At 34.4% G+C, this 72,089-nt stretch overlaps 2 protein-coding genes and 1 long non-coding RNA gene across 3 annotated transcripts; 1 reads left to right on the top strand and 2 right to left on the bottom strand.

The window, feature by feature from the left end:
* Window positions 1-2,600: 2,600 nt before the first annotated feature.
* LOC101253541 (glyceraldehyde-3-phosphate dehydrogenase A, chloroplastic-like) lies at window positions 2,601-4,402 on the bottom strand. The gene is made up of 4 exons (XM_004231475.5): window positions 4,051-4,402; window positions 3,666-3,979; window positions 3,328-3,572; window positions 2,601-3,251 (listed from the first exon to the last, which is right to left on the bottom strand). The coding sequence occupies exons 1-4, from the start codon at window positions 4,216-4,218 to the stop codon at window positions 2,749-2,751; spliced, it is 1,230 nt and encodes a 409-aa protein (XP_004231523.2). The 5' UTR covers window positions 4,219-4,402; the 3' UTR covers window positions 2,601-2,748.
* Window positions 4,403-29,441: 25,039 nt separating this feature from the next.
* LOC109119513 (uncharacterized) lies at window positions 29,442-30,505 on the top strand. Its single transcript, XR_002026717.2, has 2 exons — window positions 29,442-29,595; window positions 30,285-30,505. It is a non-coding gene; the product is annotated as an uncharacterized lncRNA (long non-coding RNA).
* Window positions 30,506-33,391: 2,886 nt separating this feature from the next.
* LOC101253239 (myosin-1) lies at window positions 33,392-68,747 on the bottom strand. The gene is made up of 23 exons (XM_004231474.5): window positions 67,794-68,747; window positions 63,605-63,706; window positions 63,015-63,158; window positions 62,771-62,921; window positions 62,648-62,675; window positions 52,457-52,622; window positions 52,293-52,356; window positions 52,158-52,171; window positions 51,985-52,069; window positions 51,442-51,545; window positions 51,166-51,304; window positions 49,664-49,782; window positions 49,407-49,559; window positions 49,242-49,331; window positions 44,090-44,167; window positions 43,630-43,788; window positions 43,330-43,536; window positions 42,172-42,377; window positions 41,943-42,078; window positions 35,205-35,334; window positions 34,966-35,112; window positions 34,509-34,576; window positions 33,392-34,332 (listed from the first exon to the last, which is right to left on the bottom strand). The coding sequence occupies exons 1-23, from the start codon at window positions 68,115-68,117 to the stop codon at window positions 33,673-33,675; spliced, it is 3,474 nt and encodes a 1,157-aa protein (XP_004231522.2). The 5' UTR covers window positions 68,118-68,747; the 3' UTR covers window positions 33,392-33,672.
* Window positions 68,748-72,089: the final 3,342 nt, after the last annotated feature.

The raw sequence follows: 72,089 nt of genomic DNA, 5'->3' as shown, positions 1-72,089 counted from the left end.
CTAAGCTAAGCATGTTCAAGTTCATAAATTGATCCGCATGGACCCTTCACCATCAATTTCATAATCAGTTTACTTAAATAAAAGTAGATATTGACAATTCAACGTAAGAGAATCGCAATTCAACGATTAACAAGCCATGATCACAAAGCCCATGCAAGAACTAAATCGATTTAGGGAAGGAACATGAGTTCATCATGCTATTGGATTAAAACCACATTAAAAACAATACATTAAAATCAATTCATAATGATTTGCACATATAAAATATTTTTAGAAAGAACTCGTGTCTAGATTGAAGAAGAGGAAGTTTGATAGTAAAATCTCTTTTGAAACTTTGAGATTAACTCTCTAGATAGAAGGATAACTAGAGATGAAGGATCACCATACCTTTGTATATTTGAAAGCCTCTAAAACTTGGTTAAGAACCCGTGAGAATCCAATCTACAAGCTTTTCTTGAACTTCAACAACAATGGAGGTTTCTAGACATAATTGGTTTTGGAGGGAAGGTTCAATTTGAGTGAATGGGATTGGGAATGGGTTGTTCACGTGTTTGATCCCTTAAATACACCCAAAATAGGTAAGTTAATCAATTAGATTCAGGTTAGGACTTGGGGTGAATTTTACATTCACCCCTTAGTAAAATAGTGGGCAAGGCAGCAGTTGCAGGCCACCATCTACGAACCCAATCTACAGGGCGTTGGTCCATCGACGGGTCATTATGTGCCCTGCGTCGATTGGGTATGAGGCTGTCAAGTGTCCAATACTTCCCATTATAAGTGACCATCGAATCCTGTCCATCGATGGGGCGTCATTCAACCCACAGAGCGTGCATTGGTCTCGTCGATTGACTCTGCCAAAGCATTGTCTCGACAACTTTGGGTCCTTCTTGTGGAGAAGTCGTACCTGGACATTTACAACGTAAATACAAACCTTATAAAGTTGTAGACATACCAAATGAGTTTCACCCAAAACAAAATACACGTAACACGTCCAAAAAGGCTAGGCCCCATCAAGACACACTTGGATGTCTCAAGGGCTAACTTTCGAACGTCTTGGACGTTTGACCTCCAAACTTCATGAAACTCCATATACTACCTATAAAAAATTATTTTAACTCATTTTAAGACTTCATAATCTCATTTCATACAATTATAAGCACGTATAGACACATGAGGCACATAGGTGACAAGTCGTCGAACGTCTTGGTCGTCCCTTGACATTTGACTTCCAAATCACCCCAAACTTTACACATTGCCTCTAAACCATACTATAAGTCATTTTAGGACATTAGAAACTTAAGAATAACATGTTAGGCTCTAGACACCCTAAAAAGGGTATTACAAGTGTCTATGGACAAGGGGATTTCCCTACCCCTCTTTCTTAGTCCTAGACTTCTCACTTAGGCCTTGTTTAGTCTACTAAATATTCGAGGTGTTACACCTTTCAGGGGTTGGGAATCTTTTATTAGATACAAATTTAATGGTCCATAAAAAATAAGGTGGTCGAGCTTTATGTGAACTTGAATGTATTGGAGGATAATGTGGGTACATCTTCTATTAATGATTAGGAACTAGTCTTTGATTACGTCCGACTTGGTGAGATATTCCATATCCTACTACCGGAGATATGTTAATGGTGTGGAATTACTCAACCTAGAAAGGTTCTGAAAGAGGAACGCAATAATAACAAAAGAGTCATAGGAAAATAAAGGAAAAAGCAGACAAGTTCATGAAGGAAAAGGATTAGTTGTAAAGAAAAACAAATTTCTTTCCTTATAGAATTTGAAGAAGACAAATCAGAACTCTATAAAAGGATCAAGGGGAAAAAAGCCTCCATCTTTGAAATTCAAAAAGTTAGAGAGAGAGAGAGAGAGAGAGAGAGAGAGAGAGAGAGAGAGAGAGAGAGAGAGAGAGAGAGAGACTGACAGACAGACAGACAGACAGAGAGACGGAGAAAAAGTAATACCAGCAAAGGCCAGAGTCCAAGAAGATCGAAGAGAAGAAAGAAAGAAAGAAGTACTAGAGTTAGGATTTCTTTTGAATGGGTTAGAACAACACTTATTCATCTTCCATTAGTGTTGTTGAGAGAATTAAAATAGAGTTTTAAGAGAATTGTAACAAGAATAGGATTTGACATCTTGGGGGTAGAGTTAAGGGAGAGAACAAGAAGCGAGTTTGACTTCTTGTAGAGTAGAGTGTTTCGATAATAGTTAATCAAAGCGGTTAAAGTTTTAGAATTGGATTCATTAATTGACAAAATTGTAATCTTGGATTAATAGAAAACTTTAGTATGGTTTTCCCTTACTTGGGATAGGAAGGTTTCCACAATAAATTTGTGTTATCGTCTCAAAAGTAGTTACTTATTTCTGTGAAAAGTGCACAAACATGGTTCTTGCACATAGGCTAAGGTTTCTTCACTTGTACAAAAATATGACCTAGCTCTAGATGGTGTAGAATATCAAGTTGGTTATCAGGTTCGTCGGATAAATCCAAATTCAAAACGGTGTTCTTTAAATTCTGATGAAAAAAAAACAAAGTTAAGAAACTGAAAAGGATGCTCACTATTTAAGCTATGGATACTAAAGATGGATCACGAAACATTTGAAATGAATTGATGATATTATACAAATTAAGAATAGAAATCTGTCTGGGTTCTCGATGGTTACAATTTTCAGAAAGGGGAGCAATATAATCTACAGATAAGGCAAAAAAGTTAAGCTAATATTTAATTAATAGATAAGAGCTTTTTCATATCCATTGGTTGGCAACAATGTTAGCGAGATCAACGACCCTCTGTGAATAGCCCCATTCATTGTCATACCAAGCAATAACCTTAACCATGTCATCTCCCATGACCATGGTAATTGAAGCATCCACAGTTGATGAAACATCAGAGCACCTAAAGTCGACTGAAACAAGTGGCTCATCACAGACGGAGAGAATGCCAGCAAGCTCGTTGTCAGCTGACTCCCTGAATGCAGCATTCACTTCCTCTGCAAATGTCTTCTTTGATACTTGAACGACAAGGTCCACGACCGATACATTGGGAGTGGGGACACGCAGGGCAATGCCGTTGAGTTTACCCTTGAGGCTGGGAAGGACAAGAGCCACAGCTTTAGCTGCACCCGTTGAAGTTGGCACAATGTTGAGAGCTGCAGCTCTTGCACGTCTAAGGTCCCTGTGGCTTGCATCAAGCAGCCTTTGGTCACCAGTGTAGGAGTGTGTTGTTGTCATGGTCCCTTTGATTATGCCTATATATACAAACAACACTGATTAGTTTTCTGAATTGAAGATTTGCTCTCTCTCTCTCTATGTATAATATATTACCGAATTTTTGGTCAAGGACTTTGACAAAAGGAGCAAGACAGTTTGTGGTGCAAGAAGCATTGCTGATAATGGACTCATCAGGGCTGTAAAGGTCTGCATTGACACCAACGACATAGGTAGGAATATCACCCTTTCCGGGGGCAGTGATAAGGACTTTCTTAGCTCCAGCTTGGATATGCTTGCCAGCACCCTCTCGATCGACAAAAACTCCGGTACCTTCAATGACCAAGTCAACACCAAGATCCCTGGGGATCAAGATTATCATATAATAATGATGTTAGTGTTGAACATATATATATTATATGTATATATTGGTGAAGAAAATTAGGACTTATTACTTCCAGGGGAGATTGATGGGGTTACGATCGGAAACGACTTTGATGATCTTTCCATCAACAGAGATGCCATCAGTACCAACTGGCTTAACATCAGCATCGAAGATGCCGAGGGTAGAGTCATACTTGAGGAGGTGAGAGGCTTGCTTGACACCGCCAGAGTCATTGATGGCAATGACATCAAGTGGAGAGTCCTTTCTACCATGCCAACACCTCAAGAAATTCCTTCCAATTCTTCCAAATCCATTGATGGCTACCTTCAATTTTGCCTCCACTACTCTACTATTATTATTATTATTCTTTCCAGCTCCACTAATCTACGTACAGTGAAACATTAATTTTACGCTACAACGTGAATGAATGGAATCATAATTAAATTAAAACTTACAACAGAGGTTTGGTAAGCAACAAGAGATAGCAAGTCAACGTTAGTTTTCCATCCCACTCCGAATGGAACGGCAGATGAGGCTCGAAGGCCAGTGAACTCTGAGAATGATCCTTTATTCTTGCTGACGTGGACAGAAGAATTGGCTACTGATAGAGCAGCCGAAGCCATTGATTATTGTGTGTTTGTTTGTGTGTGTATTCACAACCCCCCTCTCACTCACTATATTTAGTGAAGATAGGATGAGATTATGAATCATACCTAGCCTCTCACTCATTCTATGGCTCTCCTTTAATTTCATAACTTATTATTTCCAACTCTACTTTTTACATCAATATAGTTAATCATGCTGAATAAGTATACTTTTTATACTTCCTACTTTTACTCAAACCTTGATATACTCTCAATGTTTTTTTAAAAAAAAATATTTGTGTCAACTTTATATACATATTGAAATGACCATTGCATTGCATTTACCTATTATAAAAAATACGCAATAATCTACCGCTATAATTAACCAATATTATTATTCTAGAGAGGTCAAATACTAATGAAAAAATCAACAAAATTTTGGAGAGAATCAAGTCATTTTATAAAGCCAAATGTTGGTTTTGTTGAAAATAAAATTGTTATTGTGAAATGTTATTATAACAAATGATTGTTATGGTGATATCCATTGTACTATAAATTCCCTTTGGTTCAAATTACATAACATTATGGGTGTTTTTGGTTTCTAACTTATTTTCTCATGTTTGGTTGGTGACTAAAAAATATTTTCAGGAAAATATGTTTTATTGGTTAGTGAATGAAATTTTTTTTTCAGAAAATATCTTTCATTTTATTGCTTGAGACTAAAAAAATACTCTTGAAAAATAATTTATGATCCAAAATTCAACCTCTATAATTGATCTAGGATACAACCTCGCCACTCAAACTAGGACAAGATTCCGATAACCATTCCAAAATCCGACCATGATATTTGAGGATTCACGTAAAACATGAAAGTTTTTCAAATTTAAAATATTTCACAAGAATAGTTTTGGTTTAAAAAAATTGAAGAGAATGGCCTGTGGGGGGGGGGGGGGGGGGGTTAAGAGTACAGTTTGGGGTAGGATGGCATAAAAATAATAAATAAAAATAAAACTTGAATTATTTTCTAAAATTATATATATATATATATATATATATATATATATATATATATATATATATAGAGAGAGAGAGAGAGAGAGAGAGAGAGAGAAATATAGAGATAGATAGATAGATAGATAGATCTCATGCGGGTAGTGAGGGAGGGGGTGGCCTTGTTTGGGGATGGTGGCGGGGGATTGGCGTAAAAAATATAATTTGAAATATTTTTCAAACACAATAGGGTTGGTAGGGGTCGGGTAAAGGTCAAAAAATTGAAAAAAAAATGTTGGGGGGGGGGGGGGGGGGGGGGGATGTATAAAAATATATTTAAATTAAAAATAAGAAAAAAATTATTAAAAAATGAATGGAGAGAGTCGGGTACAGAGTATGAGTAGGGGGGAGAAAAAGAATTATAGGATAACATAGAGTTTTAGAAATGTTTTCCTTAATATTGGAAAGGAAGTCATTTTCCTTAAAACTTGAGAAAAATGAGTTTGATTTGAAAAACATTTTAAGTCTACCAAATATGAAAAAATTGAAAACAAACATACACTATGTCCTTATTGGTTTGATTATAACATTCAAATTAAATTCTATTGAAAATTATTTAACTTTATGCATAATATTTTGATTTTAGTCAAGAGATTTTTATAATCACACAAATATTATGACAGTCTTAAAATAAAATGTCAAAAATTTATAATAGTACAAATATTATACTAATATTTTTAAGGCCGAGAATAATTGAAATAATGTAATTGTTCGGATAGTAATTATCAGCAAAGTAATTACATAATTTCATAATTACACTGATCTATTTGTTTGTCACAACATAGTTATAATGTAATCATAAAATGTACTATTTTGTTACTCGATTGCAATCACAATGTTATGTTAAGAATAAAAGTTAATAATCTAAAATTAAAAGATTATATTTGATAAATAAGAGGCTCCATAAATTATATTGAATTAAACATTTAAGATATATATAATCTTTTGAAAATATATTAATCAACAAACATATTTACTTAACAAATATTATTAAAAAATTGAGTTATGTTTTTCAAATTAGTATACATCAATTAAATACTAATAAAAACTTAAAGTACAATATGTCTACGAATATCATAAGATACATGTTTACAAAAAAAATTAATACTATAAATATAGTATCATAAATTATGAAAATATTTGTTTAAAAATAATTTATCAAGTCGAACTAAAAAATAAATAGCTTGCAATATGAAATATTAAATCAACACTATCAAAACAAATGAATTAGAAATATAACATAAGTTCTACGTTCGGAAAGAAAATTAATGTAATACTCTAATGTCAATTTTCAAGAATACATAAATATGATTTAGAATTAAAGAAAAACGTAAATCTATAGCTTATTTAACAGTGAATTTTTCTTCAATTTAAAAATTAGCATACTTACAAATTCATGATAATGAAAAGTAAACACATGATTAATAAATAAAATAGATTGTTAGAAAAACCACATAAAATTAAAAAGAAGAAAATGTTGAGAATAAGAAGGAAATAAAATATTAATAATATAAGACAAAAAGTATATGTCTAGAATAATAAAAACAATAAATTAAAATAATAAAATTAAAAATAAATTAATATCAAAAATAAAATAGAAATAAATGAAAAGTTAAAAATTAATCAGCATGTAATTTCTTAGACGGTGTAATTTCTTTCTACCAATTATACAAATTACATGTTGACCAAGTAATTACATGGTTAACAAAACATGTCAGACTGTAATTACACCCAGTTAAATTAAATCCAATTACTAGATTAACTTTTCAAACAAACCCTTAGTTAAACTACGTGACTAAATAAAACAAAACAAAAATCTATTTTGATTTGCTTCATCCTTATATTTAGTACTTCATTCATCTTAATCATTTTTAGTACACATATTAAAAAGACTATAAATAAATAAATGATTTGACTAATTCGTCGCTTAAACAACATCTTTAGGAAATTTCAACTCAAACCTTTGTTATAGTGTCAATGTTTTTCTTAAAAATACTCAAGGGTTATTATATATACATATGTAGATAATAAAAATTCGCATCGAGAAAACAATAATTAAGAACGGAAAATTATAGCAACAAGATTTTATTATTTTAAATGTGAGTGTTACAATCTCTATGATTCCTCTAAATTCACCTTTTCAACTATAAATTCAAGGGTTTTAAACTTTATTCTTGAATCTCTGATAAACTTGAACTTTATCTTGTTCTTGACTTTTATTCAAATTCAAGGGCTTCAAACTTGTTCTAGAATTTGATGGTCTTGATCTTGATCATTCTTGAACTCGAATGCTTGAATTTTTTAAACTTGTAGCTTTGTAGAGAATTAAATGACGTTTGTACCACGGATTTTCTCTAGATTCTTATTTATAATTTTCTGTTTTTTTCTGAGTTATGAGGACCTCTATTTATAGTTTTAGAATAGAGGAGTTACGATTGGAATAAGATTCCATTCGGCCAATCAAATTTAAGTGATATAACATATGAGCTTTAGGGAGCGGGTTTGTCATCTTTGACACATGTCATGATTCTATTGATTTCTTATTTGACTTGGCATGTCACATCATTTGCACATGGGACGCCAAAATGGCCTCTAGAATGAGATAAAATTGGGCTCACCTATCATAGCCCGAATTAAGTAATTTAGATTTTAATTAAGTCTATATTTTTTTGGACTTAAATATTTAACTCAAGTATATTAATCCATAATATTTATTTGGATTAATATATTTACGAATTTAATATAATTTGAATCATTTTTTTAATTTATATTTAATAAATTTTAAATGATTACAAATATCCCCTGCTTCAAGTCTTGTCGAACCGCATGATTGAAGACAAGGTTTGAAGTATTTGGTAAGTATATAACATGTTTATTTCTTTTTTAATATTAGTTTTTTTTATTGCAGCTCAAACTGCTGTTTTTTTTTCTTTTCACTTGATAAGTGAATAATAATTTTTTCTTTGGTTACAAGTAAATGTAATGACCATATGAACAAAATAAAATATTCCCTCTCCATTATAAAGAGTCAATTCTATAAATTATTACCTAAGTTAAAGAGAATTGTTTTGAAATATTATTTACGTTTCATTTAAAATTAAAATATTATTCAACTATCACTATTTTCCTCTAAATATACTTGAGACTTTAAAATCACCACTCTCTTCTAGTTGACAAGACATGTCATTAAAGTCTTTTTTTTAATAATAGACTAATTTAATTCATTGAACCTATTTAACTGAAATAATGATCACATTATTTTACTTTATTTTTAATATGTTAAGAATAAATTTTCATACTTCAAATCTTTCATCAAATTAAACTTTTTGTTTTTTTGTTATGAAGAATACATTTTTAAAATGTACTATAATTTTATTAATTTTGAATACTTATAAACACATACATTGAAAAAATATTTATATACAAATCACTCATTAACGTTAATTGACATCGATTAATCATAAGTTGTATAATAAATCAATAATATCAAAGGTCAATTAACTATTACAATAATATTAATTGTATATTTTGCATTTCATGCTTCCGATATTATTTTTTTGAAAAAAAGAAGAAGAAAGTGACTAATATTATATTTTTTATCCATTAGAAATACTAAATACCTCAAAAGCCTTCTTAAATTCTAGTTGATATGCCCTGTCATTAGATAATTATTTTTAAAAAATAATAGACCTATTTAATTCATCAAACTTATGTCTCTACAAAGTAAATATATAAATTACATGAGAATTTTTGAAGATTATAAGAAAAGTAATTTAAAAAGTCTAGTAACTTTATATATTGTCACCAAACAAAATTTTATGAAAAAATCTCTGTGTGCAATTATTACCTGATGATTTTAAAATTCCTAACTGAATTATTTGAAAAGTTTAAACATTTTTTTAATAAAAGTAATTAGATAAATTTGTAAGATTGACAAAAAAAATGATAAGAAAAAGAAATAACATTATGGGTGTGTTTGGTATGAATGAAAATGTTTTCATAGAAAATGTTTTTTGAGAAAACAAGTGGATTTCTAATGTATTTTCTACGTTGGGTTGGTGAGAAGAAAATATATTACAAATTGGCGAATAAGAAATATTTTAAAGAAAATATCTATCATTTTTGGCTTGAGACTAAGAAATACTATCGAAAAATAATTTATAATATGAGAATCAATCCCGATAATTATACAAGACCCCAAGAACAGTTAAAAATTTGGCCCTGCGATTTGACCTAGGACCTGACGTAGGAAAAAAATTTCAAAAACTATTTTTTAAAAGAAAAAAAATTATGGCCCTCGGGGGGGGGGGGGGGGGGTATTATAGGGGTGGAGTTGGCATAAATACATGAAATTTTTAAAATTTAAAATATTTCCCAAAATTAGTTTTTCGTTTTAAAAAAATTGACGGGAATGATCTGGGTAGGAGGTAGGAGTAAGGGTAGGGGTGGGGGTTGCATAAAAAATGAAATTCTTTTAAATTTGAAATATTTTTCACAAAGAATTTTCTTTTTTTAAAAAAAAAAAAAAGAAGAAGAAGTTTTGATGGGGTGGACTGGGTAGGGGCGGGGTTGGCATGGGGGTTAGGAGGTAGGGGCTAGGGGGTGGCGTCAATTTATTTTTTTTTAAATTGAAATATTTATTTAATAAAAATTGACGGGGGTGATGGGGAGGGGTGACCTTTCTAAAGGGGAGGGTGGTGGGGGATTGGCATAAAAAGCTTAGTTTGAATGGGTGGGGAGTAGGGCTGGGAGGGGGTTGGTTGAGGTAAAAAAAAATCTTAATATTTGAAATATTTTTCAAAATATTTTTTAATTTTTTTTGAGCGGGGGTGGTCGAAGGCATTAAAATATATTTGAAATTTACAAAAAAAAAATTAAAAAAAAATTGAATGGAGAGGGTCAGGTACGGTGTACGAATAGGGTAAGAAAAAATTAAAAGATAAAGTAGGTTTTTAGAAAATGTTTTTCTCAATTATGGAAGAGAAGTCATTTTCCTTAAATTTGAGGAAAATAGTTGAATTGGAAAACATGAATTTTTTAAAATCTGTAATATTTCCCAAAAAATTTGATGAAAAAGGCCTGGGTAGGGGGTAGTGGTAAAGGTGACATAAAAATGAAATTCTTTTAAATTTGAAATATTTTTCAAAAATAATTTTTTTTATCAAAACAAAATTTTAATTGGGGGCCTGGGTGGGGATGGCATGGGGCGGGGGGGGGGGGGGGGAGCTAGGGGGTTGGCATGGGGGATTAAGGGGTGGCGTAAGAAAATTGAAATATTTTCTTAAATTAATTTTTGAAAAAAAAAGAATATTTGACGTGGGTGGCAGGAGAGGGAGTGACCATGTTTGGGGTGGGATGGTGGCGACGGATTGGCGTATAAAACTAAAGTTAAAATATTTTTGAAAAATATTTGTTTTGTGCAGTTGGAGAGTAGGTTTGGTAGGGATTGGGTGAAGTAAAAAAATCTTAAAACTTGAAATATTTTCAAAAATAATTTTTAATTTTTTTAGGGGGGAGATTTGGTGGTAGAGATAAAATTATATTTGGAATTTTTTAAAAAGTTGAATGGAGAGAGTCAGGTATGTACTATGGCTAAGGTAAGAAAAAAATTAAAGATAAAGTAGAGTTTTGGAAAATGTTTTCCTCAATTTTTGAAGGGAGATCCTTTTCCTTCAATTTGAGGAAAATAAATTGATATGTTTTTCAAACATTTTAAGCCAATCAAACATGAAAATTTTTAAAAACATCTCCATACTAAAGACACCCTATGTCCTCATTAGTTTGTGTATAAAATTAAAATTAAATTTTATATTTGAAAATTATTTATCTTTATAGTTGATATTATAATTTTAGTGAAGAGATTTTTATATTCACACAAACATTATGACAATTTTAAAAATAAAATGTCAAAATGTTTATAATCGTACAAATATTATACTAATATTTTCAAGACCGAGAATAATAGAATGATGTAACTGCTCGGATTGTAATTATGATCAGCATAGTAAATACATAATTTGATAATTACACTGATCTATTTGTTTGTCACAATGTAGTTATATTGTAATTATAAATATACTATTTGGTTACACAATTACAATCACAATGTTATGTTAACTTTAAGAATAAAAGTTAATAATCTAACATTGAAAGATTATATTTGAAAAATAAGAGGCTTCATAAATTATATTGAATTAAACATTTAAGATATATATTATCTTTCAAAAATACATTGATTAATAAACATATGTTCTTCATTATTTTATAAGAAAAATTGATTTATGTTTTTCAAAATAGTGTATATTAATTAAATTACTAATAAAAATTAAAAGAATAAGATTTCTATGAACATCATTAGATATATGTTTACAATAAAATTAATTGTATAAATATAATGTCATAAATTATGAAAATAATTGTTAATTTTAAAGGTTACATAGTAAAAATATTAATTAATGCTTTCTTAATTTAGTAAGATGTACTATTTTTAGTAAGATCAACAACTAATACGGGTGGGAGGAATTAGAAAGTACTGTAACTTTGTTTACTTCTTTAATCACATAATATTCAAATTTAACTACTTGAATTGGTTCAAATTCAATATAATAATATTATATTATAAATATTACTTTAAGCTCCTGTATTTTTAAAATTTAATTAAACTTCAATGGTAAGTTTTGAGAACAATTCTATAAGGTTCATTGAATTTATAATTAATAATAATATTTAATTTAATAATATTCGCAAATTTCTGGGCAAGATTCCTCTAATGCTCCTAATTTTAATCGAGAGTTGGTGTCTAACCATAAGCCACAAGGAGAAGGTAATGGGTCTTTTATTGCTAGATTGTGCTAGCTGTGGAAGAAAGCAAGCGGGTGAATGTCTAGCGGGTTTCAATGATTGTTTTGGTTGTGGTATGATGGACCACAAGATAAGGCATTGTCCTTTAATTGTTAAGAATGAGGGAGATAGTCTTCGTAGGTGTCACATTCGTGGAGCACCCCCTAAACGTAACCATCGTCATCATCCTTTTTGAGGTCTAAGACTAGACTCTTAGCTTACATCATTAAATTCATCGGTCAAAAATGCAAAAAATTTAAAAACGTTTTATAACACATAATAGTTATATCGAGTATACATAGACCCTTCGTATAGAAAGATTACTTAGTCTTCTACTTTTATTGCACATAGATATATAAAATATTATAGTCTCAAATGAATGTCTCATCTCATAACCATCTAACAAAAGTATATCAAATTGGGCCTAGCCCATACATCAATGAAATAGAGTCACATATAGGCTTAACGATATTTCGTATCCAAATGAAAAGGAAAGAACATAAGAGTCTTAAAACTAGAACAACTCAAAATTTTGATAGTAGCATTGCCCTCAGAAAGTGAGGACCTATCCAACTTAAATGATTGAGAGTTCCAAGTCTTCTTCAAAGTCGTCTCGAAGCCCTTCAACGATCGGAACTTAAATGTTGGGGAAAAAGGAGAAAATGGGGTTAGTACACCACTTGTACTAAGTATGAGACCATATGCACGCATATTGTCAAATCATGCTAAAAAGGGGACATTTCATGAGAACATGCTATTTTACCTTTAGAAAGCCTTATGCACATTCAAGAAGATTATACCAATCAATAAGACATATTCATTAAGTCTAAATCATGTACACCACAAGACCAACAAAGCTAAGTCGAGTCAAGTCAACATGCATATCACATACTTGAACACATAGTCAAAGCAACCCTATCATCAAGTCATAATAACAAGCATGAATAAGAGCTGACTACAACATCACCAAAGCAAGAAATTACCCATGAACCCTCCCTCATTAAGTTAACAAGTACAATAACCAAGCAAAGACTCATAACCTTACTCAATCAAGTAAACTCAACGAGAAACATGATTAATTTCAAACTTCACATAACATATCATTTAAGAGTATATATCATCATACTTTAGACATAGATACCAAACACACAAGCATAAGTGAATGAAACATAATAAGACACCATCAATGTGCAAGATCATCATATACATATAATGTTCCATTATAAGCATATACATATGTAAGAGCAACCTTCTAAAGCTTCTTCCAAGGACAACTAGTGCAAGACATAGGTAGAGTCTCATACCCCTACCTAGGCTATGTCAAACCACTTAAGTCCCTTTAGTTGGTTTGTACTTCATTAATTCATTTTAGTTTAGGGAACACTTGCCTTAACAGATATAAACCACAAGATATAAGTGTGGAATCCGGTATTGTAAAGCCTTACACCGATGGAAGGTGGTCTACCGAACAAAGTAAAACCAAACGTAACAAGCTTTCTAGGTTGATCCACTAGCTAGTCTTTCTATAGGTACAACATTGTTCAAGAACTAAGAGATAGGTATGAACCCTCTACATGCCACTTGGAAATTGGAGCCTCATCTCATGGGAATCCATTGAGTGAGTATCCCTCATTGGGGAGTAAACACCTCATGTGGAACAATAGGGTGAATCTTCCTCTATGAAAAGTCAACACCTCTCATTGTCAAGTTCACCCGGTGCTAAGCTAAATCCCTTTTTGAAATGTCTTTATTATCTTTATTAATAATAATTTCTTAATGTAGGTCATAAGGTCTATCCCTTGTATAATCATAATCATCATAGATCAATAAGAATTGCATGAGCAAAGTCCTTTCATAACAATTCATACAATTGAGGTTAACACATTTACATATCGCTTCATAATAAGACACATTGGTAAATCATCACCATCCTTAAAAATTTACATATTAGAAAACACCTCACAAACCACAGTCAAGACATTTAAATTCAACATCATACCAACCCTATCGATCTTAATACAAGATATAGTTCAATACAATATCATCACTTAATCACGATTTACCACAATTGAAGTAAGAAATAGAGATTTCAAGACTTACCAAGTCTCCTTCATAATCCATCATGAAGGTCTTACCATAAACCCTTAACTCAACCCAAATAGGGTGTAACATTATCATAAAACAATAACTCATCATGATAACAAAATCAATTGAACCACTACATCACAATCCATCACTAGTTCATAGCTTAAGATAAGAAACTTAGATCAAAGTCATAATCTAGATCAATTACTCAAGAACTAGTATGATAGGAATATAATTCATCCTAATTTATTCATATTTAATACAATAACATCATATAGTACCAATTCAACCAATAACCAATTCAATTGATCCAACATTACACAATTCATATCAAGATCACAACCTAGGGTTAAGGAGAATAGGTTATCTTCTACAAACTAGACCAATACATCAAGATATAAAATAATTAAGTTAGAATACATGTTAATTTATTAATAATATACAAAATAAATCTTAAAAAAATCAATTCACAAGATCATTTTTGAGATTGGAAAAGACCCACATGAAAACTCAACTTTGAAATCAATTTGATGGAGCCCTTTGAGGAAAGAGGTCTCACAGGTGAAAGTAATCGCATACCTTATTGTTTTATGAATATTGATGGAGAAAACTTGGTGATTTAATCCCTAAAACCCACCTTGATATTTACTTCTATGGAGTTCTTCAACTTGAGAGAGAAAGAAGAGAGAAGGAAGAGATTTTAGGGTTTAGGAAATTATGAGAGCTTAGGTTAGTCTAATTAGCTTAGGTGATTTATATAGGTTGTTAATTAAATTAATTAGACCTCCCCAATCCCAAATCAATCTCCTAAATAACCAACTAATTAAATTAATTAAATCAAAATGTGTTGCAAAACATCGACCTCATAGATGGAACCCCAAGCCACGCCCCGTTTGTCAATTGATGGACCAACCATATTGTTGGTCCGTCGATAAGTTCAAAGACTATGCAAAAAAGGATCTTCTTGAATTTTTCTAAGTGTTCACTGATGGTTTCCATCGACGCCCCGTCGATTGACACACGCCTCATCGATTGCACTCGTCTGTGCATACTACCTTTTGGATGCTTCTTGCCAAAATGCAAGGGTCCTCCTCAAGGGCCCTTGGTTGATATTTGGGGATATGTGCCCGCTAGTTTAGACTATGAACTAACTCTAATGCGTGTTATACACCCTTCCACCAAAATTTTATCAATTTCCAACACCTAAAAACTAGTCAAATAGGAAGGCACGCTAGTACCTCATTTATCTAGTTTTTAGACGTTCTTGGATGTTTTGATTTCTAATCTTGATAAATAACTTATATTTATTAAAATATACATTAAAACAGTGTCCAAACCTTTGATACTTATGTTAGGCTCTAGAACACGTCTTAGAATTTTGAAGTGTTACAGTAGGTCTCAACCCTATCCTTCATTTGGTCCAAGTGGTTTGGGTACTAGTGCTCCTAAGAAAAATAGATTATATGCACTTCATAATTGCGGTGAACAAGAGGGTTCTCCCGATGTGGTTACCGGTATGTTGAAAGTCTTTCATATATATGTTTTACTTCATCCCGGTGCTATCTTGTCTTTTGTAACGTCATTTGTGACTATGAGGTTTGATGTGCTGACGATGTATTGTTAGATATTTTTTATATTTCTTCTCATGTGAGTGATTCTACGTTGAATGAGATGCTCTATAGAAGCATCTCGTGTCCTTATCTAATAGAGTTACTCGTGTAGATCCGGTACAGCTTGACATACTAGATTTTGATGTTATCCTTGGTATGGATTGACTGCATTGTTGTTATACTTTTATTGATTGTAGAACCAGTGTAGTTAGATTTTAGTTCCTTAATGATCCTATCCTAGAGTGGAAGGGTGGAATTCTATTCCTAAGAGTCAATTTAACTCTTGTCTTAAAGCTCGGAAGATAATTTCTAAAGGTTGTATGTACCATCTAGTTAGGTTGATGGAAATAGATTTCAGTGTCAACCAAATCGAAGGGGTGAGTTACCTTTCCAAGATAGGCCTTAGGTCAGGCTATCACCAATTGAGGGTGAAGTGTGATGATATCTCAAAAAGGGATTTTAGTACCCGGTATGATCAATATGAGTTTTTGATGATGTCGAGTGATTTGACTAATGCTCCGATGACATGTATGAATTTGATGAATAAAGTGCTTAGATAATACCTTGATATGTACACTTTTTATACTCTACCAAGGGTGGTGTTATGGTTCATAATATTTCAGAGTTGTCTTTTGTGGCTAATGTGAAAGCTAAGCAATGTATTAATCCGACCTTAGTAAAAATTGAAAGAAGTGGTACTTAGAAATTTTGTTGAGGCTTTCTCCCAAGGGGGAGATATTACATTTAGATATCTAGATCGTTTTCATGTGTTCCTAATGATGATTACTTGAGGGAATAGATCTTATAAGATTTCGGGAGATTTATCCTAAAGACATTAGTATTCCAACTAGGAAGTGTATAGAATTCAATATGGATTTCATAGTTGGTTTGCCTAGCACCATGAGACACTATGACTCGATTGAGTTTACTTGAAAATCTTACCCATGAAAGATGTGATGAGATTTCATAAGAAAGGAACACTTAGTCCCCGTTATCTAGGCCAATATCAGATTTTGAGACTGATAAGCTCAAATTACACTTCCCTAAAGAAGTATAAGCGATCGTATCAAGTAAAGAACCCAATTGTTAGGTTGGGGTTTATCCCACGAAGAAAATGGTTTAGACTTAACTTTAGTCTATGATTATGTCTATTTAGTCAAGTCCTTTCCGAACATAATTAATTAAGGGGGGGGGGGGGGTTTGTGAAACAAAATTGTTCAATTATTTCTAAGTAAAACAAGTTGCAAAACTAAAACTTTGGTGTTAATCAAGTGATGAGAAAAACTAGGGTGTAAGTGTTCCCCATAGGTTCATAACGCGGTAATCCTAGCTATAACAATTCTTTTCTAGAATCTTGCATGCAAAGTGGTAAGTTAGGTATCTCTAATTCCTTTGTCCGACTACTAGAGAATTTCACCCCGCACCTTGGTCCGGCGTGTGTCTAATTTACTAAACCTTACCTTTACCTCATATTAAGCATCATATTAAATGTATGGCTAAATTACTACTTTGCACCAACTGAAACTAGACTATTAGATAGTGTCCACTAAATCTAAAGTTGATAATTATTCTCCTATTAACTACCCCCTTGGTCCGGCAAGTAGAAATAGGACAAGTTCTAATGCGTGCACTCGTTAAAAAGACTTCTAAACAAAAGAATTATCAATACATGCAAGTATCTATCCTAGAATTGTTATTTAGATAGTTTTACCTTGTTAATCACCCATGGTTCTCACAACCCTAGTTGTGGTTTTAGTTACCCATGCCTAAGAATACACAATTTATGGTTGTTCAACAATAATTCATGTACTTACTTTGACAAGTCTGGAGAAAATCCAGAAATAACACTTGAAATAGCAAAATTCACTTGTAAATCAATTTCAGAAATTTGATATAATTGCCTAAGTTGCAAAGTCAAATGTCAAAAAGTTAAAGTATGAAAAATAATAAAAAGTCTAACCCCAAAACTGAGGTTTTTAACCTTATTTATAATAACAAAGCCCTAAATTTAAAGAAGTTCAAAATAAGAAAAGTCTCTCCAGAAACGCGTCTTCAATCGATGACTCTATTGTCGGTCCGTCGATGGAACGACGGACCGTCGACTTCCTCTATCGGTCCATACTTAGAATCTTCTTCAGCCTTCGTCCTTGCATCTTATCTGATCCAATTGAAGGACCAACATCACGGTCCGTCGATACACTTACAGTCCATCGATGCCTTCGTCGTTCCATACTTAGTTATTTCTTCAACACCGGGTACTGGGTCACCTCTTCTGCACAATCTGATGCATTTCTGTCTTGGACAACTTTCCTGCAAAACACAGATAAAAACACATTAAAATTACTATAAAAAGGATCTAGACACACACTAAACTTAAGGAAAAGCATTGAAAGTACCGTGAAACAACGGTAAATCAACACCCTCAACTTAAAATCGTTGTTTGTCCTCAAGCGACACACTATGACTCATCACAACACCTTTGTACAAAAGTATCCTCTTTTGAGCTTTCACAATCATACGTCTATCAATCCCGACTATTTTCATTGCTTTAATGCATGATTTCACTCTTAGGCTCACTACGCTCATTCATGTGGATATGACCATGACACAGACTCACCACGTCGACACCTCTACTCTTTTATCTCTCACAAAGTCACAAAATTTCCAATATTGCAACTAGTGTCCTCACTTCAAAAAGATATCCTCCTTTTTCGCTCAGTGATTTCAAATTTGGGTATAAGGATCATTAGTCAACACTCACGCTCAAAACAATTTTGCACCTAGTTGGTAGTTGTTGTCATAAGCTTGCCCTTATTTTTGCTGCTTAAGTTCACCATATTAGACTCTTAGGATCACGATAGGACTTTCTTGGCTTGTATCGTAGGCTCAGGGTCAGGTATGGTACATATGGATACATTTTAGTGACTTGTTGCCCTCCTTGACATTACGACTAAGCATTCTACCTCTTTCATTGTCTATTATGTCGTACTCTTCCTTTTCTTGTATTCTTTGCCTTGTTTTCTTCTTTCTTTATCCTTTTGTGCAAATGACTCTTCTTCAAGCACTTTTATTATTATTATTATTATTATTAGTTTTTTTTCCTGCAAATTGTTCACTTGATTTCTACTTTGATTGAGTCACTTCTCTTCTTCACTATTTCTTTTAATTTTCCTTTCACATTAATCCTTTCAACCCCACTTTTCGGAACATTACTCATACTAGCCACCGTCAACTCATGGATTTTCCATGAGTAGAGGTACACAATACCGAAGGTTGGTTCAGGGCGAAGATGAGATCGGTTTCTGCATTAGCCACCCTCAACTTATGCTTTTGGCCTAAGTTGAGGTGCACATTTCCAAGGAGGGACCAGGGCTAACACATTATACCCAAGGAACTCAAAATATTTGGATAAAAATGGATCAATTTCATTTGGTTTTCTTTTATTTAGGCTAAAGATTGGCTAATTTGAACAAGGACCTATGATCCTTTCCTAATTGTCTAACACAAATTACTTTTTGCAGGACTAACTTGGCAAGTTCTACCTAGGTACCAACATTGGAATAATCAACTTTGCTCACACTCTATTAACACCTCATTACCCTACCAGATTATCGGACACCTAGTTTGAGTGTTAGATTGAGGGTCATGCAATGGTGTATCTCTATGTCATGCTCAGAGCAAACACATTCAACATTCACTATGCCTAATCATGCAAGCATTTATATCATTCGTATTTAGCTATCATGCTTCAAATTTCACATTCATACTTTGTACAAGATACTTAACATGCCGGTTCAACAGAAAAATAACCAGTCTCTCAGGGCAAAAGAATACAGGTAAGAAAACCACCGAGAGAGGATCGTGAGTAGGCCTACTTAGACTTCACCCTAGCACTCACTTTCCATTTACCCCACCCCAACAAGAAAGCATGCACTTGTCCCCAATGCATAAGAAATATAAAAAAACAAGGTGGTAGGTGAAGCAAACTTGAGGAGCATAGCGCCGATGATCAATAAGCTGACGGGTATGGTTTCGCAAAATTTTCTCCATCAGTAGTAGGGACATCATCAGTAGTTTCTGCAACAATGTCAGTACCCTCAGTGCCTCTCAACATTACCAAACCTAGAGCTAGACGCTCTAGCAGCTAACTCACGAGCCCTCATCTACTGGGCCTCCTCATCGACCAATAAATCTCTTCTCGCGGCTTCCATATCAATGTTCCTTCTTCCTAGACCAATCCTTCTCATTCTCTATGGACCGATGCCTCTTGGCATGCTCACGTTGTGGAGGAGTCGGTGCACTGATGGTCTGGAACAGTGCAGTAAGCACCGTATCCTCTGAAAGCTCCGCAGGCGCAACCTCAATCTCGGGTATCCGCATGTCCAAGATGGCATCAACATCAGCCCTCAGACTCGTCACATAATCCTGGAGAGTCGTCAAATTAATAGTGGGGGCTGGGCGTGCAAGGACTCTCAACTCAAAAGCATCAAGGTGCTGGTGACCGCCTGAATCCTCCTCACAGTCTGTTGAGAAACCTTCTTGTCAATCCGGTGCTCAACCTCGGCAATAGACTTCTGCATCTAAGGCTGGATATGGTGCAACAATGTGGCCATCTGAGCCTCTAGCTTCAGGACCCTAGCAAGCGGGATCAGTTCTACTAATGGTGTAGATTGGGAGGAACTCGATGCTTCATTAGTGCCCGGGGCATACTTAATCGGGATGGTGTCGGTAGGCTCTGAAGCAGCATGATCAGCCTCTTGGGATTGAGCTACCATATCTACAAGGTTCTCACCCAATGGCTGTACATCTATTCGTAGCCCTCTATTTTGTGCCGCCTCATTGGCCTCATCCCTGATGAGACCTATGTCCACTATCCGGTAGAAGTAAGGACAACATCTATGTGCCAAATGGGCACTCCAGCAGCCCTGCACAACTCAAAATAAGGAAAAGGGTAAGTGGTCGAGGCATTAAAAGCCCTCTCATGGATGATTGACAGCAACAGCCTCGGAAAATCAATCTCGAACCCAGCGACCATAGCAGCAACTAAGATCGCTCTATACCACGTAAGTGTGTTGTCTGTAGCTGTGGGGGATAGGCGATGGCGGACCAAAAGCCAGATGAACTTGGCTGCGAACGTGAGGTTCGCCTTCTTGATAAGTCCTATGGGGTTTGATACGCTCAAACTTACTTCTCAAATAAGAAGTAAAGCGGTCTTATCAAGTAAAGAACCCAACTAATGAGGTTGGCATCGTTCCCATGAGGAAAATAGTTTAGACTTAACTTTATTCTATTATTACTATTATTTAGTCAATTATTTCCCTAGAAAAACAAAAGACAATAAAGGAGTTTTTTATTTCTAAATTAATAAAAATAATTAACTAAACTAAAGTAAACAACTAACAGATTCAACTATTGGAGCTTAATCAATTAATAAAAGTAACTAGGGCTTAAGTGTTCCCCACAGGTTCCTAACTTGATAATTCTAACTATAATAATTCTTTCCTAGTATCTTGCATGTAAAGTGATAAGTTATGTATATCTAAATCCTTGGTCCGGCATCTAGAAAATTTCACTCCGCACCTTGGTCCGTCTAGGTGTGTTGCTATACTAACCCTTACCTTTACCTCATATTAAGTATTGTATTCGATATGACTAAGTTATTACCTCGTACCAATCGACACTAGCCTATTAGATAGTGTACACTAAATCAATATTGATAATTCTTTTCCTATTATCTACCTCCTTGGTCCGGCAAGTAGCATTAAGGCTAGTTCTAACGTTGGCCATCCGTTAAAAAGACTTCTAAATTAAAGAATTATCAATACATGCAACACACTATTCTAGAATTGCTATTTTAGTTAGATTTTACCTCATTATTCGTCCATGGTTCCCACAACCTTAATTATGGAGTTTAGTTACCTATGTCATAATCACACTATTCATATATTTAATATAAGAATTCATGCACTTACTTTTATGAGAAAGAATAAAATCCAGAAATTCACTTGATTAGTCAACAAAAGCACCAACAATCAATTCCAGAAAAAGTGTATCAATTACTGAAATTAATCCTTCAATACTTGAATAAGAGAACTAAAGATTATCAAAAAGTCCAACTCTCCAAAAGTCTAACCCCAAAAATGAGGTTTTTTGAACTATTTATAAAAAAACAAAAACCTAATAACAGAAGGATTATAATTATTGAAAATCTGTCAAAACGCGTCTGGGTTGACGCACCTCGATGGACCGTCGTAATCACGACGGGCTGTCATGGCCTCCATCGTCCGATACTTCACAAATTCTTCTTATGCTTTCTTCATTACCCTCAACGAACATGTATGACAGACCATTCCCAATTGTTTTGATCTTCACCAAACCCTATGGAACCATATTCTGAGTGAGCTTCTTCTACTGTTGGGGAAGGTTCATCCTCCATATACATCACTCCTCCATCTCTAGAGTAAAACAAGTAGGGTCATGCTCTGAGTATTCTTCTGGATCCTCTTCCATCTCATCAATTGGCTCTCTAGGATTGTCTTTTGGGTATTCCTCCATCTCTTCATTTGTTTCATCATCAACTACCTGTATGACATGGTCGATAGACCGTGGGGTCAACTGATGATACATGGTTGTAGTGATGTGCATAAGGTTCAATAGCTCCGAGCCAATTTGATCTAACCTTTGTGTGTCTGTGAACCCCAAAGTTCCTTCATAGGTAGGTCTAGCAAGAATTCCTCCCATCATAAACCAAGCATAATATTCAGGCGTGCACCATGATTTAACCCCCATGTATGAGTCAAGAATATCGCACTATCCTTATACCAAAGCAAAGATCTTTCGATTGGGATTCTTCCTTCATGATTGACCTCTATCAATGCCATATTTGACCACATAGGAACACCTTGGATAATCCCAAATTGTTAGAGGACTCTTAGAGGTGTGTGAGGCTGAAAGCCTTCCAACCCAATAAACTCAATGAAATAGATCTGGTTAGCTCTCAACAAGGATCGGCGGACCCATGGTAGCCACCATTGAATATGGTCCATGTGAGATGGGTTAGGAAACTACGCCAACCTTCTTCATTATTTGGGGCATCCCACATGCTCAATCTTATCGCATAACTCCTGATCATGTTTTATGAGGCTACTTCAGTGCCATTTTCTACTCGTCTTTGATAGAAGTTTCTCTAGCGCCCAAAACTACAGTAGCAGGTTATTTCCCTTGAAGTGATCATATTCTCCAGAGTTGAGGGATAATGATCGAAAGATTTCTGCCAAGATCATGGGTACCATGGTCAATCTAACAGGTCCCCCAAACATGAAGATGACCATAGGCAGTAAGTTGATGTCGACACAACCTCTTTTCTTAGGGAAGATCATAATACCTAAAAAAAGTCATCACGAAAATAATAGACCTTAACCTTTCCCAACCAAACCTAGAGATGAAAAATTCCTGTTGGAACTTATAATAGCTTTCTCGTCAACCGAACCTTTTAAACAGATAGTCTAACTTGACCCATCCCTCATCAACTCTTCGCAAGCATGGGCCTACCCTTAAACCCAAGGACTCGCAAAAACTGGTTCCAGATGTGATGCGCGGGGCTAAGAGTACTCGTCCAGCCAATGGTAAATCCGCAATCTAAATTATTTCCTCTAGGGTTGATGTGTTTCAAAATCTGCGAACTGGAAAGTCACTGTTGTTGGCTTCCAAAATTCAATCATTAGGGTAATAAGTAACTTGTTTGCCTCCACGTACAATAGATCAATTAATGACCATAAATGTGGAATGATCTCAGCTCCGTATGCCACACGGATGTTACGCCTCCACTCTTCCAAAGTTCGAGGGACCTCATCTATTATCTGGATGTTAGGAAGGTTTTGATTTATTTACATCTGAAAGAAAGGGTAAAGGGTAGGATGAGTTTATTTGCTCCATATCAGTTAAGTGTTTAATCTTGGATAATTTATATCAATTTCACATAAAGTTTATGTCGTCAAGTTTTAAAGAAGAAACTCTTTGACATTTCTGTGGTTTTCTAAACGCAATGACAAACGTTGTATATTGTCTCGCCTAAGGTTATGCAATATGACCTATTCTAAGAGTAAGATTATTTTCCTAAATGATTGAGAGTGGGACTGAGCAATTGTGAGAAGGTGCACTATCTTGATTGCACCAACTCTGAAACTAAGGAATCCAAAGAGAGTTTCTAAGGATTGCAGGAACACCACTCGCGTGTACAGTGTGTGCATGTACGGCCAAAAATTGATAGAATATGCAATGAAAGTGTAGAGAAATCAGTAACAACTAGTGTTTTAAAAAAAAATAAGGAACATAAGTTTGGATTTCTCTTGCGACCTTTCAATCAGAGCAATATATCAAATAACAAGTTGAAAATAAACATGTAATCATAAAAGTTATTCCTAAAATGAGTCTTTCTAAGGTTACAACCTATAAAAGGTCCCCATCAGAGTCGTCATGATGTCGCACCCTATTTTCGAAGCGATCGAAAATAGTTCACAACATAATATGGCTGACGCTCCAATTTTAAAAAAATGTTTAGTTTTGTTTTTTTAGAGTCTTCACCTAAATTTTAAGGAAACTGTTAGGAAAACCCATATTTTAAGATGTAAAATTTAAACTCCGTTTTAATTTGGGAAACCAATGAGATTCTGAGTAAGGGTTTTGATTACTCAAAGGAAGGTGTAAAGCACCTCTCAGAGCCTATCCGAAGATAGTCCTTAAACTAAATTTAGGAAAATATGATTCGGAAAAAACTTGTATGTATGTATATATATATTAAATAGATTTAGTAGTGGTATTTATATTATGTGATAAAAAATAAATGAATAAATGTACATACATGTATGATAAATTTACATGTAAAAAATATATATATAGTTATATTATAATAAACTTATAAAAATATAGATGTTAGATTTGTGAAAATTTGTCGCCTTATTAAAATGTGAAATAAAAATATAATAGTAGTTTGGTGTGAATATGTAGTAATGTGTGATGTGTAATGAAAATGTATGGGATGAAGTTTTCAAAACAAATGATACTAGATGTTTAAAATATTACATGGAGTTTGTGATCTTTAAATATATTTATTACAAAGTGTAGTATATACATGTATGTTGTTTAAAATATATGAATGTTTATTATTTTGTTTACATGTTTATATAAGTTGACAATAGGTCAGATTTAAAATAATATATGTGAATGTAGGAAATTATAAAATACAGAAATCATATTAGCAAAACAAGACAGTAGATATATTATGTAGAGAAAAATCTAGAATTTATAGCTTTATATATATATATATATATGACATATATATGACATATATATGTATGTACCTTGTATTTTGAACCTGTTGATATATCTAAATTTGAAATAACATGGGAGGAGATTAAAATAGTTTAGGCAAACTTTGATTCTTAAAACAAAATATAGGGTAGTCAATATATTTTATAAAGAGGTGAGAAAAAAAATAGGTCTAACTATTGAGACTTGTTTTGTACTAACAACTTCTATGTCAATTTTTTTTGCTCATAAAGTATAGTCCCTACTTCTCAAGAAATAATTTAAAGAAAGTAATTGTTTTAGCCTAACATATTTCTGTGGATGATTATTTTAGCTTCTAAACTAATCTTAAATTTATTTGGGTGATCAGTTAGGCATACATGATATATGTTTGAGCACTTTTTCAACTTCATTTGAAAAATTCTTGAACTATAAGCCCCTTTTTAACTTAAAAACCTGAAAGATTGTTTTAACTAAAAAATGTCAACCCATTTAAGGAGATTTTTTTTTTATCTTTTGTTCTAAAAGCATTTCAACTAAATTTATAAACATATAATATTGGCTCACATAAATAAACTTCAAAATAAAAGACAAACAATATATCAAAACTTAAGAGAAAGGTTAGCCAACAAATTATATAATATAATTGAGATTCGAAAAGAGAAAGGCTAAGAAATATTGGACTTCTAATTTGCGAGACTCCAAGCGTTGCAATGATATTAATTGTTATTGGCCTAATATTTTAGGCCAATAACGAGTTCCTAAGTAGAAACTCCAACTCTCCGGTTATACGTGAAACATAAGAGAAAACAAAAGGTAAGAATACATAAATTATTTTGATGAGGAATGTAACAATTAAAATGAAACATCAAATACTTCGTTTAGTTAACTTTGATTCAAATTTTCACTCCAAGACTATTAAATAAAATATTTAATGAGTTGGGAAATGCCACATAACACACTCTTAAGTTGATCCTAAGAATGGATACAAAAAAATATGGAAGGTATAGTTGAAGAGCAACAAAACCCTTTATTTAGTGAGAATATGGAATCTTAGAAGCAGAAACTTTTAAGCATTAAAATTTAATTAGAGAAACTTTACCTTTGGAATTAAAGAGAGATGGAAATACATTATTCGACCCAAATTAGTTAGCATTAAATCAAAAAATCTATTACACTATCGAAAGCCAATTTTATGCTGGTTTAAAATAGGAAAAATTATATATAATAGCAAACTAATGACCTAAAATAAATGGAATAGCTAGAGTTTGATTTAATTGTGCTCCATAGCAAACGTTAGCTAAAATTTGACAGCGTCTCTCTCCCAAAAATCTTGCTCGCCACTCTCCATTCTCGCTCGCCTCTCTCGCTTTATACACAGAAGTGTATAATTCTGTTTCTGTTTTGTATAAAGCAAGAAAAAATTGTATATATACACATGCAAAAATATATATCTTCGTGTTATACACTTAATTATACAATTTACAAACATTTTACCTCAAATATTGCAGAGAAAAACACCTACAAATTATACAATTGCGAATTATATAATTGTAGTAAAATACGATTTTCTCTAGCTTTATACAACAGAAGTGTATATATTGTGTTTCTGTTTTTGTATAAAGCGAAAGAAAAACATATATCTTCTTGCTATACACTTATAATTATGCGATATACATACATTTTAATTTGATTCAACTGTATGCAAAGCAAATTTTATAAAAATATTGCAGCGAAATAGGCAGCGAATTATACGATTGTGCATTTACAATCGGAGTGAAATAAGATAGCAAATTATACAATTCCAGCGAAATAGACCAGCAAATTATACAATTTATGCAAGCGAATTATATAATTTTCTATGTATAGGAAATTATACAGTTTTATGTTTGCTATGAAGCGTAATTATGCAAACTTTGCTATAGCATACAAATATGAATTTTTTGTTTGCTATTTGTGAAAATTGTCCAATTAAAAAAGCCTACTATATTTTTATTAACCAATTCAGCACGTTAACTAACAATAAGGTGGGAGTTTGAGGCATAACAGTAATATCACAATAAAAGATTGCAAACAGAGAAGCTATATTCTGATAGTAAACCAAGTTTTGCTCCAAGTTCTGCACATATCACCAAATTGTGATAAACACTGGCGGTAGTTCAGCGCATGAAAACGAGTTAATAACAGATATACAAGAGGTTTCATACACGCTGGAAACAAACCTCTAGAGCGAACACGACCACAAAGAGATAGAGAGAGAGCAACACAATAATTTCAAAGATTGCTGGAAAAGGAAGAAATACGGTCATGGACGTATTCAGGCAAACAGTCGACTAGCTCATAAATTCCAACGAAATAAAAAGAAACTTCAACAAGGTTACAGGTTGGAACTTTGGACCAAGCTGAAATTTGATACAAAATGGTTGCTATCAGTTCTGGGCAAATCGTCCTATATCAAAACATTCCAGACTAGACCACTAAACTCAGCAAGAAGAGGATGGAGATTTAAGACGAGATGAACAATTCAGAGAAATTACATCTCAAACAAGAAGAAGGGCGAATTGAAATGTTATCACCATAAATCAAATACATATTTCTTGGTCATCATAACAACACTAATGAAGTCGACCAAAAATGCCAACAAAACTGAGCATAAATTTATACCATTGGCAAAATTTGGATGAAGATTGAAACAGTGTTTATACCCCTCGTAGGGAAGCAAACAAGAGCTTTGACGTCAAGAGATTCCAACTTCAAACTTACTCGAACTCAAAGCCAAAAGAAAAGCAGAGAAGTAAAAAAATGTAAGTAGGGCTATTTTGTGATTCCCAATCGATTATTCAATGTTGTTCTATCTGTTTTTCTCAATCGTTGTTAGTTGATCTCCCCCCTTGAATGAGAACCAAATGGCTGATTTTATAGCCGATTATGGAAGGCTTCCCAACCATCGGATTAAGGGATAATGATCTCAAATCCGATGGTCATTCACGTTCCCCACTTTCAGACAGAGCAATAATGATGTTCGAGACTTCTAGCTTTGGTTTGGGTTAGAAATAAATCAGAAAAGATGTAAAGTTGATAGAAAAGAGGGCTATGATTGATGGACGGCGGATGGGGGAAAGAGGTAACGTTGGATACCGCCGGATATTGTTGTTTTCCGGTGGTCCGTGGGCGTTTCTTTGGCAGCGGATGATGGACGATTGGTGAGAGAGGACGAAGGGGCATGGGGAAGGATGAAGACGCGTGCAGCGCCTGGGGAAGGAGGAGAAAGGGTGAAGCGTATATATTAAATAATAGTAAAAGTTGAATCAATTGAGACCATTAGATTGAATTGTAAGCTTGAGATTTAATCTAAAGAAGCATAATTCATGTGTTAGCCTACATGACATACAAACGGATTGATTGGTTAAAGGACATATGAATTGCCAAGAGAGCTCAAACTAAAATCATTTAAATTATAACCTCTTCTTTATTACATAGTCATAATTTAAAATTAAAAATTATTATTATTTTGCAAGATTAGATTATTTGATAAAATTCATCCCTCTTAAATTAAATTAATAGAAATTAGTGACTCATTAATTAATTAAGATTTCTAATTATACAAAAAATATTTATTGTGACAAAAAGAAATTATTTTTGAGCAAAATTAGATCCATTTTTTAAGAACGACATTCATCTTTTTAAAAAAATAAATGAGAAAGTAAGTAGTAATACATATTTAATTTTTTATAAGAAATAACATTTATAAAATAAATTTATCAAGTGAAAAATAAAGTATAATTTACATAAATCTCATAGTGTAAAATCTAAATTACTTTTTATCCTACTTTTATCTATTTTACAAAAATTCCTTTTAATTAAGATTTCTAATTATACAAAAAATATTTATTGTGACAAAAAGAAATTATTTTTGAGCAAAATTAGATCCATTTTTTAAGAACGACATTCATCTTTTTAAAAAAAAATAAATGAGAAAGTAAGTAGTAATACATATTTAATTTTTTTATAAGAAATAACATTTATAAAATAAATTTATCAAGTGAAAAATAAAGTATAATTTACATAAATCTCATAGTGTAAAATCTAAATTACTTTTTATCCTACTTTTATCTATTTTACAAAAATTCCTTAAAGTATAAGTCATACGGATACCTAATTGGTTTTCCGGATACATTAATTATGATACATTATAAATATGGTTGTTGCGCTTAAAAAGAAAAACAAATCAGAAAATTATATTAAAATTCCATAATTTATGGTATTCAATTCCTCTTTAATGTCAATCACAGAAACTAAATCCTAAAATAACAAATCTATTCAAAATTCAAAATCCCTTTTCATCTTTGCCCCTATTTCAACAAAGAAATTTTCAAGTAGGATTCAAAAATTTTGTTGAAAATTTGACAAGATACATGATGAATATTTTAATTTTGACTGACACTCTCGAAGGGAGAAAAAATCAAAAACCATAGCTTTGGGGTTCTTCGAATTCTAAATAAATCTCACTATGAATGACGATCAGGTCTGAATTTCTTTGACAACTTTCTTGGTATCTTTATTTTTGTGTTGGTGGTTGCTTGCCAGTGTGATGGCAGAGCTCAAATATGAAGGTATTTGAATGTTGGTTATTTTATAATTATCTTGGGCAAAATTTGTTATTCTTATTTGCCATAACTTCGATTTTCGAGTTAAAAGATTGATAACAAAAAGTATCCAACACATATTTGTATGCTTTAATCATTGTTTTTTCATTCATGAATTCGTATATTGACCAATAACTCATGATGCATTACTGGATAGAACTTGATACATTAAAGTTTTGACGTATATGTTGTGGGTTTGAAGATCTGCGAGTTGATGTGTGTTGTTAATAAAAAGTATCACATATGTGCATTTTTTTTTTTATTTTTGAATTTGTATAAGCATATATAAATCGTGATACACTACTGGTTTCAACTTGATCCAATTCTAGTTTGATGTGTACGTAATTAATTTTCTAGATGTGAGCCAGTGTGTTGTTATTATAACGTATTAGATACATATATATTCATTTTTTTATGTATCAATATATGAATTTCTTTATCAATATATGACCGTATGTATCAATAGATAAATTATCATGTATCTGGAATTAGTTTTCATTAGGCTATCGTATACTTTAAAATGAGTTGATTGATATGTGATGTCTTTCTAACTTTCAAGTGTGTGCAGATGGTGAAAGTCGTGGACAAGAAGGTCACAATTGAAGAACTTGTACTTTTTTTCGAATGAAGATTGACAAAAAAAATTTTAGAATAGTATTATGTTTTCGATACATTATTTTGAAATTATAGATTTTCAATTTTTTTATTTTTTTCATTTTTACCTTGATAGAACATTACAATTAATTATCAGGTGAAATTCTGATACAATAAATTGAAATGTTAATATTTTGAACTTTGTGTTTATTTTTGTAACAAATTGTGTTTCATACATACTTCTATTTAGAATAATGTATCATTAGGTATTTGATAATAATGTACGAAAGATTGTGTTTGTGGAGATGGTACCACTTAATAAGAATTAATATATATTTTTATATAATGTATCATGTTCTAATTGAAATGGTGTATCCTATACAATAGGGTTGTGAAAAAGTAGTATATAAAATTAAATAAAATATATCTTTGCATGTATCACAATAATTAAGAATTAATTTATCAATAGATACATGAATGAATTAGCAAGTACTTACAATTAATTATTCAATGTATCAGTATAAATCAATACGCAACTAACTAGAACTAATTTATCAAGTTACATAATTGAATCAACAGTCAAGTTATAAATTACATTGCATTAGTTAGGTGTTAAAATGTATTAGTAATTAACTAAAACTAATTAGAAAAGATAATATAGTGTATTTATATGCATTTATGAACCTAATACTTAATTTTATTCGGAAATCCATACTGTAAATAACATCTAACAATAATGAAAATTAGAGTCAAATTAAATGATTTTTTAGAGAAACACTCTAAACACATGAGTACAAATATCTTAAAACAATAAAAACAAAAAATTCTAAAACTAGAGTTAGTGTATCTCAAAAACAATAACGTTATGGAAAAAAAAGGCATCTAAGAACTCATAAATAATCTCTATTCAACATTAACCAAGCCATCTTGAGCTAGTGCTATGAATCGACTCTTCGATCTTAGTTGATACTTAATGATAATAGATAGTAATTGATACTTAATATCATATGATGTTGTATACAATCTGACAGATATTTGCATCTGCTACAAAATGTAACATTATATATTCATAATATGATATTTACGTATCATCTGTTCAACTATTTAGACTATGATACATTGTTCTGCAGTTTATACCCATAATATAATTTGAACTTTAGTCTTTGATAAATCGAACATAAATATCAATTAATGTACTAAATTCAGGGTTTTATTTATAACAAACTGACATTTATTTGAATCTGATACAAAATGATACGTATAGCAAGTATAAAGTATTTTAATTGTGTATCTGAGGTAAATACTCACTTCAACTTGATAAAGTGTAAATGTATCAAAAATTTATATATGATACTAATTAAACTCACATACTCATTATCATGTATCAGGTTTAATTATAGTATATAATATAAGATTCTACAAATTATAACCTATTTTACAATGTGAACTTTATAACTTCATACATTCATAACACCTGTTCAAAACGAGAATAAAATTAGAATTTAATGTATCTAGATAATACTTTAACTTATGATACATGATCATACGAGAACAATACCTTGTCACTAATATACCTGATTTTTTATACAACTAACAAAGAAAATATCAAACATCTATCAAAAATTTATATCTAATACTCATTACAACTTGATGAACTAATATTGTTTATCTGGGGTTGATCATCATTCTTTTCTTTCGCTTTTGTACCATTGGAAGTTCAAGTACACCCACACAAAAAATAAATCAAAAAAAATCACCTCGACAAAAAAAATAAGATTAATATTAGGATTTGTAGTCATCAATTGCAGAGAAATTAATTAGAAACGGCGTTGTTCTCATAAGCACTAAAATTGTTAATCTCAGATGAATTTAATTCGACCAATGTAAGATGAAGACGATGAAGCTTAAAAAAATGAAGAACAGTAGAATGGAAAAGATGAAAACTTGATTTGAAATTAATTGTAACTAGAGAAAGAAACCTTTTGAAATTCAAATTGGGATCAAGGATGTAACTGATATTATCGGAGTGAAATAAGGGAGAGATTTAAGGAACAAAAATAGGAAGGGAACGTGAGTTGTTGTGTTAGGAATAATGTATGTGCTGACTTAAGAATTGAGGGAAAATAAGGGATTTTAGAAATATTTTATAATAGTCGGAATTAATAGAAATTATGAAAAATATGGTGTGTATATAGGTAATTTTTTCAAAAATAAATGACTAATAAAAGAATTTTCGTATTCTTATAAAAATCTTACAACATAGATTTTTATTCTTCTTCTTCTTATTATTATTATTATTAATACTATGTAGAGAACCAATATTGGGTGTCAACAACGAATTGCTCATGATTTACTTAGATGATTTCCATATTGTGCATGTTCGCAAAAAACTTATGTTTTGAAAAGAAAATGAGTTTATATGATTGATTTTTCTTATGGTATTGTGCATTGAATATGAGTTGCCTATAGATTTCATGAGATGAATGGTTTAACATGCTTTAAATCAAAGTTGATATGTCCTTGAATATATGCTTTTGAGTATGAAGTTCATATGGGCTCCATGGGATTGTGTTGAGCATGCTTTTAGCTTGGAGATGTAGTTCCTCCTTAAATATGAGTAATCTAGAATTTTTTGCATATTGGGCTGATAGGTCACGCACACAAATATGAGTAATAATTTGGATTTTAACTTAGAAATTTTTGAGATGTTACAAGTCCAATATATTTATAAATCGATAGTCACTAAGTCGAATCAATAAATTTTAAAAAGAACAAATCGACTGTCACACAACCCTATTTGTACACCATATCTAAACTTTTAACAATTACCCAATATAAAAGGAAGCCCAATGCATAGGGCACCTTGCATTAGCTCGGTCCAGAAAAGGAGCGAACTCCAAAAAGTGTGATGTAGACAGCCCGATACAAACATTAATGGTTGCTTCCACAGCTAAAACTTGTAAACTATGGGTCACATGGAGATAACTTCTTTAGTTTTAGTCCCGAGCTCCCTTTAAATTACCCAATATCACTTCCAGATTTTATTTTTAAGTCAGTTTCTGATTTAATAATCTAGTCTAATTGTTCTTAGCAAAACCATCAATTTACATTTCCATACAGCAAGACATTTGTAGCGTTGCCTTTGCTGCTAAAAAATGAGTGTTGAACACAAATATGATTTGAAAATCATAAACAACGAAATTAACTTTACAGGAATGCTGTATTTCAAACTACATACTACTACGAGTCTCACATTAATACTAACATCCCATTTCACTTCTATACAAACTTGCTCACTGCACAACACCTGCCTTGGTATGTAAAGCAAAAACTTCGATCCAACTCAATAAAGGGAATTTAACTTAGTTCAACCTTGTGCTATTCCTCCTTCCCCACCATTTCTTTTTCATTTTGTCACTGCCTCCTTCATCACTCCCCAGTTTATTCAGAATCACCTTTGTTTCTCTCAATCTTGATCCATAATCTTTCTTCCAAGCTTCAAACATCTGCTTCAACCTCCTTAGCTCACGATCTGGACTCAAGTTAGCCTCAACTTGACCTGATTTTACTTCCACCAAGAACTTAGCATCGTCACCAAACACTTGACTCCTCTGCTCAAACTCCTCCGCTAATCGGCTTATGACACTAAGACCTGCGCTCATTGGTCGTACTCCATTGCTCTCTCTGGCCCTCTGGTTACTTCCTGTCTCCCAGCTAGACTCTTTCTCATCAGTTGGATTGACAGATGCATCGGAGTTCCTCCTTGAATCATCAAGGGCTAAGCTCCTTTTTGCAATGGAAAGACTTGACTGCAGCGATCTCATTTGTTTCTGCCATATTTCTTCCATGGATTTCATTTTCAACTCATACTCTGACCAACGATTCTCATACTGCTGTAGTCTCTGGTGAAGTATGTCATTCTCCTCTTCTTTTTCTCGTAGAGCAGCTTCAGCTCTAAGGACTCGACGTTGTAACTCTGCCAGGAAAGAAGACTTCACCAGCACCTCTTCTGACTCATTACCCTATAACAAGCTAACTGGGATAAGAAACCAACGGAAGAGAATGGGCCCACTGCTAATAAAGATAAATGTTGTCCTTTGTCAATAACGTTAACTAACAAACTTGAAAAGCAATGAGTGCACAGTAAAGAGACGTCACAAAAACTTGTCATTCCCAATTTAATGCCACCCATGATTACCTTTCTCCCGCCAAATTGTAACAGTCCAATGTCTCCTGAGCATCTTCTGACTAACCAGCCACGAATCACTGGAAAAGAAATTCCAGGAGGTTAAAAACTACAACATTAAGTATAAAAACCAGGTAAAATCTATTGGATGAGCAAGTCATAATATTGTTAAAATCATAGGGTAAATATATTACGTTAACAAATAAGAGTCTATAATTCTACAAACCCAAAATGTACAGCTATTTGTGCAAAACATCTTACAGACAATATCTGTTGTTTATCAGATCATCAAACTAAAAACAAGTTGCTCATGTCTGAAAAATACAATAAAAATAGGAGTATAATTCTAGTATTCTACAAGCCCAAAATGTACAGCTACTCGTGCAAAACTATCTTACAGCCAATATCTGTTGTTTATCAGATCATGCAAACTAAATACAAGTTACTCATGTGGAGCTTTAGCAATTACCAGATTGTATCACAATTGATGCATCATGAACATTTTCGTAAGTCTTCCTTTTGGTCCTGCCTCTTATTTGCTTTTGTATACACACAGCTGCTTTGTGTTTCTGTAGTAAGATTGCATATTCTTTTCTAGCTTTCTCGCCACGTACAACTGTACAGAAAAAGCATGCAGGGACGGAGTCATAAACCCTACAATAAGCCAATAACAGAAAAGCAAAAATTTCGAAGTTCAAACAAACCGACATGACTGAAGTGTAGCAATTCCTCTTCGAAAATGTTTAAGATCTCGGCGAGCTTGGTGACCTCTAAAACAACTTTGAACACATAAGATGCCATGGAGAGTGCGATTTCTTGTATCTTCAAGAACTCCAATCTGAAAGAGTTAATAAGAGAATAACTCATTTTGAATTAGTATATGGAACAAATGAATGTATGGTCTTTAGTTTGGAGAAATAATTATTTTAACATGATCTTAAACCATTCTATCAGACAAATTCTCAAATCGCATGGTCTATAGTGGACATCTCAATAAATGACGTGGATGGTTGGGAGCAATATTTCTTCATTTTTCTTTTCTTCCTCCAGTACAACAACAATAACATACCCACTGAAATCCCACTAAGTAGAGTTTGAGGAGGGTAGAGTGTACACAGAAATTACCGCTACCTCGTGGGGTTAGAGAGGCTGTTTCAGAAAGACCCTCGCTTAAGTGCACCAGTTGCAAGTACAAGAAGAAGAAAACAATGAAGAACAAATAGCAATTAATAAGAAAAGCAGTGTAAAGTCTGCATCAATAATCGAAACACATAACAACTCTTCCCAACAAGTAAAGTTGGAAAATAAAAGTTAGGATGGCAAAGTTTATGAATGGGAAACAAAATTTCAAAAAGCTTGCTTTAGGCAATTGCATAATCTAGATTACTTGTTTCAACCATCTTTCTCGGGAATCCAATTTAGGAAGGGAAGACAGAAACTTGACTGACACAGTACTGAATATATAGCATATATATGCATCAGTTTCTCACTGAAACCCAAATGGACAGCGAACACAATTTTGCATAATTTAATTTATATTTACATTCATATAGATCTAACAAATACTGTAAGAATAGAAAGTATCACACTGGCACATGTTTAAGTGAACACGAATGAGAACATGATATACACTTGGCCCGTAAGCTAGTTCTATTCCACCCTTCAATCACCTTTCATAGCAAGAAAGAAAGACATTGGACACCCAGCAATCTACAAAATGTGATCTTGATATAATTCTTTTTTTTTTTTGAGAAGGTAACAACCTCTATTCTATTCCAAAACAAAAAATAAGAACCTGCCACAACAAATTACAGGTTCTTAATTACAATTGTGGAGAGTAGCAAGATCTTCAATCTTATAGCAAAATTTACAAGGAACCTAAAACATCTGTAACTAGATCTTCCGTGAACGCCTGTTTACACCAAAAAAGAAACAACACTAAGCAGTTTATCGAAATCTTCTGGATGGAATTACTCTTGTTCTGGAAGAATCTGAGATTTCTTTCCTTCCACACAGACCAAATCATTTTCCATCTCTGTTTATGCCGAGTAATGCCTACATAACTGCTCCATATCTTCAGAGTCTAGGTAACTTTCCTAGGCATAACCCATTTCATGCCCTTCAGATTAATAAAAACATTCCACAAAATGTTGGTTATTCTACAGTGAAGGAAGTGATTGTAGACAATCTCTACTTCTTCACCACATAGGACGCACCTAAGACTCAGTTGCATATTTCTTTTCATAAGATTTTCTGGGCCAAAACCGCCTACTTAGTAAGGCAAGTAAAACAAGACAATTGTAGGGGATTTTAGTTTTCCATATCAGCTTTCATCGCCACCCATTCCCCTGACTGTTACAAGGATTAAGCTTCTTGTAAGCTCGTCTGACACTGAAATTGTCTTGATTGTGATCCCGCCATCCCAGATATCATGTGCATCAGTAATTCCTTTGAACTGCCCCAAGACCTTGTAAAAATCCACCAACCTTTGGATCTCCTAGCCATTTAGAGGTCTTCCAAAACTCAGATTCCACCGTTGCTTTAACTACATGCCTGCCACATTGGCCCTTTGCTACTGGTTTAGGGTGAAAATATCCGAAAAAAGGATTTGAGAGATCCTTGTTCTAGCCATCTATCTTCCCAAAAAGAGGCTTTCCTACCGTTACCCAATTCAATATCTGAGCTTTGGTCAATGGTTTTTTATGGCTCTCCAACGGCCTGATCTGTAAGTGCTGACCATTTTAGTTATCCGGAGATCCTTCAATTCATATTTGGCTTGTATTACATCTTTCCACAGAGCTTGCTCACTGGAAGCAAATTTCCATAGCTACTTCATCACAAGGCACTAGTTTTGGATTTTTAAATTCCTATCTCCTCTCCCTTGCCGGTTTACTCTTCAATTAGAGTATCCCACTTAACCAAGTGAAATTTCTTGGTTTCACTATTTCCTTCCCCAAGGTGGTTCCTCCTCAAAGCATCAAGTTTGTCAATAACACCATCAGGAATAGGGAAAAGTGACATCATATAGGTAGGCATATTGATGAGTGTTAATCTTCCTCCTAAAGAAAGGTACTGGCTCTTCCAACTCATCAACCTTTTTTCACATTTTTCAATCACCCCATTCCAGATGTCTATAGATTTGTTTTTGGCTCCCAAGAACATCCACAAGTATGTAGTTGGTAGATCTCCTATCCTTCCGCTCAAAATCCTAGCCTGAGAAGGTAACTCAAGGACTTCATTTACTGGAAAAGAAACTCTTCTTCCAATTAATGTGAAGCCCAGAGATAGCTTCAAAAAGAACAAAGATTACACTTAAAATCTTGAGTTGGTTCTTGTTTGCATCATAGAAGACAAGAGTGTCTTCTGCATTGTGAGTGAGTAATCTCCAGATCAGCCCCCACTCTACTAGATACCCTAAAACCTCTCAGCGACAACTTTTCTTGAGCGATTTTCAACATATCATTTAGCCCCTCCATAGCGATAAAAAAAAGAAAGGGAGATAATGGGTCTCCTTGTATTAAACCCCTATGTGAAGAGAAGAAACCTGTAGGAGAGCCATTTATTAGCACTGAGAATTTCACAGTGCTGATGCACAACTTCGTCCATTTTAACCAAGAACTTCCAATTGAGGTGGCCATAAGTTGTAAAACCCCAAAAATGAAATAGGATGAACTAGCGCTTCACATGAGTTCCTTGAGTTAATAACTTGCAAAGTTAATGAGAAATAACATCTAAGGGCTGGTTTGATATTGTTTTGAGGTCAGACGTAAAGGGACGACCAAGACATTCAAAAATTGGTCTTTTGTGTGCCAGTGTGTTGTTCATGTTTTGGTGTGTCGTATAGAGTCTAAATGATTGGAGATGACCCAAGTATCTAGATGGTCGTGTTTGGGGTCGAAACGTCTGGGTACAACTCCCCAAGGACCATCCTTAAGATCCTTGAGGAGGACCTAAACATTGGCCAGAAACTTGTCAAGACAACCTTGACCAATGACCCCAAGTGATGCCCCATAGGAAGTCGCTCCACACTTAGTCGTGGGAGCATATCCCCCAGTTGAGGGAGCCAGTCACAAACCGCGGAGGTGCAGCACGCTCCATCAACCCACTTACGGTTCGTAGGTGGGGGGTCATTGGAAGGCACCTGCAATCCTGCACTTGTCTTGGCCAAGCCAAGGGTGGTTTGGTAAATTCCACCCTTGGCTAAATAAATGGGGACGATTATTTTATGCGTATTAATGTATTTTAAGTTAGATTTAACACTAAAACCTAGAATTAGACTTCATTCTTCATAACTCAAAACCATTCCCTCCAAAAGTTCTCTCAAAATTCCTTGGAAGCTTGAGGTCAAATTGGAACTAGGAGTGAAAATCTCCATAACTTTCTTCTGCAATTTCGTGGACTTCTTAATACAAAGGTATTGTGACTCTTTATCTAGAGTTAGATTTCTCTCTAGAGTCAATTCTCAAATGGTTTTCAAGTTTTCCAAAGATTATGAAAAACCCCAATTCTTCCTCAAACTCATGGGTTCTTGGCATTAAATGGTTTCAAACGAAATGATATGATTATATCATGGTTTAATTGATGATTTCAAGTGCAAAACTCCATGAACCCATGATCTTCACTAAACTCCTAAATTTAACTTATAAATTGAGTTTGATGATAATGATTGGATATTGATGAAATTGAGTTTAGATTGAGTTCTATTGTTGATTCTTATTGTTATCAACTTCTATTGATGATAACTTGTTAGTATAAGGATAAGTATGAAATTATGTCCTTGTGCGCAAATTATGGGTAAGTCCTCTAGTGGTGATAGAATTGTTGGGAATTTAATGATGTTGATTTGGCTTTGGAGGATAGTAAGTCGTTCTATTTTCATTGTTAATGTAGAATTGATATAAAATTGCTCTGGTGTGGTATGGTCCACTTATGGTGGTAGTGTTTAAATATGGTATGTGTATCTTATATGTGTATTGTGACCATGGCCTTGAAGGCATTATATGATGAATTAAGTTGTTGTCTTAAGGTATATATGTATGTATGTGCAAGGTGAATGTTGTATATTGTTATGGAAGGCATAGCTTCACTGATAGTAGTATGTAGAGGACCATATTCTGATGTTGCATCTTGATTAATAGATATGGGCGCACTCTTCTATAAATAACAAATGAGACTTTTAGACTATGTCTTGAACCGGTAGACCTTAGAAAGGTGCCCTTTCTCGATGAGTCTAGATCCCTAGGTAAATGTATAACCTTGAAGCGGTCGACCTTATGATGGTGTCTCCTTCTTGTGTGAAATGATAGACTTAGAAATGGTGGGCCAGAACGGTAGAAAACCTTATCTAAGAGAGTCAATAAGCTATCCTTATGAACGTTGATCGGTAGACTTAAGCATGGTGCCCTTCTTGGTAGAAGTGTTATGGGTCGGTAGACCTAATGTTGGTCTAGTACATACATGTGAATGAAATACTCTGAGAACTAAGGCTAGCACCGAGTGGATATGGTTAAGATGGTGTCTCTGCCCGAAGGAAAGGCTACAGTCCAATGAACATCTTTATACATCCCTTAACCATGTGCCTATATAGGTTGCTTATAAGTTCTACCCTTGGCAAATAGATTCACCTTCCACGGTGTGGGGTCTTATGACACCGGATTCCATACCTAGCTAGTATGGTCTATGTCCTTACTTGGGGTAGTCTTGAGGATCACCTAGGTGTGTATTAAGGGGTTGTATGGGCAACCGCTTCATGTCTTACTTAGGTGGGCCTTAAGATAACCATAGGTAGAGGATCCAAATGGTTAAATGGGTTACTTAATGAATATGGTCATATCTTGTGGATAATGGGAGTATTATCTTGTATGTTGATGATTGACTTGTATCATGTCTTTTATACTTGGTTTATGAAGTTTCATCAAAATAGCACGAAAAAAATATATCAACTAAAGTGTCCCTTTTTGCATGATTTTTTGCATGGTCATCATACTTAGTGCTTAATTGTACTAATTCCATATTTTCCTTTATTTTCTACAAAGTGTAGGTGTGGACAAGTGAGGTGATCTCTAGAGTTGAAGCTTAGAACTTAGATATTCTCTCAAGATTTGGGTATGTCCTCATATGTCGAGGACAAGACTTCTTATTCTAGTTTTTTTTTTCACTTAGACATTTGTACAAGACATTGTACTTTTCTTTCAATGTAAGGATCGTGTCCCTAGTTTGAGATTCTTAAAGTTTGGGTCTATGTTGGCCATTATGAGACTAGTATTCTATTGCTTATAAAGACATCTTTAGGAATGTGTTGACTCCTAAGCCTTATAATTTTCATTTAAAAAGGGTTTTAAATTTCGCACTATTTTATGACAATGCGATGAATAATACCAAGGGCTTGTATAAGACCTCCAAGAGGTCGAATATGCCATTTGACGACTATGGGTGCTCTAGAGTCGTTACATAAGTTTTTTGAATGTCCAGCTTACACAAGATGAGGATGTCTGGGACACTGCTTCTAGTTCTAGCATCAACACACTCATTAGTCATAAGAATGGCATCCATTATTTGTCTTCCTTTTATAAAGGTCAATTGTTGGTGGTCCACCAGTTTGTGCATAACCATTTGATTCTCTCGGTGAGTATTTTGGAGATGATTTTGTACACGCCACCAATTAGGCTAATGGGTCTGAAGTCAATGAGCTCGTTAGCACCCATTCTTTTTTGGAATTAAAGCCACGTAGGTAGAATTAAAGCTTTCCTCAAAGACACATCTCTCATGAACGTTCTTGATTGTAGCAATCACATCTTTCCAATAACCTCCCAACAACGGGTATAGAAGACCATGGTAAAACCATCAGGACCAGGAGCTTTGTCACTAGCACAATGTTTGACACTTACCCCATATCTCGTGGTCCTCAAATTCCTTCTGAAGCATGATATTATCTTCAGCATTAATCTTGTGATCCATCCTGCACCCACCTGAACGTCTCCAAGTTTTTGTTTCAGAATATAAGTTATAATAGAAAACTACAATTTCCTTGCTTATTTATTGTTTGGATCTTTAATTGTTCTAAATACTTTTTTCTCCCTTTCGCTACAGATGTAAATTGTAATACAGATTGTACAACTCCCAAGTAAAAATCGAACAATTCCATGCAAAACAAAATTTAAAATGAAAAAGAAACGAAGTAATGGACTAAATGTCTTGGGGAAATCTAGAGGAGAGAACAAGGTAGTTGCAAAAGGGCGTATGGGCCTCAATTGTACGGTACCGGATACTCATAGGTAATTACACGTGCCGGCAGTAGCATTAAATAATGACTCACGGTCACAGGTGGTAGATTTTACATAGATTGACCATATTGACAATTAAAAGCCCAACAGAACTGCACAAAGGGAAGGGAGGAGAGGCAAGAAAATAGGAGCAAAAGATATAAATCATAATAATATCCCTCACCTGTCCAGTTCGGAAAAACAACTTTGTGAAACCAACTTGGTACATATCAGGCAGAATATTGAACTGATGCAATATTGCAACCGAGACACTGAGAGGATCTTGTGATGAAACATGGTCTAATAAAAGGAACCCGTACCTGATATAAAATTCCATTGATGAGAGTAAGAACTCAGGCATACCGAGAAATAAACATAAAATTTGAAGTATTAGTGATAATACTCCATCTTACCTTCTAGCAAACTTCTGATGGGACATTCTGGTAGGAAACCCAGATCTTGATATCCGAACTACCTCTAAGACACCACAACATCGTAACTGCTGCAATACAAGTTCTTGCTCATACTTTCCAGGAGACTGAAAATTGTTGGGCTTGATACAACGTATGAAATGTGGAGTTGTGTTCTCTAGTCGTTGCATTAGTTGGAACAATTGCCCCTACAAGCAAAAAGAATCAAAATGGCAAACATAAGTTGGATTCCACTAGTTCATGAGCACCCTTCCTCCAACACAGAATAAACTCCTTCATGTAGGCCCCAAATCTAGGTAATTGCTACAGTCAAACAGTAATAATTTTGTCATATAATAACTCCTTCAAAACACCAGTCCTCCAACAAGTTTATCTGGATTATATGATTGTTGAATATAATTCAATAAATCAACCAAATTTATTTTCTGTTAACCTGGATACCCAACAGTAACGTATAAAACAAGCTTAGCAAAATATTTACTACATTTGACTATGGTTTTACTTGAATAAATAGTTAGGAACGAATCTGAGAGGGTAGATACAGCAATAATACATTGTATTGGTGATAACTTTACACTCACTTTTTCTTCTCTTTTCCTTCCTGTAGTTTCTGCTTAAATTTATCATATGCTGGCCCCTAAAGATATTGTCTATGCAAGACATAAGCAGGAAGCAAATCAGTTACTTCCCAGCTTCATTTGACACAATTTTGACTAATTAGTCTGGGGAACCAAACTTGCTGTAATTATCACAATCTCGCCTAGGAAACCCTATGAAGTTCTTTTTCTTTCTGAAGTCCCAATGTATAAGATTCCTCAACCAATGCATTCCGCTTCATGTGTTAGATAGTTCCATTGAGCTATCCTTTTCTTTTATCTGAACCTTTGTTTTTTTTACAGAAACAAGATTTGGCTCAGGATTGCCCTTTTATTTAATTCCAGTGTTTCTCTAAAATTAAAAGCAATAACTTAGTACGTTTCCATACCAAAGGTCAATCTTTTCGTTTTGACAAAAAAATTTGGACCATATCAGCAAGTTATCAGATTTCAAATCAACTGACTTCTGTTTTTTCTTTTTCTTTAGTGAAGAGAAAAGAAGAAATATAAGAAAAAAAGAGATCCTTGTAGATATGTAAAATACCTTGAATTTTGTGGAAACACTTAATTTCTGGGAGTCTGCTCCACCAGATTTGTACAATGGGCCAACAACAGGCTTCTCAGATTGAGAAAGCATATTTGATGCAAATGTTTGAGGAAGGTGGAACTTGCAAGAAGATAGAAGCTGAATTGAGTTGGAGTGCAGTAAATCACGATTCTTCTCAAGAAATCCAGTTGTATCATAAGTTACCTGGTAACAAAGAACTATTACATTTTCCAGAAACAATAAGTAAAACATAAACAAGTCATTCACATCACTGCATTAGGTCATAAGCAACCATACCTCCCCTGCATAATGGCTTACTGTAAAAGCCTTGCCTCGTTCCCCTCTGAAACAAAGATTAGAATTTAGATGCTGCTTGAGTTTATTGGCAAATGATATGTCAGTGCCATTAGGAAAGGTGGACTCCTCGTCTAACAGAGATAACAAACCCAGCGGTTTCTGCATAAAAGAGAAGTTTCAATACGCTGAAGTTCAGCAGAACCAGATATATATTCAAGAAACACTAGACATGGAAGGCCTCTGTTGTGGCAACTTGGTTCCTCTATCAGCATAGAAATTTCACTTCATATTTCGGGCTTAAGTAATACCAAGAACAAAACTCAGGGAATAACATGATTTAACAAATGTGACAACATTAAATGCTTTATGAGAACTCCTAAAAATTGCTAAAGAAAAAGTAAAAGAAAACAATTTGAATGGCTAAGAACAGTTAAACTTATTTAAGAGACTGCACGCGAACCTTCTCAAACAGATTTAGACAATCTTGGTTGTCATCAAAATCAACTTTAGTCCAATCAATGCCATCTTGAATATACTCCTGGAAAGAAAGTCAGCTGTTAATGAAGAGTAAAATATGGCTATATACAAATAAAATAAAATAAAGCTTTTGGAAACTGACTAAACCACAGCCACAAGCATCCTTCTAGTTTCCTAAACGGAAAATGTAGTGCCACGCATGTCATAGTAGAAATGCTGCCCCCTAGTTCTGCTTGGTGGATTAGCAAACAGTATTTATGTTTACCACCAAAATATCCTTATTCCACCGTAAGCTTTGAGACTCCTTAGGCTAACAACTACTGTATTGGAAATTAGTACTGTCGATATATATGATCAACATGCTAAATAAGCCTTAACTAGGTAGAAGCAACTATAGAAGATCAACCTGAGGCAGGTAGAATCAAATTAAATAAAACCCCTTGAAGTCAGTACATTGGTGTCACAATTATTCTTTTATTTAATTATTACTTTGATAAATTCTGTGACAATTAAAATGTTTGGAGCAAACTTACCGTATATCTTTAGTAAATGAACAAAGAACCAAAGAGGAGAAAGTATAATCAAGTAACGTTCTCCCACAAACTTACTGTAAACCATTAAAAAGGACTGCTTTATCTCGTCAATTGTGATTATATGGAGAGATGACTCACGAGAAAATATCCACCCAATGCCTAAATAAAAGATCATCCTATTTGAGATTCAAAAAGGAGGTTGAGAACAATTCTCTCTTAACAATATTATCACTGTTCTCCCTAGTATCTGGTGAACATGGCAACCCTTTTAATTATTCAGTGTAAAAGCTTATTTTGGGATAAAAATAGTAGTGTAAAAACACAGAAGAAGGCATTTTTTATAGCTGTACTGAATCAAAGGTGGATATCATATAATGCAAAAGAGAAAGCAAATGTGGATAAGGGTGATGGGAGATTATCACCTCAGAAAGAGGAACCAAAATCAGGATTGGAATAATATGATACAAATACTGTTTTGGGTACTCACTTTGAAGAAGTCAAGTCAGAATCAAACTAAAGCTATCTCCATCCCATCCTTTACACTAGAGAAACTACTGAATCGTCAGGGTTCAAAAAAATGAGAGGTGGGGAGATTTACATACTTGAGCTTCTTTTCAGAATAAATATCTTTTAGACAGGATGACAAAAGTGCTCAAAACTTGGTCTGAACATTGCCCAAGATGACATACAGGTAAAAATAACAAAGTCAAATCCAAAGATACCAACTTCTAAAATCCACAAAGTGAGTACAGCGGGAAGACCAAACTAAAGGGAATAATAAGTTTATCTTGATACTCAAGAACATTTTTAATTTAAAAAAACTGGAATAAGTCCCAAAAATACTTATAACCTATGTTCTGTATTGGGGTATTATGAGATCATGGGTAGCCTTTGATGTGTTTTGTCCCAGGGCAGTGGCTTCTGCATGGGCAGACAATTTGGGTAAATTCAAGAAGTAGTAGCCACCCATCGCTGACGCTGCTCATGAGATTATCACAATTAGTATTTCAATCTTTCTTACAATATTAAGTGTAAATGAAAGAATATTGAGTCAAGAGTAGTGTTCTAATGTGAGATATTGTTCCATATCGAAAAAAACACATGTATCTTGTAATTTATCACCTAAAATCGTTGTACCTTACACTCATCAAATCTAAGTTGCTCTCACTCGGGTGAGGTTGTCCAGTATGGGCGTAGATCTAGAGGTCACATCCTTGATGATCTAAATTTTAAGATTCGACGTACTGGTCCATGTAAAGATAATGATGGGGGTATTCGGCTAAAATAATTCAAATATCTAAATATAGATGTGTACAAGTAGGTCTAAATTATTTTTTGCTAGTGGGAGGTGGCAGATTGGCCGGTATCAACATGGAATTAGTTGAGGCAGGTGAAAAGATGACCCGGAAACCATGGTTATCAAAAAGAAGATCTAAATTATGAGACATTATAAGAGAAACTTACAAGGTACTTCAGATGAGAAAATATTGAACAAGAGGAGTATCTCAGAAGGAGATAAAAGGAAAAGGGCTAACATAGAACTTTCAATGTGCAATGTATTCCATTTTCTTCAATTTCACCTTGACCTTTGCTTTGATTACTGAAATTATTGCATTTGTCCCAAATTCACCGTCAATTTTGGTCAAAGTACCCAAAATTGGTTGTAGATCTGGTACGGATCCCACACCCACGTCATGTCGACACGGGCACGGCACAGAAAGTGAAAAGTCCGAGCAATTTAGTATCAAATCATTAAGTCTTCGATATATTCTTATCTTCTAACATTATATTAGTGTCTCAGCAATTTTGGCCAAGTCTACAGTAACTTCAGCACTTTCTCCAACCCAGTGCTCTTTTGTGTCTGCTCAGCAAACTGTTCCCTTCTTTTCTTTCTTTATCAATGGTCACTTCGGCCAGTGGCACTGCATATTTTTCCGTCTACTGCTCTAGTAGCACCACGTGTCTTTCTAGTGACCGCTCTAGAGCCTCTCCCAACCACTTTGACTTCCAGAGACATTGAATTTCTTTTCCTGTGATCGTTCAGTTTCAAAATGCCTCTTTCAGGTACTTCGGACAGCGCTATGCAGCTTTCCGGTGATTGTTCTCTTGCAAGAATTGAGGGGCCATTAATTTTTCGGAAAGTTCTCCAACATGTTTTTAACATTATTTACTTCATGTGTTCTCAGATTATAAACAAACTGGATTTGGTTTTCCCACTTTATTTTGGTGAAAAGGTATTTCTTTTATTGTGAAGGTCAGAATATTAAGTGTAGACGTTTAGAAAGAATGACTAATGTTCTTGCATAAGATATCATCCCACACTAGACAAATATCATGTCTTGTTTCTAACACCTATAAATAAATGTGTCTTGTATTCATTAAGTCTTTGATAAGTTTCTTCCCTTCTCTTATCTTCTCACATCCTTCTTCAGATACTTAAGATTTGCATAGATACAATGGGTGATGCTGGGTAAAGTGAAGGAAGCTTATCAAAGTTGGACCCATAGAAGGGGGAAGAGAAGCTCGAGGGTATGAGGTGTTTCCCCTTCAGGAATCATGTGGGTCATTTGGAAAGAGAGGAATAGGAGGGCATTTAAAGGGGTGGAACTAGATTTTGTAAAAATGCATAGTGTTTTGTCTCTAGTTTCTTTTTGGTGTACCTATGCAATCCCTATTTGTATAGAGGTTTGGATCTCTCTTTTTGAGAACCATATTTTGACGTAGGTTCTCTTCTTTTGGTATATGGCTCGCATACAGGGTTTCCCTCAATTGCTAGTAAAATTATTTTACCTTATCAAACAAAACAAAAACTTAAAATTCACTTTCTTTAATAATGCAAACCAACAGTAAAACTAAAAGCTTCCTTCTGCAAAGTAATAAAAAAAATAGAAGATGGACGAAAAACAAAACCGGGCCACCTTCACTATGGTTCACTGACTTAAGATATCTAGGAGAGTAAAGTTTTCAATACTTGGGAATTAAAATTCAAAAACCCGTGAAGAAAAACATTCCAACTCTATAGTTGATCGATAAAGATTGCATTTGATAAAATTGAAATTAACACTTTTGACATCATTTTTTAAAACTCAATAAGGTTAACTTCCCCAACTGAATTATCATCTGTTGTTCCTTCCAATAACAGGAAGCTGCTATCGAAATGCCTCTTATTGGAAAAAATAACTAATAGATGTTTTTAAAGCAGAACCACTACCACTGTGAAAGGAAAAAGGCTTTCTTGATCCGACTTCTAAGAGGCTGCATCATGCTCAGCCGGCTTATATTGTACCACCGAACTTCTATACACTCACATTGATGATGATATTCCTCTTGGGACATTAATTTAAAAAGGAAGTTCAAAAAGTGCATCATGTTAGTCTAAAAAGAAATCAGCTGTCACTGTCTGTTTAAAAAGTGGAACTACAAAGCAGTATGTTTATCTAAAACTTTTTTAGATGTTAGAAAGATGGTTGAAATTCTCAACCATACTTGGCAAATGGATTATAGATTGGTATCTATGGTCTCACGCTGTAAAAATAAGTACTCCCTCTGTCCCTTACTTTTTGTCATTGTTGGACTAGAAATGGAGTATAAGAAAGAAAGGTTTTCTGAGATTTGTGGTCTAAAACAACCCAGACATTTACATGGCTATAAATCATCACATAAGAATAAAATGGAAATTCCTAAGATAAAATATTCTAAACATAAAAAGGGGCATTCTTCTTAGATAGACTAAAACAGGAACTCACGAAGTGTGCCGCATATATAGCGGAGACAGGGAGTATATGAAACTACTTGATCTAATATTTACCATATAAAGTCTCGCATGCCGAAATAGGCATACAGTAAGAGCTGAAATCTACTACTCCCTCCGTCTCATTTTATGTGGCGATGTGTGACTAGGAACATAATAAAGACTTTGAAACTTGTGGTTTGAAACAAGTCATTGACATTTGTGCAACTGTAAATCATCTCATAAAGCATAAAATGAAATTGTTTAGTTAAAATGTTTCTATATACACAAAGGTCTTTTCGGGGGAGACTAAAAAGGAAAGTGTGCTACATAATTTGGGACATAGGGAGTAATATTGTATGTTCAGAGCAATGGAAACACCTGAGCATATAATAATGGAAAACAATAAGAAACCAACCTTATCCAACCACAGCTAGCAGGATACAACACACCTATATCACCTCCCCCCACTTTTCTCCCAACAGCAATCTCATAAGTAGCATCCAAGTTACAAGTACAACACAAAGAGAACCTAGCATAATCAAAGGATTCAAAAGATCTGCGATCTCTAGTAATTTGACATTAAATTAAACCTATAGCTACTGCAGAATATCCTCTTCTTCCCCCCAATAAGAACGCTGAGAGTTTTTCTCAGTTGTTCTTACATGTTTTTAGCCTAGAACAAAAGCCTTTGCATTCTTTACATGGTTGCCCACATTCAATCAAAATCATCAAGGAGGGAAGAAAACAAACAGAAAATGACATGTGCCTCAAGTGCACAGGTATCAAGATCTCGAAAGCCTGAAAGTCAGGTGCAAATATATTCAACCACAACATCAGTTTCTAAAAGGATTAAGTAAAGGGCTCATCACCTCCTGTTCCAACTTGAACAAGTGACGGTTAAAGTGTTGTTGCAACCTTTCATTGGCATAATTAATGCAGAACTGCTCAAAGCTGTTCCTCTGGGAAGGAAATCAAAGTCAGCATAATCAGAGATAAAAGTAAGATGAATTAACCAAGCATTATAAACATAATACCTCGAATGATTCAAAACCATAAATATCAAGAATGCTGATAGATCTTCCGGTTCGACGTTTGCCTACTGCAAGTGACTTGTTTATTTGTTCAACGAGCCAGTCAAACAGACAAGAATAAATAGATTTTGCCAATGCATCTCTTGTGTCAGTAGCCTAACAAATGGGCAGAAAGATCAATTGTTAAAGGACTTCTTAAATGGTCCATTCGGTCAAATGGAGCTAACAGGCTTTCAGCAGGCCATATAATGGATGATTACCTGAGATAGTGTTAGCTTTTGGACAATATCATCATTTCTTACTCTCATTTTTCGAGTTGATAAAGCTAGTTTTAGCTCGTCCACACCACACCCGATTAAAGTTGAAACAGTTGCTAGGCCTACAGAATTAGACATCAAATAATAACATCAAAGAGCCAACAATATAAGCATGATACCATTGTAGTTTCTTGCAAAATTAGACAGTTGGTAACTGATTAAGGATTAGAAGACTCTCCCAACATACTTTAGATTGATATACAAAATAATCACCGGCATCTTAATCTCAAATTAGTTGAAGTTAGCCACATGAAACTTCTATAGCCATTCTACTCTAATTATATCACTAATTGTTAGGCATATCCTACTTAAGTTAAAGGTCGTGTTTATGTATTATGCCTAAAGGATCATGAAGTTCTGTGATTTATTAATGCAGCACCTTAGATATTCCAATACCTTGTTTATGAACTATGGTTTTTTTCAATTAGTAAGATTGTACAAGAGTTGGGGAAGTATGATAGTTTTCACAAATTGTGGGGCTTTTATGTTCAGGAGGAAAAATACACATTAAAAAATCCAAATTGCACGTCCAAACCAAACGGGCCCTAAATATGTCACAAGTTTGTATTGCTCGTGTATATCCTTTTGTTGAGTTACAGGTCCCACATAGGTATAAAGTTATACCCTAAGGATTGATACCAGTAATGTATATCCACTTTTTTTGATCAATTTTTTCCACACGATATTGGAAGCAACTATCGGTAAGCCCATCTGCGTACTCATGAGTCAGCATTCAAATTAAAATTGAGTTATATAATACTCAATATCTGGTGTAAAAGGCATCTTAAGGGTTTTACAAGGGGATGGGCAATTCCACAAACAGCCTTAAGGTTTGGTTAATACTCGCATTCTTTCTTTCCTATTTTATCATCGTGTTATATTATAAACTAATCGGAATTGATTTCATGAGACTATAGATCATTGAGCTTTCCTCTATAATATATATCAATTTATTATGATGATGATTCATAATCTGATAATTTTGAAGCTAGTTGTCAAGCTATTGCAATCATCCTCTTTTATCTGAACTTGGAACTGGATGCACTCTGCAAATGACTATAAATAGAAGTTGAAAACTAGTGTCTTATGTGAGTTGAGGAAGGCAATACTAAATAATGCCTTAAGGATTCTAAAATTGTTATGCGAAGACTAAAAGTTGGTCTAGTATCACACGATCACATTACATCCAAACAGCATGTTTATGTGACTTTGCTTTATCAAATTTTTTACTTCTTATCTGTCCCATAGTTAACTACATATTTTCACTTGAGTCAACCAAAGTATTACAAATCAAAAAGGGGAAAGGAAGGTGTCCAAGTGAGAATAAGAGTGACAGGAGGAAACAATCCCTAAAGGCATTACCCAAAAGGAAAAAACTACCGCTTACTAGGAATCGGAAAGGCTGCAAATAGCTGAAGTGATTATCTTTTTACTTTCCAAATTACCTTCACCCACAACTGGCTCAGCATGGTTTTCATTATCGACGGCTGTAAAAGAGATATTTCCAAGCCATAAAACTGCAGCTAGCATCGAAAAAACACTTTCTTGATCCTCCTTGCTGATATGGACAACATCGAGTGCTTCCTAAAACAACACTTAGCTTCTCATAAGTTTTAAGGAAACAAACAAGATCAAAAGTCAATTGACTAGAAGATAAAAGGTGAATCATTTATTCATGGAATAAGGATCAAACATGACTTTGGCGACTGGAAGAATATTACCATTACAATACGAAATTGTTCTGCATCATCAACCCCAGAAATTGAGTGGCAATTGCTTTGCCTCAAATAGTTATACTCACTCACATCCTTCAAATTTAATTTTTCTGCAGATGACGCACAAAGAGAGATGAAATAACACCTAAGGTGTCTGACAAATATAGTAATAACTTGTAACTTCAAAAAAAGTACTCAGGTTTAAGAGTTTATATTAGGCATAGTACCGAAACCACTATAAATATAGCACATACTATCATTCAACCCAAGTTCCATTTTTGTTGAGTTGTACCTGCTTTGTACATGCAATTCTCGTCCAAAAGCTTTCATATATTGATATTAAGCTGCATTTGCATGTGCTAATGTGCATTGTAACTAAGGCGAACTATCTTCTTCTGAAGATAATTCACATGTAGTTAACAGTTTCAATGACATGTACTATAAACAATGGAAGTGTCAACCAAAACTATGGAGCAAACATACAGAAAAAATGTATTGAGAGATCATACAATGAAAATCTCACCCTCGTATATGTTTATCAGTTCATACCTTTGAGAGCTCCTGGAGCTCCTGCACAGAGCTGATAAAATATATGATATGACCTTTCTCCCTCGCTACATTGAACCACTCTTGACTGTTCCATAAAACATATTTATTAAGAGTATATTATAAAAAAAAATAAGATTTGCTGTTGATCTAGGCAACTCAAAGGGAAAAAGTACCTTTTCAAGTAGAACTGTGAAGATCGAGAAACAATGCCAGCAGTCAAAGGAAAAGTAAAAATACATGTCAGCCACTTGATTTGACTTTAGTACAAAAATTTCATTTCAATGAACTCATACAGATTCCTGTCTTACATGTTTGAATATTAGCCCCAGATATTTTTCCAGTCTCACTAAAGTGAATCTCAATAAGCTTCCCCTGTCAATAAATAGTCAGCAATTTCTCAAAGACTCGGCAAACATCTTGAGAAATGGTTACAAAGTAAAAATTCAGTTCTGGTTATAGGAAAACTACTTACAAATCGACTTGAGTTGTCATTTCTTAAAGTTTTAGCATTGCCAAAGGCTTCTAAAATCGGATTTGTTTTCAGAATCTCATCCTCTATTCCACTACCACCTCCAAGGGCAGCCAAGTATTGCATTGCAATCTTTGCTGTTTCAGTTTTGCCAGCTCCGCTTTCCCCACTGGGTATGAGAACAAACCAAGGACTATTTTAGGATAGAGATTATATAAGATAACTTAATGCAATCAATTAGTACTCACGAATTTCTTGAATGTCAAAAAATTTCACAAGCATTATAGGAAGTCAAAGAGGATTTATGCAATAAGCAAGAAGTATTGTAGATATAACTACTAGTCAGAGTCTACACAAAAGAACGTATATTAGTCTAACTCCAGCTAGCAGGAAATAAGCACAATAGAAAGGACCAATCAGCCTAACTAATAAAAATACATGCCTTCATGTAAGCCACCAAGTGAGAATAACAAATTACCAAATTAATCATCCACTTTCCACTTCGAGTTTACCAAAAGTGATCTCTGATGTGCTGGCATTTGACAGCACGTTTGATTCTTTTAGTTATGAATAATTGTGAGTACTTGAGCAAAATGGCGTCTTTTAATAGTGTTTCTACTGTGTTGAACAGGATTAGCCAAGACAAGAAGGTAAAATGAAGCAAAGTGTTGCTAAAGGAAATCTCCGGCGGGCCATTAGACCTGTGATGAGCTACCGAGGGTAGCCGTCACATTTGCAGAGAAAATGCCAAGTTTCTGAAGTTTTCTGACAGCAAGGACGACAAACCATCAGGCCTATCACAGGCCGTCAGACCAAGCGGCACACATGCAGAGTTGAACCACCTTCTGAAGTTAAAGCGGGGTGTATCTGATGGACCATCAGATCTCCAACAAGCCATCAGGCTCGACGTCACAGTTGAAAGGTAAGGAACTATCTGAAGATCATACGAAGCTAAGGCGACGGCCCGTCGCATCAGACGCAGCATCAGACGAGCCTCGATCCTTCTTCTTTCTGTTTTTAAAGTTAAAATTTCCTAGAACTATAAATAGTATCTTTAGGATTTTATTTTATGATTTTGTTTAAGCGAAGAAGACAATAACGCTTGAACGGAGTTTGAACGAGATTTACATTGATTAATTGAATCAAAGTGTTGATTTAACTCTCGTAAGTAATTACTTCTTGAATGAATGCAATTATATTGCTTGTTTCATTAATCATGAGTGGCTACACCCCACAGCCAAGGGTTGTGGAATCTATGACGACTGACCTAAAAATAGGGTTTTTACGAAATAAATCTGAGTTGTATTTGTAAACCTTATTAACTCTTTCATCTTAATGGACTTTTAACGGTTGCAAACATTAAAACCTGCCTTAAAGTTCATTTTGTTTGAGTAAAAAGGCTAAAACTTGGGAAAAGAAGTTAAAAACAAGAATTCAAGAATTTGGACTCGTCTAGTGGTTAATATTGCAGCAAGATTAACCAACTTGAGTATTTATCTGTTGAAAAAGTGATCTGCATTAAATGCGGTTAGAAATAATTAAGTATCACATAAGTTTGATTAACTAATATACTAACAACGCAAGATGAAGTTCTGTAACTAACCCGAAAATGGTCAAACAGTCTTGGTGAACACAATCTTGGTTAATTCTCTCTAATTGATTCTAAATTAAGTGGTATTGTTCATTGTCACTTGTTAAACAGTGAATCTTAAACCAAAACCCAAAATTCTCATATTTCCCATTTTGTTCTTAGTTTTCGCTTTATTCGCAGTGGGATTCGACCCCAACCTAGTTGGATTCTATATTTGACGAAGATTGTTTTATACTTCTTAATTGAGGTGTAATTTTTGGCGTATCAATCTCCTTCGTATTATTTCTTTTTTTTTCCTTAAAAAGAAAAACCTTTGTGATATTATTTGTGCCGAAGTGCATATAATATGTAATGAAACAGTAATAGTAAGAAAAGAAAAAAGGGGGAGGGGGGTACAATTTGAAGTTCCTCCAGAAAATTCAGAAAAATATAGGACTCAGTAGGTAACTTCTCATTAAAACCAATCAAAAAGGAAGTTTAGACAATCCAGGCCTTAAAAACAACCTTTACTTCCTCATTGAAAAGTTATCTTTATCTCTAACCAAATGTACGGAAACATGCATTGTAAAACTGACTTATTTTGATGAGACATACATTTAAAAATAGGACCTGATTACCCCACTATTATTTCCTGCATTTATCCAAACCTTTAAATATTTTGGCAGCATAAGACCATCAATCTGCTGTTGTTCACAGTATAGTAAAACATAGCTAACATTTCCCTCCCCTTTGATAGGGAAAAGACAACAGTCGCAGAGATTGCCAACTTCTATATTTATGTCATAGCTGAATTGGGAAACTGATTTAGGGTTTGTCAGCATAAAGATTAAATGAGACTATGTAGAGGGACACGTGTATATGTATAGAGCAGCCAGCATTTAAAGGAAGGATCACACGAATTGTGATCGTACGGTGCAGAATTAAAATGGGAAGTCATGATCTACGGCTAAGGATTAGCATCAGCTAACTAAATACCTTAACAGACTAGAGATGGACAGTTATACGAATTCTGGTAAAAATCTTAACCACCAAGCATCTTCTCTCTAATGTCTAGTTTCTCTCTCCATCTCTTCTTACCTTCTTCTTCCTAATTTTTTCAGGGAAATTACAGAGGAACTGAAGCTTGTAATGGAGTATTAAGAGAATTATCCTCTTCATTTTCATCATTCAAATGTGGTTACATTGTACCGCCGAATTCACAATCAATAAAATTCCATTTCTGTCCTATTCCTTGATTGCAATTTACACACATTGCAAGTATATCACAATTGGTACCAAAGCATAATCCTGGCCTTAAAAGATAACAATTACAGAGACAAGATCTAAATCACTGGAGGATAACATGAAGAAACTCGAGTCGCAATTGCAGAATCACATGGAAGAAATAGGAAAAAATCTGAAGCCACAGATGTAAAGATTGATGATCCGGGAAGAAAGCTTGACATCATGATGGAAAAACTTTGCCGGTGCAGAATGGCATCTTGGGTAGTTGTTATGGTCCATTGCAAAGTCCCACATTGGTACAACAAAGTGTTAATGTGGGGTATTATTACCATGGGCTCTCCTACCATAATAGCTAGCTTATGGGGTGTGGTTTTCCCTGTTATACAATGGTATCAGAGCCAACCCACCGCTCTTTGTACCCATTGTGCCTTGGATGATGATGCCGGTATGGCAGTGTTTATCCGGGGCTAGTAATGTCTAGCGCACAGCCATCAAGGACGACAGAAACAGAGCATGGTGGGGTATTTATAGCGCTGGGCTCTCCAACCTTACTAGTTAGCTTTTGGGGTGTGGTTCTCCCTGGTTATAACACTATGACATATCCTTGCTTTTTCTTAATCACCCCGAGCCCAATGACCCATAGTTTAAATTAAGGTGGCCGTCTAACTTTCTCCAATTAAATACCAAGCTTTTGTCGGTGGCAAGGTTGAAACCTATAACATGTGCCTAATCCACATATCACGTGTTGCACTCTTACACTTTGAAATTGTGTTATTTGGAAAATGGCATATATTTCTAAAAGCTTCCCCCACTGTCAATTCCGGCCTTAACCTAAACCTTCCCTAGAAAACAAGTTCACTTTGCTTTGGCATCAACTGCTGACACCCTAAATCAAAAGGCATACACCAAATCTGTTGCCCATTGAAATGTGAAAAACAATTTAGCATTTTCCTCCCTCTCATTACTTGAAAAAATAACAATGTCATGGATTTTCTTCCTTCTAAGATTATGTCCTTTATACTACTTGTAATTAAACTTAGTAGTGTACTTTCTGGATTCTCATCTAACTAATCATATCTGGTAATAAGGAGATGGGCTCCCCTATTTGTTTTGTTCCTTGAACCAGCTATTATAAAGGACAACATTTTCGAAAGTTTTTATATGCATGTTCATACGATAGCTTGAATCAGATTAGTCTCAGTGGGAGCAAGAAAAACAATAAGCATGTAAAATGATTCAACATTTCAAGCTAGTAAATTCATATTTATGGATCTGCTTTCAATGTGATTCAATTCTTTTGATAACGTCAATGTGGTTCTATACTTATCTAATTTCATGTGGATTTACAAGACATTTGAGTCAGTTGAGATAATTTCCCCAAAAAATATGTACTTTTAACCTTTCAACTATGCTCTAGGCACAGTTTTCTAGGTAAAGCTCATGGGACCCTTCTGGCCCTAAGCTATCCACTTTCCGGTGGACTTCCTCCACCTGATCTCAAACATCACATTTTTATTTAAAAATCAAATTCATTCTTTAGATGGCCGACAGAATCTACATCCGACTGGGGTGGAAGTCTTACGACTTGACAAAATCATATACCTCTTCTGAAATACAGTTTGAATAGGTTGAGGATGCAAGATTATACATGCGTAGGATGACTTTGAGCAGGGCTGCTTTGATCTGGTTGTGTAAAAGGTTTAAAGAGGCCTCAGATATTAAAGGGAAATCATTTAAAACTTGGAGATGCAGAGATAAGACTATCCATATTTATTGCACTTTGAAGTTCTATAAATTTGGGAGGTTCCTTTCTGTTATTACAGTTAATGGAGAGGAGAGGCTGTAATTATCTTGCTGGAAAATGCATTTAATGAAGGGTGGACCACTTTAATGTATAAAATTGAAACTTTCATTAATGGTGCCAAACAGTCACAAGAATAAAATGCAGATGCGGGGGAAACAAGTACACAGGGGGAGAAAGGGAAGGGGAGTTACAAGGATGCAATTCTTAGGAACAGATGGACTGCAGAGCATTCTTCTCAAGCCATGGAGAGGAACAACAAGGAAGGAACAGAACCACTGAAAAGAACTCTCGTGGGAAGCTTCCCCGACAGTGATGAGATTCGGAAATGGGTTCATCAAACATGGAAAGGCATCTTCAACATCCAAGTATTCGATATGAATGGAATCCAGTTTCTTTTCGAATTTCAATCAAGAAGGGATGCCGAAAGTGTCCTAGCAGGAAGATGGAAGAGAAACAACCACTACATGGAGCTGGAATGGTGGTCCCCTACGGCAATTCCAATGCAAAAGAGCTTTGATTGGTTTTGGGTTCGTATCCTAGGGCTACCACTCCATTTATGGTCGGAAGAAGTGATGAAAGACATCGGAGATCAATGCGGCGGGTGGCTAGAGACAGACGAGGAGACTCAACTTCGAAACCATTTAAGTTGGGCTCGGATTAGAGTCAAAGGGCCTCTAAAAGAAATACCAACAGTCGTTGAGGTTAATGATGGAGATCTCACTTTTGCACTGCCGGTGTGGTGTGAAGCTCCGGCGAGATACAGACCTAGCAGTGATGAAGTTTGTGAGAATCGAGGAAGGAGGCAGCAGGAAGTTCGAGGTTACAGGAGCATGATGGAGACCCCTCAGGCAAGTAACTGCAATGACAGATAATGAGATAGAAATACCCAATGAGTTGAAAAGGAAGACGATCACGTGATTCTTTCAGAAGAGCACGTGGTTGCTTTAATTCAAAAATTGGGCCCAGTTATTATTAAAGAACAGTTGGGCCTTTTAGGTCACCCAGAAAGTGATAAAAGGTCTGGAATTAATGAAGCCCAAAATTATTTAAACACGTCTAATAATTTTAAGGTTTAGGCCTTTGTTGACAAAATTTGCTTGTGAGAGACCAAACAGCCACCAAGCCTGCAATTGTCTAAGATAGAGATGGGAATGAGCTCAGAATCTTCCTCTCCTGAAGCCTTGGAGTTTGTCCCCGGTTGAGAGAGAGAACATGCAGATGCTTGTCCTCGAAGAAAATGGAGGGGGGGAATTTTTCTTCAGTTCCGATAGGGAAGAAGAGAACATGGAGGAGAATGAAGTAGGCGAGCTAATGAATTATGAAGAACCTTCTCCTCTCCAAATAAACGATTCTCTCTCGGAACAAGAAATTGAAGATAGAGCTTCTCTTTGGGTCCAAGCAAATGTCCTCCAACTGAGCGAACTGTTTGGGGCGGCCTTCGAAGGATGTGATAAAGTGACCTTTGATCTCTTTCTAAGAATTGATCGAAAAAGGGGGGAATTAAAAGAAAAGGAGACATCTGTGATGTCCAGTGGCAAGAGATCCATACCAAAAGAGATCAAGAATCTGGAATTTCACGTTAAATTTAAAGAGGGAGAGCCTAGAAACAGAGGGAGAACAATATCCGCCAATAATCAATGAATCTGAAAATTCTCAGCTGGAATGTGAGGGAGGTAAACAGTGAAGGAAAAAGGGGGTTAGTACGAACAGCAATGCAACAATGGAGGGCAGATATTTATGTGTTAGTAGAGACTAAGTTAACTGAGAATGAGACACAAGTGTATAGCCAATAATGGCAAAATAGGTGGATGGGGGAATGTCACTTAAATGCAATTGGTAGAAGTGGAGGGATAGTTGTGATGTGGGATAAGATACTGTAGAGGGGAAGTGGTTGTAGATGCAAATCAAAGCCTGACTGTCAAGTTTGAAGGCATCAACCAGGTGCTTACCTGGTTCCTTAGTGCAGTATATGCTTCCTGTGATACTGTTGCTAGGAGAGAACTATGGCAAGAATTGATCAACATCAAGGAGGCTTGCAATGGACCGTGGGTGTCTTGTGGTGACTTCAATGTCACAATATACCCGAATGAAAGATCAGAAGGGAACAGAATAACAGGGGCCATGAATGAATTTACAGAGTGGATAAATGAGATGGAATTCATTGACCCTCCACTCTTGGGGGTTACCTACACTTGGAGAAGAGGAGACACTCACACATCAGCTTCCAGAATCGACAGGTTTTTATATTCATCTCAATGGGATGAATCGTTCACTCAAATCAAACAGAGTTTACTGCCCAGATTAGGGTCTGATCATAATCCCATTATGCTTGATTGTGGGGACCTAAACTTTAAGAAGACATACCTTAAATTTGAACAATGGTGGATGAGGGTGGACGGTTTTGCTGAGAAGATCAAGGAATGGTGGATGTCCTTCAATGTGACTGGCACAGGATCTTACATTTTGGCCTCTAAATTAAAGATGCTGAAACAGAAGCTGAAAGAATGGAGAGTTACACACAAAAACAATTGGAAACAGAAGAAAGGGAAAATACTTCAGCAGTTAGCAGACCTAGAAAAGACCCAAGAACTGAGATAGCTTTCAGAGGATGAACTTATTCAAAAGGTTCACCTAGCTATGGAGTTTGAAGAGGTGGCTAAAGAAGAAGAAATAGCCTGGAGACAAAGATCTAGGATACAACCGCTCAAACAAGGTGATTAAAATACAAAATTCACAGGATTGCAACAGCCCACAAAAGGTACAAATCTATTGACACTTTATTGGTGGAGGGGAACTCAATTTCAGATCCAGGAGAGATTAAAAGAGAAATCATTAGTTTCTATAAGAAATTATACGCAGAAACTGAACAATGGAGACCTGATTTCAAGCTGCAAGGACTGAATACTATTAGCGAAGAAGAACGAGATTGGTTACAGAGCCATTTTGAGGAGGCTGAAGTGCTGAACAGCATCAAATCATGTGCCAGTGACAAGGCCCCAGGCCCTGATGGCTTCCCCATGAGTTTTTCCCAGAACTTCTGAAGTCTTGAAAAATGATTTTATGAAAGCAGTCAATCAGTTTCATGGGAGACATGAGTTAGAGAGAAGTCTCAAAGTCACTTATGTGGCCCTTATTCCAAAGAAGCCAGGGGCTGTTGAACTAAGAGACTTCAGACCAATAAGTCTCATTGGAGGTGTTTACAAAGTGTTCGTCAAGCTCCTCGCAGAAAGAATGAAAAAGGTAATTAGCAAGCTAGTCAACAGGCATCAAATGGCCTTCATCCAAGGCAGACAAATTCTAGATGCAGCCCTAGTAGCAAGTGAATGTGTTGATTCAAGTATCAAAAGTAAAACCCCAGGGATCATGTGTAAGCTTGATATTGAGAAGGCTTATGATCATGTGAATTGGAAGTTTCTTCTCAATATCTTGAAACAAATGGGGTTTGGAGAAAAGTGGTTGAAGTGGATAGAATTTTGTGATAGAACTGTTAGGTTCTCTACTTTGGTGAATGGAGAACCTAATGGTTGTTTTCCCTCAGAAAGAGGATTGAGACTTTCCCCTTTCCTTTTCATTTTAGCTACGGAAGGACTAAATAGTATGGTGAGGGTAGCCACTCAAAAGAACTGGCTAAAAGGTTTCAAGGTGGGCAACCAAGCTGGAGAAGATGTACAGATTTGCCATCTCCTCTATGCAGATGATACTATGATTTTTTGTGAGGCAAAGGAAGAGCAGGTATGTTTCATCAGGATAATCCTAATAGTTCTTGAGGAAGTGTCAAGGCTTTCTGTGAATTGGAGGAAGAGTAGTATGTTCCAAGTTAAAGATGTATCTAATATTCAGTGCCTAGCAAATATTTTGAGCTGCAAAGTAGAAAATCTGCCTACTACATACCTTGGGATGCCACTGGGTAACACCCACTAAGAGTTAGAGATATGGGATAGAGTAGTGGAGAAGACAGAAAAAAATTAGCCACCCGGAAGACACAATATCTTTCTTTCGGAGGAAGAATTACATTGATCAATGCAGTCCTGGATGCCCTACCAACTTATGTTATGTCCCTTTTTCCCCTACATGCGAAAGTGGAGAAGAGATTGGATAAATTGAGGAGGAAGTTCCTTTGGTTGGGTAACAAGGATGGAAAATCATCTGGTCAAATGGTGAATTGTACAACTCAGTAAGAAAGCTGTTGGGCTGGGTGTAAAGAACTTGGGGCTGCAAAACACATGCCTTTTATCAAAATGGTTTTGGAGGTTTGGAAAGTAGGACCATGCTCTTTGGAAGGATGTTATCATCAGCAAATAAAATACGGACAGACTGAGCAATGGACAACCAACACTTATGGAGTCTCAGTTTGGAGAACTATCAGAAATTTGTGGCCTAAGTTGTCTGAGAGCATACGTTATAAGGTGGGTGAAGGGACTAGAATTCTATTTTGGAAAGACAAATGGATCGGCCAGAACTCACTCATGGAGGATTTTCCAGATTTATTTTCTCTCTCTTTCTGTGACAATCCTGAAGCATCTATTGCTGAGACCTGGACTAACCAAGGATGGAATATCATCTTTAGAAGGCTTCTAAATGATTGGGAGATTGAGAGTGTGGCCAGCCTGCTGCAAAGGTTGAATGATTTCTCTGTTTAAATACCAGCTCTGATACAATCAGATGGAGACGTGATACGGATGGAAAATTTTCAGTCTGAAGATTGTACAGAAGAAATTTGATCTCACAACTTGGGATTACTCCTGGACCTTAGAAACAAATATGGAAATCTAATATTCCTACCAAGCTTAAGGGTTTCACATGGAAGGTATGTAGAAGAGCATGTCTCACTCAGGAGAAACTGAAAAAGAGAGGTTTTGAGATTGTCTCAAGGTGCTACTTTTGCAAGGAAAAGGAGGAAACAAATAGCCATTTGTTCCTCCATTGTAGAGTGACTTCTCAGGTGCGGCATATGTTTATTAATCTCAACCAAAAACCATGGGTGATGCCTGAGCATACGGCAGATCTTCTAACCTGCTGGATGAGAAGAGGTGGGAGTAAAAAACAGAAAAAATGGTGGAGCCTAGTCCCTTCTTGCATATGGTGGTCAGTATGGAAGGAAAGAAACAATAGATGTTTTGAGAATAGCACTAATCCAATGCAGAAAGTAAAAGAAAATTGCATTAATACGTTATATCTTTAGTGTAAAGAGGGTATAGATGAGGTAGAACAACTAATATAATTCTTAGGCTCTCTGTAATTATGATTAATTGCACTGTAATTTTTATTAAGGTTGACAGCATACCCACATTGCTGAGGAATATAACTTTACCTTGCTAAAAAAAAAAAAGTTCCCTCCTTGATACAGATGCATGAATGGACCAGTAATTTAGAGCAGTACATGCTAAGCTCGACATCATGGGCTTATGACCCAAGAGGGGGCAATAAAGTGAAGGGACAAATAACATTTACAGAAAAAAAAAAGTTAAAATAGTGTATATTAGTTAGATGAGATTCAGCTCTGAAGATACGAAAGAAAATGGATATTAGAAGACAACAAACAAAATGAAAACTATAATGTATTTAACTAGCTGACCTTATAATGATAGACTGATTCACTTCATCTGCAGAAAAAAGAGAACTACATAAGATTTACCATGATTGCCAGGAATGATGTTCAGCCTCAATCATTATTACTGGATATACATAACTTCAGTACCTCGAACCATTTCTCTTATTGCCATATCTGTGATGGCATATACATGTGGGCTCTCAACGGATTTACGTTTATAAGCTTCAATGTACTCGTTGCTATACAATGCGACTTTCTTGAAAGGATTCACAGCAACAAGAACTGGACCAGCTTTTGTCTAAAAGAGGTGAAGAGGATAAGAAATAAAGGCATAAGAATAACAAATCAAGAAAAAGTCAACTACAACTTGATTAGGAAAATTTGAGCATACATAAATCATATCTCTATTGTATCTGTACTGAAGATTGTACAGCACTGATGGCTCATTTAGATAACTCAATTGCATAAGATCATCCACACCATCAAGAATATCAGGATTTGCAGGTATTAAATCATCAGCTTTAACTTTTAAAACCTGCTTTGACCAAGAACAGACAAGGTATGAGATAAAATCATATACTTGAACCTTCACTAAGCATGAAAAGTTTCTTAATTCAAAGAAGAAAGAGATGTGTTTGTAAAAAAAACATGGAACAAGAACTTTAAGAAAGTTTGACAGGTAAGATATAGAGCCCTTAGATTAGGAAGAAGAGTGGAAGGGACTTGGAATCTGGGGAGGGAGGAAAATGGTGGTACATGGTTGGAGCAGGACCCAGGTAAGGTACACAGAGGCCATGACGAAATGAGAATGAAAGCGGCAGATGCGTGATATAGAATAAGCATACTTCTTTTTGTTTTCTAAGGCATCCCTTCTTTTCAACTTTTTGAACAGATTGACTAGAGAACTGCCGAAACAGTTTGTTTCTTTTACACAAAGCTCTGTAAGCAAAAAGATGAAAAATTCTTAGCGAACTGCCTTACTTTTCCTTCAGACAATGATATGAGAACTTCATTTCCAGATTTCGAAATGAATGTTGTCAGCTCCCAGCTCCCATCAGCTAATTGAAACCATGAATGAAGCTTCTGCAACAAGTCCACGCCAAAAGTTCAAAAACGAAGGTAAGAAAATCATTGAAAGTGGAAATATCGTTGTGCGGTCAAACCAGCATATCATGACTACAAGCCAGTAGAAAAGATCTCATCAACCAACCCAACACATAAAATATGAGGGGGGGAATGGGGGATTATCCTGTTTCAAATCATTGTAAAGGTAATAATTGCACATGTTGAACGTTGCTAGTATATGTTGCAACCGAAAACCAACATAAAATTCAGAAGAACTTGAATTCAAACAAGCAAGAAAAAGAATTTGAAGGCTGCCATTGACTATTTTATGCCTAAGAATTTTGCCAAAAGCTGTCCACAGGTGAGATGAACTAGGCCATCTTTTGGCTTTTGCCAAAGCTATACCAACAAATGATCTTATAAATAATCAGCCATCAGCTGTCTCACAAGATCCAACACTGTAAAGCACTTGTCAAGAACCAATAATATATACTCTCTCCGTTTCAAAAAGAAGGGCCTAGTTTGACTTGGCACGGAGTTTAAGAAAAAAAATACTTTTGACTCTTGTGGTCCTAAATTAAAGTTATGTCAAATGTACAAAATTGTCCTTTAATCTTGTGACCTTAAACATGTCACGTGGAAATATGAAATTACAATGTAACCAAAAAAGGAAATAGGTCATTCTTTTTTAAATAGAGGGAGTATTTGGATTAACGGAACCCCTATAATTGGTTGCACTCTGTCAAAATTTACAGGTTGCACAGAAACAGTGAGATGCAAGTTTATCTTAGGTGCAGCACCACAAAATCAATAAACAACCTCTGTGTTTGCAAACTTCATGAATGGTGGTAACTTCTCCTGCTTGTTTCCTCCCCCTCCCTGAAATTCCAGTCTCCAGAGCCATTTCAAAGCTACTTCAGATCACTCAATATCTTTCCAGGCATTGTAACTGTGTTGAAGTATGTGACTAACTCATCCAAAAGCTTTAGTTGTTAAAAGGGAACGCTTTTATATATTTAATCATGTCTTCAACATGCCCTCTCATGTGTAGTCTTATACTTTTTCATGAGCTAAGAACGGGGAAAAAATTCATAATAATAGGTAGTGGTGAGACTTGAAAACAGGGCCTTTGCATGTTGTGGTACCGTGTTGAAACATGTAACTAACTCATTTAAAGGCTTTAAATATTAGGTGGCACTATTATTTATTTTACATCTTCAACAAACTCAAAAAAGGATAACTTATTTGCTTCATGAAATCCATCCATTTGCATGGCCTTAAAAATTGGGGAAATACCAATGGTATTGGAACTCTGAAGAGGGCATCTAAGCATAGATCTTTTGAAACAGGAGGGAAGGCGAGTTTAGTATAACTATATACTTCTCTAAAAGCACAATCACAAACTTGTACACCAGAAGAAATACTGTACAATCACTCACAATACCAGAAATTACAGAAAAGTTAAAGTCACTGACTTTCCTTTCTGAAAGTTCTGTAGTCCTGTTACGACATTCCCGAAATAATTAGTCCACTACACACATTCTACTGTACTCACAAATTGTATCCCTTCAGTGAGCAAGGATCAGACAATATGTGTTGCCCCATACCTCTTGGTATGCACATAGACAGACTTTCAAATCATTGAGCCTTTCTCAGAAGCAGATGCATATCCCATAATTCACAAGTCAATTACATAATGAGAAACAAAGGAGATAGTCTTCTATGTAAGAACAAAAAATGCAACATGCATTATGTTTGATTCTTCTGCTATTCACGTGATGGAAAATCCATACATCATTCCACAAGAGGAATAGATAACCTCTATGTGCTGAAACTTAAATACTCCCTCCGTTTCAAAAAGAATGTCCCTATTTCCTTTTTAGTTTGTTTCAAAAAGAATGACCCCTTTCCTTTTTTGGCAACACTTTAACTTTAACTTTCTACGTGGCATGTTTAAGACCACAAGATTAAAGGGTATTTTGGTGCATTTGACATAACTTTAATTTAGAACCACAAGATTAAAAAGTCTTCTTTCTTTTCTTAAACTCCGTTCCAAGTCAAACTAGGCCAATCTTTTTTACATGGTGGGAGTAGATTATTTTCACACTGCCTATAGTACGTTGATCATCTTCTAACTGTAATACGCGAGGAACTCCAGAAAGACATTCCTACTTAAGCCAATGTTTACCAAAAAAATTACCAACAAAAGCAAGCCAGTTTTCAAACTAGTAGCTTAAACATATCCTAATAGAAAGGTTGCAGATATTGGTGGTTTCTGGGTCATCTTGTATGCTCCTCAAGTATTCCACTGCACAACCTTCCCAGCCCACAAGCACAAGTTAATAAGGATCTTGCTCATAGTGGCTGAAGGAGATGGCCTCACACCAAGCTTCGTCACTGGTATTTGAATCCGTCAACGTCAGATTGATAGTCTCGTACCTCAAACTCTAGGTCATCACCTTGGGAACAGAAAGGATGGTTGTTGATAAAGCATTCTTCTTTGTTCAGATTATGAAGATTAACATAAGCACCTCTGGGAATTAATTTCAAGCAACCAAATCAGAGATTTTTCAACCTTGGACAGGCAACATATTGGAGAAAAACGTCACCATCCTTGTAAAACTCCATTTCTCAATAAGTCATCCATAGTATGAAACACTACCCTTAGTCAGAAAAAGAATATTTCGCATTGTTCATAAAGCATTTCTCCTCCGGATACTTGGGAAAAAACAAGCTCTCTGGATACTCCCTTCCAAACTATGGAAAAAGTTTCAGACTATAAGCCAACGTACTTGGGGAAAATGCTACCAATCCTTCTACATTTCCATTTCTTTATGGGAGTCATCCATTGTACACTTCCTTCTTTGGGTAAGATAACAATCTGTATATACACCAATTCCACTGTAGGAGAGATTTTCCTCAAAAAGGAGATTCTTTTGGATTAGTTATAAGGGTGAGAATTTATTTGTTAAAACAGCTATAGTAAAATTTACGAGCAAAAAATAAATAAATAACCAGATAAATGTAACTACCAAAAATTTTACTATGATCTCTCCTCATGATTCGAAAAGCAGCTAAAACAACTATCCATCTAAAGCAGAGCACTCAACTCCAAGCAAAATAACGGAACAGAAAAGAGAGACAACACCAACGTTACCAAATGCAAAAAGCGCAAAAAAGCTCTAAGGTTTGTTGGGGCTTTATGCAAAGCGCAAATAAAGCATGGGATTTAATCAAAAAAGGCACGAATGAAGAAAAAGATACAAATACAAGGTAATTGAATTTTTTCAATGATAAGTGGAATATCAGTAGTGTCGCCTCTTCGGGAATTGCTCATTCGCAAAGAGAAGTTTTTATTAGAGCCTTGATGAAAGACATCGAAAAGAAAATTAAGGAGGTGAAGCGCTCAACACGTTTTCATACTCGCTTCAGGGCTTAAGTGCGCTTGAAGCGCACCTTTGACAACACTAGACAACACAAGAAAAGGATGATCCAGTACTAATTTGCAGCCTACATTGCATTAATTATCTCAATATCCTATCAAAAATACATCTTTATGAATCGAGAATGATATTATAGCTTCCAGAATTTTATTTACTTTGAAGGTATCATTAGCAATATGTTGACACTCTAGAAAAAATTTTCCAAGATCTTACAGAACAGAACTTACAAACCTACATTGAAATAAAGATAATTTGTTTTAGGTTTTACAATAAAATAGCTTGTCATTTTCCTGAAAGAAATGCTACAAGAGTTGTCCTCTCTGCAAAGCTTAAAATCCAATCACAGACAATGAGCCAAGAAGCTACTGATAACTAAAAAGTGGAGGCTAAGAATCAGCTTCCTAAGCTCTCAACCATTCCCAGAAATCACGTCAAGTTGTACAAGCCGAGCAACCATAAGTGACTTTCATTAAGTAGTTTAGCAGATTAAGCCAACAATTTTATAAGCTGAAGGTATTCTTGATGAACCAAATATGATCAAAAAGAGGCTTATCTAAAATTCAATCAAGCAACCAACAGACAAACAGAATATCAAATCAAGAAGTTGCATACAGATGATACCAACAAACAAGAACGATCCATGAAAAATGATTATCCAATACCTTTTTTGTCACATAAGACGTGGTGTCACTCCATTTCGATTTTACACAAGACGGTGTGAATGCATTGGTGCTCAGATCATCATCACCACTAGACAGGCTTTCCTCAACAGAAAAGTTCAATCTACTGTAAGGGGATTCCTCACTATATCCATCAGCATTGCCATTAGCCTCATTCAACAGTTCTCCATTCTTGGAGACAGTATTGGATGCCATTCTATGATTAGCCGCATCGACAGTCTCGGACTTGTTCAAACCAAATGCATATCCGACTGGCAGTGATTTGATGGAGTTTAGTGATGGGGTGCCTTTAACTCTCTGTGCCATTATTCTTAGCAAGTTACTTCAAAGTAAAGCTCTAACAACACAATCAAGATTGTAATAATTGAATCAAAAAGCAAACTTTTTTTCTTTCTTCTTCTCAAATAAAGTAAATCAAAAGGTCCCAGTGAGCTTATCTGCCAAACCTAATGGAGGGGACCCATAATAATCTAGCTATACACTCAACAAACAACAAATAGTGGTTCCTCACTCATCAATCACACCATACTCACCAACATCAACATCATTTCCAATTTACAGTATACTAAAATAAATAATTGGGTCCAGAAATCCCAAAAAAAATCGATTTACTATATATCTGTAATCCAAACTCTTCTCTTCAATTTTGCACAACAAACTCCTCAGAAGTGAAGTGCAGTACAAGAAGAGACAGAGCCAAGATCGATCTAGAACTTTGCCCAAAAAATCAAATGGACTACAGAAATTGAAGAAGTTAAGAACATAGAAGAAAGAAAACTCCTCCTCTACGAGAGATGAAGGGAGGAAGGGAATGGGGTGTGTGAAAAGCAAATCTAAGAAAATAGAGAAGGAACAGCTTTTGCTTTACTTCTCTTTCCCTTTTAACTTTTCCTTTTGTGAATGTTTGGTCTTCCACTGTACACAACACAACAAACCATTTTTTTAAAAAAAAAAAAAAAAAAAGGCTATGAGGGTAGGGGATAGGGATGGGGGTGGGGTGTGTCACCGTGACAGCCTCCAATATTCAATTGTTTTTTTTATTTTTTCAACACCAACCATAATGTTTTAATATATACAAATTCAAATGTCACAAGCCTATGAAAATGGCCTTCACTATTTTTTTATTTTTTTTACACCACACACATTAGGTTATTTATTTTATGAGGTCTCTATTTATTTATATATATATATATATATATATATATATATCCAAAAGAATATGCTTAATTTTTTAACATCCATTTCACTTTAACTTGAACTTAAAAAGCTGTTGCATGGAAGGAAAGGGTGTCAACAATAATATCAATATCATATTAACATATTCGATTTAATTTTATAAATGAAAATAGTGATATATTTATATTATTTTACAAATGTAAAGATAATTTTTTAAAAAAAATATTCAATTTAAACCGTGTATATCAAAGTCAATCAAAATTAAAAAAGAACATAATAAATATTAAGAAAAACATATATAGAAAAATGAAACAAGAATATGTATTTCAAAATGTTATTTACTTTGCAAGTGGTATTACGGACACATAATTATAAATTTTTAAATTTTGTTTTTATACCTTTTTTGTTGGTTACTTATTGGGGATAGATTTGAGCTGCATTTTTAAATTTTAAGTTATTTTTTATTTATTTTAAATTATTTTTATATTTGACAAACACTTTTAAAAGTAAAAATTAATTTAAAAATAAATTTGATTAACTTTTAAGCCAATCAAAACACCCTCTTAGAATTCATTTGGATTAACTTAAAAAATAGTTTTTCAGTCAAAAATAAAAAATTAAATTAAAATGACTTTTAAATAAAAAATAAAAGTAGAGAAATCTATTTTTAATTTTTGACTTATCTTAGAAAATTCTTGGGTTAGGGTGAAATTCGAAGAAAGTAAAATATTTAGAATGTTTGTTGATTTATAAAAAAAAAATGAGATTACAAAAAATAAATTTAACAATTAAATTAGTAGCAAATTGAATTTGACCGAAGGAGGACCGCACAAGAGTAAAGTCGATGGAGGGAGGGAGTCTAAGTGTTCTTGAACCCGTTTCAAATCTGAGCTGTTTGGATTAAAATTTACGGTTGAGATTTAAACACGTGTAATGATGGGCGGCAAATGGACTCCCTTCTATTTCAATTCTCTATTGACAATCTAACTCATCTCCATATAACTCTCTATTTTATTTTTTGATTACTTTATTGTTATTCTATTATTTTTTAATTAACATATTATTTTATATACATATCATTAATTAAATATCTAATATTCATACTTCTTTTTTAAATGTAATATAATATTCAAAAAATATATTATTTAACATATAATACTTTCATCTCGAATTAAAAGCATTTTAATTTTTTGTAATTTTTATCAATGATATAATTTGATTTAATTATTGTTTCACTATAAATAATAAACACAATAAAAATGATAACATGAAATTTTTAATTGAAAAATAAAACACATCATATAATAATTTAAATACAACATAATAATACAATACATAATATTATATATTAAATACAAGATAAAATACAATATACAACATAACAATTAATTCGGAATGAAGTAATAATCATGTCGAAAGGATGTTGAACGTGCATTCTAAATCTTACAATCACGTTTTGCAAATATTATAGGACCGTCACGTTTTTGAGGAAATGAAGTGCTACATGAATAATAACTACATGTATTATACTGCTCAACATCATAATTGAGGGTGAACATGATCTTAACGCACCAATTCACGGTGTCATAGAGGTTTAACCTACAACGACGGAAATGGTGGTAGATGAAATCTTCAATTTGAATAATTTTTAGCTATACATAAAAAAAATTAAGGATGATAATACTCATTTTGAACTCCATATGCATTAATAGAGCATTTATAGAAGCAACGTAATAAAATTGAGTGCTTATGTAATCGTATTTCAATCTTGTCCATTAATTTGCATATTATAGCATATTTTCTTGAAATTAATGTTATTTAAAATTTTAGAATAAAATATTATTTTATATTAAATAAAAGTTTTGAAAAAAATAAAATGTTATATCACATGAAAATTGTATAATGTTATTATTGGGAAAAGAAATAAGGGATTTATACTTTGAAATAAGAAAATAAGAATAAAATAGAAATAATAATATAATATTGAGGAGAGAGAAAAAGATTCCTTTAGAAAGTAAAATAGAGAATTAGATTGAAGTTGGTTGTCTGAAAAATAAAGAACTTTATATTTTGAAAATAAAATAAAGGGTAGGGTTGGAGATGCCCTTAAAGATTCAAGATGTTTGATAACCGGCTAAAGTTAAAGCTAATATATGAATAATCAAGTTATTTATGTATTAAATTATTTTATATTTAATTTGTAAATATAATAAACGTTATTAGTATATAGTTTTATATCATATTTAGTTGTTAGGTTTTTAAATATTGCAGAAAAAATTATATAATAATTTTATACGGAGTTTAGTTAGGTACTTGCGGGTTTTTTTTTCCAATCCTACATAATTAACACTTATATAACTTATGAAAGAATTTATATATAATTTATGCGGGATATAATGTGAAATAAATTATATAGATATTAGTTATTGTTGTAAACTTAAGAACAAAAGAACAATATAAAGATGAAGACAAGAATAATACAAGACAAGAGGAACAATATAAGATAATTTCTTTCTTTCAAGTGTTCACCATATCTTCAAATGTATACTATATGAAGTCTTATGCCTCTATTCATAGTGTAACATAGAGGCATACAAAAGATTAGTCATAAACATGACATTAATATGAATATAATGGGGAGGTTATGAAAGTGAAAGGTTACAAGAATAATGGTTATAAAGTTGGAGGTTATGGAGGTTATGTTTATCTTCATAATGGAGGAGGTTATGTTGTAACTTCTTGGTATAGTGGACATCCATATTATATTGTTTTATAGCATCCCCTTGGATGTCCATAGATAATATAACTCGTTAAAACCTTACTAGGAAAAAACCCTGTGGAAAAAAAAATCCTAGTGAAGAAGAGTGCACATATCTTCTAATACACTTTCAATGTTGTCTTGTTAAAAACCTTATCAGAAAAACTCAATTGGGATCAATCATGGTCATAGAAAAGAGTACAACACATATTTTTCTCCCCCCTCCCCCCCAAAAAAATTACTTGATATCTCAGAGACGATGGATTCCAATTTATATCACAACTTCTCAAATATTGATGTTGGCAATCCATAATGAATAAGTTTACAAGATTATCACTTGAACG

The sequence above is a fragment of the Solanum lycopersicum genome, chromosome 2, assembly GCF_036512215.1.
Source record: "Solanum lycopersicum chromosome 2, SLM_r2.1".
NCBI classification, from domain to species: domain Eukaryota; kingdom Viridiplantae; phylum Streptophyta; class Magnoliopsida; order Solanales; family Solanaceae; genus Solanum; species Solanum lycopersicum.
This window is presented reverse-complemented; position numbering and strand designations above follow the sequence as displayed.

Excerpts from the sequence above, each read along its gene's own strand:
- LOC101253541 (XM_004231475.5), bottom strand. The coding sequence starts at position 4,218 with ATGGCTTCGGCTGCTCTATCAGTAGCCAATTCTTCTGTCCACGTCAGC. Across the intron at positions 3,980-4,050 it reads TTGCTTACCAAACCTCTGTT|ATTAGTGGAGCTGGAAAGAA; the intron begins GTAAGTTTTAAT and ends CACTGTACGTAG. Across the intron at positions 3,252-3,327 it reads AGTCCTTGACCAAAAATTCG|GCATAATCAAAGGGACCATG; the intron begins GTAATATATTAT and ends TTGTATATATAG.
- LOC101253239 (XM_004231474.5), bottom strand. The coding sequence starts at position 68,117 with ATGGCACAGAGAGTTAAAGGCACCCCATCACTAAACTCCATCAAATCA. Across the intron at positions 49,332-49,406 it reads ATGGTTTTGAATCATTCGAG|AGGAACAGCTTTGAGCAGTT; the intron begins GTATTATGTTTA and ends TTTCCTTCCCAG. Across the intron at positions 34,577-34,965 it reads ATCAATTGTGATACAATCTG|TGATTCGTGGCTGGTTAGTC; the intron begins GTAATTGCTAAA and ends TTTCTTTTCCAG.